The sequence below is a fragment of the Salvelinus namaycush genome, chromosome 21 (genome assembly GCF_016432855.1).
Source record: "Salvelinus namaycush isolate Seneca chromosome 21, SaNama_1.0, whole genome shotgun sequence".
NCBI classification, from domain to species: Eukaryota; Metazoa; Chordata; class Actinopteri; order Salmoniformes; family Salmonidae; genus Salvelinus; species Salvelinus namaycush.
In genome coordinates, this window is record NC_052327.1 from 34,971,223 (window position 1) to 35,042,109 (window position 70,887).

General features: G+C 42.0%; 4 protein-coding genes across 5 annotated transcripts; 3 read left to right on the plus strand and 1 right to left on the minus strand.

Annotated features, from left to right (window-relative positions):
• The first annotated feature begins 2,054 nt into the window (after window positions 1-2,054).
• LOC120066318 (RING finger protein 141-like) lies at window positions 2,055-8,431 on the plus strand. Of its 2 annotated transcripts, XM_039017615.1 has the most exons (6): window positions 2,055-2,168; window positions 5,720-5,905; window positions 6,772-6,880; window positions 7,077-7,255; window positions 7,429-7,536; window positions 7,646-8,431. In XM_039017615.1, the coding sequence occupies exons 2-6, from the start codon at window positions 5,769-5,771 to the stop codon at window positions 7,794-7,796; spliced, it is 684 nt and encodes a 227-aa protein (XP_038873543.1). In that variant the 5' UTR covers window positions 2,055-2,168; window positions 5,720-5,768; the 3' UTR covers window positions 7,797-8,431. The 2 variants fall into 2 exon arrangements, with proteins under 2 accessions (XP_038873543.1, XP_038873544.1); XM_039017616.1 differs by lacking the exon at window positions 5,720-5,905 and having other exon boundaries at window positions 2,056-2,168.
• Window positions 8,432-10,436: 2,005 nt separating this feature from the next.
• On the minus strand, window positions 10,437-33,397 carry LOC120066319 (AMP deaminase 3-like). Its single transcript, XM_039017617.1, has 16 exons — window positions 33,101-33,397; window positions 25,911-26,018; window positions 17,942-18,167; window positions 17,537-17,720; window positions 17,222-17,387; window positions 16,762-16,981; window positions 16,523-16,652; window positions 16,189-16,383; window positions 15,790-15,921; window positions 15,553-15,716; window positions 14,946-15,072; window positions 14,464-14,627; window positions 14,146-14,266; window positions 13,144-13,317; window positions 12,791-12,901; window positions 10,437-12,509 (listed from the first exon to the last, which is right to left on the minus strand). The coding sequence occupies exons 2-16, from the start codon at window positions 25,966-25,968 to the stop codon at window positions 12,333-12,335; spliced, it is 2,349 nt and encodes a 782-aa protein (XP_038873545.1). The 5' UTR covers window positions 25,969-26,018; window positions 33,101-33,397; the 3' UTR covers window positions 10,437-12,332.
• A 7,102-nt stretch (window positions 33,398-40,499) lies between these two features.
• On the plus strand, window positions 40,500-43,238 carry LOC120066708 (gastrula zinc finger protein XlCGF26.1-like). The gene is made up of 2 exons (XM_039018165.1): window positions 40,500-40,553; window positions 40,891-43,238. The coding sequence occupies exon 2, from the start codon at window positions 40,931-40,933 to the stop codon at window positions 42,563-42,565; it is 1,635 nt and encodes a 544-aa protein (XP_038874093.1). The 5' UTR covers window positions 40,500-40,553; window positions 40,891-40,930; the 3' UTR covers window positions 42,566-43,238.
• A 12,960-nt stretch (window positions 43,239-56,198) lies between these two features.
• Window positions 56,199-56,745, plus strand: LOC120065998 (laminin subunit beta-4-like). The gene is made up of 2 exons (XM_039017037.1): window positions 56,199-56,443; window positions 56,595-56,745. Exons 1-2 carry the CDS (start codon window positions 56,280-56,282, stop codon window positions 56,701-56,703), a joined length of 273 nt encoding a protein of 90 aa, XP_038872965.1. The 5' UTR covers window positions 56,199-56,279; the 3' UTR covers window positions 56,704-56,745.
• The last annotated feature ends 14,142 nt before the right edge of the window (window positions 56,746-70,887 follow it).

Below are 70,887 nucleotides of genomic sequence, written 5' to 3' on the forward strand. Positions count from 1 at the left end.
GAGGCTGAAGAACTTATTCTCTCCAGCAGAGGTAACTCTGGGTCTTCCTTTCCTGAGGTGGTCCTCATGAGGGCCAGTTTCGTCATAGAGCTTGATGGTTTTTGCGACTGCACTTGAAAGTTCTTGAAATGTTCCGGATTGACTGACTTTCATGTCTTAAAGTAATGATGGACTGTTAGTTTCTATTTGCTTATTTGAGCTGTGGCTACTTTGAAGAATCTCAAATATAAAATATATTCTTGATTTGTTTAACACTTTTTTTTGGTTACTACATGATTCCATCTGTGTTTATTTCATAGTTTGTCTTCACTATTGTTCTACAATGTAGAAAATAGTAAAAAGAAAGAAAAACCCTGGAATGAGTAAGTGTGTCAACTTTTGACTGGTACTGTCTATATTGTGATAGGTAAGATATACAAAATCTTGCAGAGAGCATATCCAACCGACAATCTCTTGGAACAAAGACTTAAAAATAACTCATGTTGGCACAAGATGGAGGGAAAGTTGGCGCGTAACTACTGAAATTACGGTTAATGAAAATCAGTATAAACTAATGTATACAATTTATTACACGAGACAAAATGTACAAATTCTATAGCAAATGGCAGCCATGTCTTGAGTATAAAACCATCAATGATTAAATAATCCATGCTTTCTGGGAATGCTATAAATTTACTTTGAATCTGTCTGCATATTTAAAGACATGGTATATGAGGGTGTAGTGAAATACCCAATGGGCTGGACAATTCTCTTCTCATCACTCATCTTGAAAAAAACGTATATTAAAAACTTGTAAATCAGTTAATTTGCCATCATTCACACAATGGAAAAATCGAATGATTTATTATTGAAAAAGCATGGGCGACCGAGAAAAACGAATTGGTACAATTTAAGGCCATGTGGCAAATAATGCAGGCACTAGGGATGGAGGTGTGAGCATTCGGGTCTGTGCAGAGGAGATGTGTGCGTCTGTAAGTTGTTGTTCGTATGTGTATGTTTGCATTTGGTTAAAAAAAATGTTAAATGTTTTTTTATATAATTTAGCAAAAAACACTTAAAACACTACTCCTCTGGCACTAAATGACCGATCTACACAAAACATGATACATGGCATCTATGGACCAAGCTTTCACAAATTATGTTTTTCCAGAATAGCATCTCGAACAACAACACTGACCAATAAACAATGTGGGCTTGGTCTGGCACATAAATGCATATAACTCCAACATGGATATTCGTATTGCAACAAAACTTGGTACACATGTTCCAAACACTGTCAAGACTCAACATTTCTAAGCACATTGAGATCAATTACACAATGGCTCTATAAACGGGCACATGTTTCTCTTGATCGGTTTGACTCAGTCATGACATTTGGCACACATGCTCAGGGACATGAATCTATCTAGCCTGTAAAGTATTGTTCAGTGTGACCGCATGGAGGCACTGTTGGACAGTAAAAATCATTCAAGCAAGCTCATTGGCTCATAGCGGTCATATTGTCTATACAAGAGTTGGAAAATAAATGCTATATACCAAAGTTGGTGCCGGTCGGTCCAGCGGTTCTGTAGAAGAATCCGTTTTAAAGTTATAAACATAATTGAAAATGGTCCAAAACACATCAAAATTGTATTATATTGCATGAACAGTTTGATTTTGAGTTCTGATATTTGGCAAGCATGGTAAACAGTAGAGAAGTAACTTGTCCTAAGGCAATGTGTAAATTTTTTCCAATTGGTGGCACAGTGGGCCCATAGTTGAACCCTGGCATTGCTGCTTACCCTCTCGCTTCGGCTCTTCTTCTCTGGTGTAGCCTACATTCATGAATTTGCTTAGTTGCAAAATACTAATATTCACAACAAAAAAAAAACATTGTGCAAAATGTTTACCCGTCCATGTTTTTATTACTATTCCAGTTCTTTCTTTCATTCTTTCTTTAAGAACACATTCATGAATTAATTAATTGAGTTTGCAGTAATTTTGTTTGAGCGCCACCAGTGATCTGCATCAAAAATCCAGTGCGACGTTTGCGTACTATTTTATTTCGTCATCATTCTGCGACAGGCTTGCCAGCACACAAAAACCACAACACAGACTCTCAAACAAATGAAACGTTGCTGATTGCATGTGGTTTGCGAAATATCGATGTTGACAAGTAGCAATACCAGGTAAGCTGAACTGTTGTCACCAAATGTAGACCTATTTTCTTATATGGGCTTGTGTGTGTTTTTCTCTTAGCTAGCGTTAGCTATCTAAGTTAGCATCTGAGCCTACCAATAAATAAATTGTGATAACGCCAGTTAGCTAACGTAGATAATTAGCGCGATGCATGTGCCAGATGCAGTACTGTAGATAAAATGCCAAAGGCTGGGCAAGCCTTTCGTGTGACAGCAAGTTTTCGTTTCAAGGCAAACTACGCTAGCTAGCTTGCTAACTGACGTTTTTTTAATTCTCTTTTTTTGGTCACATTTTATTTTATTGCAGAAAAATCAGTATACATACAAGAAGTATACAAACAGACAATGATAACATATGCTAGGGGGTACAACAAATTTCAGATTATACAAATACCTTAAAAGATGCACACATTGATTGTTTTAGCAGCTTTCTTATTAGAAGAATGTAGAACGGTCTTAATGTACTGCTCGAATTCTTATAGAAAACACGGAGGAGTGATTTATTACAAGTGAATTTACATTTATCAATATGAAAGTTTTCCATTAGCACAATTAGATGAATGCGAATTGTTTTTCTTTATCCTTTTTATAGTTAAGGAAGCAGAACGTTCTCCCATTTAAAAAAAACAAGTAATCAAGAATATTAACAATTATTAAACTATGAATATCTTTCCATAATATCTTTACATATAGAAACTGTTTCTGGATGCTCAACACAAAAAATACTGTTCATGTCTGAGTTTCTTCATGTACTGACTCGCAGGGTAATACTTCCGGATGATTCTGAAAGAGACCTCTTTGACCTTGTTAACAAGCAGGTATTTGTGCGGTAATAACCAGACTTTTTTTCCCAATAGATATTATTGACAAATGTATTTCAGTAAGTTGTGACATAAGGAATGGAAACAACATCCCTTTGAAATTAAGCACGTATAGATATGTTATTCTGAGGGAGCAATGAGAAACACATGTTTACTATTGGAGAGACAACTGGATCAAGCAAGGGCAGGTCAAGAAGGTAAGGTCTGGTTACACCTCTAAATAACATGAGAGTTCCAGATAGAATAGCATCAAAGACTATGGCGAACTCTCTAGGTGTAACAGGGATATTGTAACGAGATAAAAATTCCTCATAATTGAGTAACAATCCTTCTGCATTAAAAAGTTGACTCACCAGCAGGATATGATTATTAAACTAGTTCTTAAAAAAATAAAGACTTTATTTCTCTACAAAATATCCTTATTGTTCCAAATGAAATACCTATGCGGGGAATTTTTATTTATTTATTAACGACCACGCTAAGGGTACTTGTCTATGGAAAGCAGATCATTTTGTAGGAATCTTATCAATGTTAGTTACAAAGTAACAAATTGAAGCCACCATGTTAACTGATGTTGATTACATAACAGTCCTGACATCATTAGTTACAGTTACTATTGTAACATTGATATTGGTGATGAGGTTTTTCTGGACACATTAACGTAAACTCATCTTTGATATATAAACCTATCAATTCTGTGCTAGTAACTAGCTAGCCCAGAATGGCTGTTTTGTGCAGCTCTAACTGCCTCAATATTCAAGTGGATATGACAGTAATTGTAACTTTATATTGCCATGTCAATACATTGAAAGTAAAGTTACCTAGCAGTCCATCCCTTTAGATATTTTTACAAAATGACTAAGGTTATTTAATATCTCAAATTCTACACATTTTGCCATGAGGCGGAGAGAAGATATAGCTAATGTCACGGAATTCTACTCATTTTGCCATGGGGAGGAGAGGGAAATGAGCTGTTTTACAGGGATATGCGCAATGCCGTCGGGGGTACGCCTTACAAAAATGTGATTCACATAAAAAAATTATATATATTTCTTCACATTTTCAAACAGTCCATTTATATTTTCCAATGGGGCTATACATTTGGGTGAGTTTTTTTTCTCGCCTGAGTAGCCTTGTTTCACTGCCACAAATTAAATTAAACCATCTAGTGTTCAGCGAAATTAACAACACAATGTCAAATACAGGTAGCCTAGTTAAATAATTAACATCCAATCACATTAACCATTACTCTCTCGCGGGAATTCCACTAACAGTCCGTATGTAGCCAAATGTAGCTGCTGCTCATGTTGGTATCTGCACTGATGGCGTGACGGAGACATAGTTGACTGGTAATGCGTGTGCAAGCAGTTGCTCCCAACGCCACTTGGGTACACTGCAGCATCCACAGAGAGGCTCTTGCTGCCAAGGGAATGCTTGAAAGATGTTTTGGACACTACAGTGAAAATGGTTAACTTTGTTAAAGCAAGGCCCCTGAACTCTCGTGTATTTTCTGCACTATGCAGTGATATGGGCAGCGACCATGTAACGCTTTTACAACTTACAGAAAGAAGCTGGTTATCAAGGGGCAAAGTATTGACACGTTTTTTAAAATTGAGAGACGAGCTTAGTTTTCTTTACTGACCATAATTTTCACTTGTCTGACCTATCTATCTGGGTGATGTTTTTTCTCGCCTGAATGATCTGAGTCTAGGATTACAGGGACTCTCCGCAACTATATTCAATGTGCGGGGAAAGATTGAGGCTATGATTAAGAAGTTGAAGTTCTTCTCTGTCTGCATTAACAAGGACAACACACAGGTCTTTCCATCATTGTATGATTTTTTTTTTGTGTGTGCAAATGAACTCAAGCGGACAATGTCAAATGTGATATAGCGAAGCACCTGAGTGAATTGGGTGTGCAATTACGCAGGTACTTTCCCGAAACGGATGACACAAACAACTGGATTCGTTATCCCTTTCATGCCCTGCCTCCAGTCCACTTACCGATATCTGAACAAGAGAAACTGCAACAAGCGGTTCTGTGAAATTTTATTTAATCATAAGCCACTGCCAGGTTTCTGGATTGGGCTGCGCTCCAGAGTAATCGCGCTGTTAAGACACTGATGCCTTTTGCAACCACGTACCTATGTGAGAGTGGATTCTCTGCCCTCACAGCATGAAAACTAAATACAGGCACAGACTGTGTATGGAAAATGATTTAAGACTGAGACTCTCAACCCAACATTGTAGAGATATGTGCATCCTTTCAAGCACACCCTTCTCATTAACCTGTGGTGAGTTATTCACAATTTTCAATGAACAAATAAGGTTTTATATGTAAGATGGTTAAATAAAGAGCAAAATTATTGATTGTTATTATATTATTATTTGTGCCCTGGACCTATAAGAGCTCTTTGTCACTTACCATGAGCCGGGTTGTGATGACAACTCACACTCATTCTTATGTTTAATAAATGTATTGTGTGTGTGTGGCAGGCTTACAATGATGGCAAAAAAAACATTTGAGAGTGCGCTGACCCTGGTGCTAGAGGGGGTACAGCTGGAAGTTGAATGTTTGAAGGGGTACGGGACTATAACAAGTTTGTGAACCACTGCTCTTTTGTGTGAGCGCGGTCGGGATGGGCCAGCAGATCTCATGCCAGGCGGTAGGTAAATGACTTGGTGACTTTGCTTGTGTTTGTTTGGGTATCCCCCGGTCAGGCCCCCCTGCACCGTCTTCTCATAGTGCTTTTTTGTGAGCGAGGTCGGGATGGGCCAGCAGATCTCAGGCCAGGCAGTGATGACCAGTCTACCTGAGAAGCTGGTGAAACATGCCGGGCTTGTACGAGACAGCGGTTACCTCAACTACGAGGAGTTCCTGGGCAGGGTGGCAGAGCTCAATGACATGTAAGGCTGACCATGTTGTGTCATACTGTCAATATACTCCATGTTTCCACTGTTCTTTGTAATAAGTCAGTAGGCAAAGAGAAAAGCTCTCTTTCATTTCCAGATGGTAGGCTAAGGCCCCAAAGTGACATACTGGTCCTCCTCTGGCACTTCCTGATCATTATCCCATTACACCACTGGTTATTAACTGACACGATCCAGGTTATGAACATAGTCAAGAGCTAGAGAGCGGCGATAAATTGCCTGAATTGATATAATGATAAATGGAACGTTTTACTTTTTTTTGTTATCATTTAAACCACTACTAGTTTTGACGGTTGTATCTATCAATTGTTCCATTAACAATCGCACATAATAGTAAATGTACTTAATTTCAAACTTCGCATTTCTATAGTATAGGCTACTTATTATTGCAGGCATTTTGCTGATATCATTACGTGATCGGTATGGTCGGTGTCGATTATTGTCCCAGCTCTAGCTAGAGCGTTCTCGGCCAACTGGAATTTAACCTAGTCTCTTCCCCAATCAGTAGGCCTTGCTGCCGCTAGTGTAAATTTAGCTCTCATAGGCAGTAAGTGACAGAAAATAAGGATAGTTTGGTGTCGGTGTTGAATTGAACAGAAAATGCATTGCTTTGGTTGGATGACAGCACTTAACCAGTGGCATAAAACAAACTCTTAGATAACTTTAAGAGTGACTTACCTTACCTTGCAAAAATGTCATGACTCATGATAATCAAATATCCCTTTAATTGGTGGGGATGAGCCTAATCTTCTCCACGACTATTACATTGTTCCCATTAGTGAGCCCTTCCCTTACAATGAAATAATTTAAACCATTTTTCTCCATGAATGTGAACTGGACAGGACGTCTAAGCTGGCAGCTAGACAGCAAAAACACCTGATCTTTGAAGTCCAGACTGGCTCGGACGCCTCTGCTCTGTGGAAAGTGGCTGTGAGGATAGTTTGTACGAAGGTGAGAGAGGGTCAAACTGAAGTTGGTCTCTAATGAATGAGACTTGTCATTGTGAATCAGTCTCCATTCTCGCTCGCTTTTTATGGGGCATGTGTGTGTTTTTGAAACTTAAATTGTTTGTAGTGTGCAGTGTGTGTTCATGGCATGTGCATGTTTTTGAGACTGAAAAGTGTCTTATTGCCCTGTGGTTTGTCAGATCAACAAAGAAAATGGTATGGTGGAGGCGTCTCGCATCATGAACCTGTACCAGTTCATTCAGCTGTACCATGACATTACCAGCCAGGCAGCAGAGGTGCTGTCAGCAGAGGGCGCCAGCCTCCTGTCTGGAAACCTCCCATCAGGGGACTCCTGTCAGGCCAGCATATGGATGGGCAGGTTAGTACATCACTGTGTGTGTGTGTTTTCTTTCATATTTCTGTGTGTAGTCTTGCGTTGCCATCCTTCCAAGTCTCATTTATTACTTTGCTCTTCTCAATTGTGAGAAAGAGGAAGTCTGGAAGCTGAGTGATCTGTCTGTGATGCAAGCCATTGTGTTTATTCCCATACAGGGTGAAGCAGTTGACTGATGAGGAAGAGTGCTGTATCTGCATGGATGGGAAATCTGACCTCATCCTGCCCTGTGCTCACAGCTTCTGTCAGAAGTGCATTGACAAGTGGTAAGAGAGACGGACACTAGCCACAACAGTCCACAGATAAATCTGTTGTCACAAGGTCTATTTTCATGGGTAATTTGAGTAAATTAAATTAATTGGTTTGTTTTCATAGGAGTGGGCAGAGCAGGAATTGTCCGATATGCCGCTTGCAAGTGACAGCTGCTAATGAGTCGTGGGTGATGCCTGATGCCCCTACAGAGGAGGACATAGCTGGCTGTATCCTCAACCTGGCTGACGAGGCAGGCCATCCACACAGACCTTAAACTACTCAACACTGAGACACTTTGATAAACTAGTGACAGACAAACTGACATCGGGAATAGTTTTGGGTTTTTCCTGCATTAGTGTAGGGCCTGTAGTTTTTTCCAGACTTGGTGTAGGGCCTGTAGTTTTTTCCTGACTTAGTGTAGGGCCTGTAGTTTTTTCCTGACTTAGTGTAGGGCCTTGGCCTAGTTTTGGGGTATGTAGGTAGGATTTTTGTTTGCTTTATAGAAATGTGCCTATGTGATCTTCACTTTTAGCAACAACCACTGGTTATATTTCTTTTATGTTCTCTTTTTTACTTTTCCATATTTTTCCATGAGGTCGAAGGAGAATGGCAAGAATCTTGCAAGCTAAAAGGCGGGCCACAAACGGGTAAATAACGACGCAGTACAACAATGGTGTGCAGAACAGCATCTCACAACTCGTTGGTCCTTGTCACAGATGGGCTTTTACAGCAGACGACCACACCGGGTTCCACTCTTATCAGCTAAAAACAAGAAGAATTGGTTCCAGTGGGAACGCCATCACCAATACTGGACAATTGAGGAGTGGAAAAACACTGCCTGGTCCGACGAATCCCGGTTCGTGTTGCGTCATGCTGAGGAGTGGAAAAACACTGCCTGGTCCGACGAATCCCGGTTCGTGTTGCGTCATGCTGAGGAGTGGAAAAACACTGCCTGGTCCGACGAATCCCGGTTCGTGTGGCGTCATGCTGAGGAGTGGAAAAACACTGCCTGGTCCGACGAATCCCGGTTCGTGTTGCGTCATGCTGAGGAGTGGAAAAACACTGCCTGGTCCGACGAATCCCGGTTCATGTTGCGTCATGCTGAGGAGTGGAAAAACACTGCCTGGTCCGACGAATCCCGGTTTGTGTTGCGTCATGCTGAGGAGTGGAAAAACACTGCCTGGTCCGACGAATCCCGGTTCGTGTTGCGTCATGCTGAGGAGTGGAAAAACACTGCCTGGTCCGACGAATCCCGGTTCGTGTTGCGTCATGCTGAGGAGTGGAAAAACACTGCCTGGTCCGACGAATCCCGGTTCGTGTGGCGTCATGCTGAGGAGTGGAAAAACACTGCCTGGTCCGACGAATCCCGGTTCGTGTTGCGTCATGCTGAGGAGTGGAAAAACACTGCCTGGTCCGACGAATCCCGGTTCGTGTTGCGTCATGCTGAGGAGTGGAAAAACACTGCCTGGTCCGACGAATCCCGGTTCGTGTGGCGTCATGCTGAGGAGTGGAAAAACACTGCCTGGTCCGACGAATCCCGGTTCGTGTGGCGTCATGCTGATGGTAGAGTCAGGCTTTGGCGTAAGCAGCATGAGTCTATGGCCCCATACTGCCTTTTTTCAACAGTACAGGCTGGTGGTGTAATGGTGTGGGGAATGCTTTCCTGGCACACTTTAGGTCCCTTAATATCAATTGAGCAATGTTTCCACGCCCTTTAAAATTCAGGCTGTTCTCGAGGCAAATGAGGGTCCGACCTGGTACTAGATGAGTGTACCTAATAAATTGGCCACTGAATATGTCCACAAGAATATAACATGGAACCACATTGTTTCCGTTCGGCTTGGTTATACCTACTCTTAAAGTTACGCTTTGAATCCTGGATAATACTAGATGTTTTAGTATAACTGTTATAGGCAGCTCTGTAACTGCTGTTGAACTTTGCATAAATCACTGTAGTCACATGAATACTTTAATTTTGAAATCCACACACTCTGTGGGAATGGTTTGTAATTTCATGAAATGTGAAAATAAGTGCAATAATCTCATGGAAGCTTTAGCCAGGATAAAGCTTTCTATTTTCTCTTAAATCAACATGTTAGGGTGAGGTGATTTTTATCAACTATTTTTAGCTTTTAGTCTAAATTACTGTTTAACATAATTAAAACAAAACTTCTGCATTATTATTTACAATAATTATTTATTATATCACAGATACCCAGGCCAGTGCATTGGATGTTTTTTAAATAATGTACTTTGTGAGACTGAGTGAATGTTAAAATAATACATATATATTTTTATTCCCATTAGGTAACTAAAGATTAAGCTGTTTTGTATATGCACTTTACTCACGACTGACTGTTAGTTAAACATGATTTAACATATTTTTTTTAAATATTAGTCCACAGAACATTTTTAACCAAATCTGACAAAGTATTTAGGGTTTGTAATGTTGACCAATTGCACTTTTGAATACTTTTGTATTTCGCTGTGACAATCATATTATTGTTGTGCATCTTTGAGTAAAGCAAAATCCACTACAACATAATTGATGTCCTTTAGAAGTGTAGTAGGGCTCTACACTTACAAGATGAGTAACTTTGCCTGAGGACTTGTGTTAGCAACCAGAGCTAACAACTAGGCTTTAGCTCAGTGGGCTAACGCGGTCTTCAGTTACATCAATATCCTGTGTTCAACCTGGTTGGTTAATTGATCAACTGAACTGTCTCTTTGAACATTCATAACAAAAACCAACAACAGGCTAATAAAGAGGGCAGTTATGTCTTTTGGCTATGGGTCACATGTCTTTTGTCTTAATTTATTGCATGTTGGCAACCTCAGGTGGTTGTCAGTCTCATATTTGACCAACTTTGTGTTTCAGGTGCATTTGTTACAGTATTTGACACAAACAGACGCCTATTCTAAGTAACTCTTTATTGTCATATAAAAACAAATGTCCCGATCATACACGTACAGTTGAGTGACATTTATGCTGCATTCAGACAATGAACCAATTCTAGGGTGAAAGTTTGTCATAGTCGGCACATGATTACAGTTCACCTTTTGTCAAGTGCTTTTTGTCAATGATATGATGACCACATAAGAGAAGCATTCAAAATGATAGAAAGTGCTCCGTAGTTAACCTCTTACCAAAGTTGTATAATAAAAAACACCACTCGCTCTCATACCCAGCTACAAACTTAGTAACAGTGCATCAAAATGTATGGGTATTCTTTAAATGTGAGTCCCTTCACCTGATAGAACACAATAATATCCCTTCTACCATTATGTACTGTAATTCAAATAGAAAGGCCAGAACAACAAAAAATGGCTATGCTCTCGGATTGGCTTTCATTCTGGCGTGAGAACTCTTGTATTGACACAGTTGGTAGTATTTGTTGAACATGACCTGGGAGTGGCAGTGTACAGGCAGTGTCCCTCTGGCTCTCATGTTCAACTACAAAACTGGTTTTCTAGTTGAACATGAGAACCAGGTAAGGATTAAGTTCTGCTTTCTCAAAGATCATAAAAAAACCTGCATGCAAATGAGTCGAGGACATGGGTACTGTGTGATTTGCCTAGTATGGTGCTGTTAGCTTGGCTTGATGTGGTGTAGCTTACACAGTACGGTCTTATTCATTTAGCATGGTGCCTTATTCTCTCAGTATTACCATAGCCCGTAACAGTTGGATTTTTCCACCAATTCGGTGCCTTTTGAGAAGTGTAACTTGCTATAAAAAAAATGTCTGTTCTCCTAATTGTATATTCTGTCATAAAGAGTACACATTCAACTTAATAAAAACACATTCCCCATCTCGAGGTTAAATAAACAAATTACTAGAGCCTATTAAAGTGACAGGGTTGACCGTGACAGGGTTGACTGTAGCAGGGTTGACTGTAGCAGGGTTGACGATTTCATTTTAAATCAGCCATAAATCCCCTTGTGAGAGGGGGAATGGAAACTTGTTGTGTACAACAGGGAGGGGCAATTGAATGCAAACTTCTATCTGTACATCTATGGGTAACAGGGTTGACATGTTATGCTCGACCTTCTCAGTTTTCTGCCACTAAACGCCAGCAAATGGCCAAGAAGAGTAGAACCAGCTCACTTGCTTTTACACTATGATTTGACAATTAATGTTCAATGTTTCTTTTGAAAAAACTGTTTATAAAGGAATGGTTTCAATATATTAAAACAGAATTTCAGTTCACGTAACATGGTTGACGTTAAAATGAGGATTCAATTAATAATAATTTTTAGAAATGACTTTGTCAAAGCAACAAAATAACTAGGGCTTTACCATGATGGTGAAAACATGAGACATTTTGGGGTTGAATGGGTTGAATCTTCCTAGAAGTCACAGAAGGTGCATGTAGGGACATGTCAAAATGCTGAGTTTTGGCACTTTAGCAAGCCTTCGTTCAAGTAAAAAATCTGATTGAATTCTCCATGTGGTCTATATTAAAAGTCACTTTATTTAATATTAAAGGCTTTTAAAATGCAATATTGGTGCACAATGTCTACATAAAATAACAAAGGGATGCAAAAGGCACTAATTTCATGGAATGACCCAGTACAGTACTTGGCTGTGGTCTAGAGCTGAAATAGAGAGAGACTAGAGGTCACATTATCTCCTGACCCAAACCATACAGTGCTGTCTCAGATACTATCTTTTCACATTGACCTTTCCAGCACGGTTCTAGCAACTACTGTGCAGTGAATGTGTAACCACTGACCAGGCAAGCACTGTACGGCTCAGCTTGGCTAAGCCTGGCTCAGCTCAGTAGTGTGAAAAGGATCTCTGTGCTGTGGTCACTCTACCTGGGTGCCGCTGGCCTCGGTCTTTACGGCCTCCACCAGGAAGCTGAGCTCATTGCACAGAGTCTCGTGGCGGTAGGCCATGCGGATCTGAGCCACGTTGGTCCGTCTGATGTCATTTCCCTCCGGCCCGTCCTGCAGGTAGTTGGGCCCCAGGAAGTGCTGCTTTTCCTGGCAGGAGTAAAGGGAGGAGTAAAGGGGGATATGTGTGACCTCTGTGACACAGCACACTGAGGCATACTCAGGAATTACATGAGGAGGGGGATGGCTACAGAAATCACTTATGAGGTGACGTCATGGTGTGTTCTCCTGAACTGTCGGCATGAGCGTCATTTTCAGGAGGTTGAAGACATCTGTCATAGTCAGCAGGCCAGGCATTACTAGTGTTTACCACAACACTACAATTTATCAAGCAGTTCTATTTACCAAGTATTTTCTGTTGTTTACTGTACCTGATGAGACAGACCACTCTGCAGCACACTGTTCCTGGCGATCTCACACGTGTCACAGGTGCTTAGCTTCCACAGCTGGGCTGCAATGGCATACTCCTCCATCAAGGCCTCCTGCAGCATGGACAAACAGACGGGGGAGTTTTCCCAAAGCTTCTTCGCTAACATGTTCTTTTATTTCACACACATTGATTTTACAATTGTTACTCTCTTGCAGCTGTGCGGCTGGGTTGGATAGATCTAAAACATTATGGTGATAGCTTCATCTTGCCTTCTGGTGGGCTAGTTGTAACTTCTGCCACATTGCTTACACCTATCCAATCCTTTTAGATCTATCTACTGAAGTGCCCAGTGACCTTGGTGTAGTGGAACTGCATGGGGTCGTCGGTGGACAGGGACACACACAGGCCTTTCTGGAGGAACTCCTTCAGAGGGTTTTTGGAGTACTCCAGGAACAGGCTGTTGTTGCTCAGAGGAGACATGGCGATGGGGACCTGGGCCAGGTAGTACAGGTACTGCAGCACAGGACTCTGGGGAAGGAGAGAGATGGAGAGATGTCAACACTCCCTTTGTCTTGGCCATGACCCATGTCCAGGGCCATGACCGATCAGTTCCCTTTCTAACTGCCTACCTAATTTAGGCAAGTGCTGGCTCGGCTGTCTGCTGCATCTTCTTGATGAAATGGCATCACTACTAAAAGGTCAGCTTCACTGTCAAGTTCCAGAGAAAGCTTTCCCAAACCTCATTCTTTGATTGTGCAATTATAGGTCTTGATTTACTGACCAACCCTTAACATAACAGTTAGGTATGATAAAGCATTCAATAGACACATGTAACAGATCCCAGATAAATCTGATTACTTCATGATTTGGATGATCAATCGTTCAAATATTCTGACTGTAGACTGCAAGTTTACAAAAACACGTAGATCTGTCTGCAAAGACACAGGTTGTTTTTGGTGTACTCGTTTCCACTGAAACTAGAAATATAGCTGAGTAAGCAGCTGATTTGTCATGTATCATCCCAGATATTGGGAACTGAACAGGATGGAGCTGCGTTGATCAATAATGTCCTTTTGACACAAAGATCCTGATGAAATGTGGAATAACTCAGTTCTCAGTCAGTGGGCTGTCTGACCTTTTGGGTTAAAAAAAGTTTCTGTAGAAAGCAAGCAAGCAATTTTGGCCGTTTTGGAGATTTGAAATGGATTAGAACAGAAGTGAAAGGCTTCCATTCCCACTGAAAGCTGTGGCTCAGCACCGCATTCAAAGATTATAATCCCTGTTACATGTTACGTTACTACCCAATCTTGGCCATTTCATAGGTAATGATTATGGGTCAGAGTTGAGGTGTCGGACCTTCTTTAGGTTGAGGCCGTGGGAGATGTTGTCGGCCGTGAGGAAGGCAGAGACCAGGTGGGTGATGGACCCGGCCTCGCCACAGTGGGGCCGGAACTGGAAGGTATTGAGGCCTCGTTCCCTGGGGGAAAACAAACAATGACGCGTCACATTACATAAAGACAAAGAAGACATATTTATGTAACAGTAGGACAAATAAATATATATTTTACCGTATATTGCTGAGTCTACCTTTAATCATAGCAGAAGGCTACACATGGGAATACTATCAGTACAATACATGTTTACTTGACACCCTGGTCCGGAGCATGGACTTACTTCCTCAGGTTGTTGAGCACCATGATGTTGGCGTACATGTAGAAGAGGTAGTAACTGTAGGGTGGGTTTTCGCCTGAGGTCCACTCCTCAGGTTTGGGGCTCTTGTAGGAGAACATGTGGTCGCTGTGCTTGGACTCATCATCCACACTGTCGAACCCAGTTACCTACAGGACAGGAGGTGTGGATCTGAACATGTGCCATAGCTGGTGCACGGTAGACATTCTGGCACAAAATGTCTGCCATGCATGATGCTAGACCCAGGAGGGTGCTACCTATTGGTGGTGGTGGAAGTAGTGAGTTACTCTCATACACTGTAAGATGCTTTGAGACCCAGGGGAAAGTAGTACTGTATAAATGCAATCTAATATCAACATTTTGATTATTAGGATGAATGTGAATTATAGCTCTTTCACCAACATTTCTGACTTGTAGAACCAGTTTGATAAAGTTTAGCCACCCTGCCGTGTGTTGTAAATACGCACATATTTCAAGAAAATGTGCATCTCCTTGTTCTTTTGTGGATTGACTGTAGCCTTGAACAGTGGGAGGAAAATATTTTCCAGCAGCTTGGCGTAGTTCGGTATTATGTTCTTCGACTTGAAAATGTCACTGCAAGACAAAACGATACATTTGTGAAACGGATATCTTTAGACATGTAATTTGCTTGATCACTGTAAGACTGATGATGGATTCAGTTCAACTGTTGATTGATTTGATAATAATGTTGACCACTGCCTTTATTTGTACAAGTAGCAGCACCATTCCTTCTAGCCTTTGTGTGTCTTATACACCTGCCATTGATTGGTAGGTGCAAACAAGAGCTGGTAATCAACGGGGTAAAAGTTATATAACAGCTATTAAAAATGGACCGTCACCCTGGTTTACAATGTAACATGTCACATTTTATACGTGTCCACTGCCATGGAACAATTACAAGTAGTGTAATCTTACAAAGACCATTACGGTTGAAGCATTATAGTGTCACTAGTCTTAAAATCAGCATTGAGAGCAGCATTGCCTTTATCTTAATTTTGTCAAGCTTCTGTGCCAGGTTTGGATGTGTATAATTCTTCTATCCGTGGCACTTACTAGATCCTGGGCACCTGGATGACCCAGCGCATGTTGGGGGAGTGCACCTTGTGCTGGATGAACCATGAGGCCAGGCTCTCCCACTCGACAGGGGAGCGACCGTAGATGGACATACGGGGCTCTGCATGCTGGTACTTACTCTCCTCCAGCTCATGGGCAACTTCCTGTTATAGAGGAAGTGAATAGGATGTTAGAGATGCCCATGATGGTGAAGTTGTGCATAAGTTGACGCTATACCTTGATGATGCGAGCAAAGTATTCCCCTTTGATGTAGTTGTCTGTTTTCAGGTAAATCTCTCGGAGTTCGCTGGCTCCCACTGGGTTGTACTTGGAGTTGAACTTGTCAAAGCGGTGGAATGTTTGCCTTCCCTAAGAGAATAAACACCATTCTCAGAGAAACTGCTGCCAACTTACATGGAACCTACTGCCAAACTGCAATTGTTTACAGACTTAATTCTGAATATTCACATGTGCATTATAAAGGTGCTATAAACTGCTTATGAACAGTTTAATTGTGAAGCAGAATAGGTGTTTTAAATGTGTTAAATTGATGTAACCTATAAACTGTAATAACCTAAATACTGTCCAATATTATTTCAAGCATTAGAACATTAGGTGTTTTGGGAACATTCTTACAGCGTGAACATCCAGGGAGTCCACAGTGAGGTCATAGGGGTCCATGGTCAGGGTGTCAAACACCTGTTTCAAGGTGAGCTTTTGGCCCCCCTTCTCCAGCACCACTCGGTCCGCCTCGGTCTTGTAGGTGGTCTGGATGAACTTCAGCAGGTGCTTTTGGTTCATGCAAGCAGCTGCGTGGATGTGAGTGTCTACCTGGAGGTATGAGGAAACATAAGCCGGAAAAAATGTGTCAGCTTGTTCTAAAGCACAGCTTGAGTCAGTGAAATGTAATCATGGGAGTTTTTCAACCCTATTTATTTGTATTACACCTTAGATTTTATATATCACCAACCTTCCTGACGTTATAGAAGTCTCTGTGAGGAACACGTTTCAGCTCCTTCAGCTCAGCCATCTCATTCAGCATCTCATGCAGATAGAACTTGGAGGCCATGAAGTTCAGTCGTCTGTGGCAGTAGGTTTTCCTGTGAGAAGAATGATATTAGATGATATTACAAACACCGTAATAGATGGGTCATTGAGAATTAGGCAACAGTCAGTGTGAGGTGGTGATGTGGGCGGTGGGGTGTTCACGTGGGCCCGTCGGCGATCATGGCGAGGACATGGCTGAGGTCAATGGCGAAGGTCTCCAGGTCAGGGTAGGGCAGGCTGCGGGGCTGCTGCTGCTTCAGGGCCTCTGCGTCATTGTACACATACACAATACCGTCCTTCATCTGCAATGTGTAGTTCAGATCATCAGGGATGCCCTCCGTAGTGTATGGGTCCTCCCCCTCTTGAGGGCAGGGGCACATGTCTGCAGAGGACAGGATTAGATGGGTGAACAGAGGGGAGAGAGAGGAAACGGCTTAAGAAGTGTCTCGAGTGGAGTTACTTTTCCTTTGGGTTCTTTTCGAAGCTTGAGCTCATAAGTAATCAAGGCAAAGCTGTTTCTAGAGCACTTTGATCCAAAGTCCTACACTGTAGGACTTGTTAGATTGATGAGCAGGTATTGGTATGTGGTTGATGCCCGGCTGTGTACAGTTTGATTTTCTACCTGGCAAGATCTCCTCCTCCACGTTCCACTTCTGGTTCTCAGCGCTACGGAGGAACTGGGCGGTGGTCCTGGGGAAGCGGTGGTAGGCCAGCCTGGAGTACTTCTCCCTGATAAACAGGGCTTTAATCAGGGTCTTGGCTGCCTGCTCATAGTCCTCCACTGTGATCTGGGAAAAACATGTGTTGACAAGACCATAGGCATTAGAAATGGCCAGCCCATGCCTTGATATAACTTTTCATTCATTGCATGTAGTAGGAAATGATTTGTGATGTGATTAAATGATGAATGAATATATGATTGTATAATGCCCCTTACCCCTGCACAATAGTCTCCGCTAATGGTGACCCTCTGGAACTCTAGGGAGTTCTCTGTGATACAGTGGGCGCCAGGGGCGAACAGAGGGGCGACCACAGACAAAGCCCACTCTGGACTGATGTTGAGGGAACTGGGGAACTGCTGAGATAACGACTGGGAACGCTTCATTTTGAAACTCTTCTTCCTGGAGAGACCAACATCATACAAGTCGATAGGTGGAAAATGAGACGCTATGCCGACTCCTATTAAAAATCAAGTGAGGTCAGCTCCTTTTTAACTCCATGACATTCAAGTCACTTGAGGAAAATTAACCTCACTGACAAAAAGTCATCAATTTAAGTTAATTTGACTTGAACGGAATCAAACTGACAATTAGACCCCATTAATTGATTTGTGCCCTCTGACCTTTTAGTGCTCTCCTCAGAGTACTGCTCGGCGATCTCCTTGAGCATCTCTCGCTCCCGGACCTGGTTCATGCCAATGGGACAGTCCTCGGACACCGTGTACATGGACAGGGAATCCTTGGTGTCCTCCTCCTTCAGCGCCGAAGCATACACCTTCTCTGCCAGCAGACGCACTGACTCATCCACCTCGCTCAGCAAGACCTTGGGGAACTGACGCGGCATCTCTTCTGAAACAGAGGAACACACAGGAGCTTTTATTATGCAGGATTGATCGAGCATACTGTATACATTAAATATAATGTCCTTTTTTTAGGTTTAACACACATGGTTGTGACATATGCTCAATATCCTTAAAATGGATTTATAAATGAAGACTGTTGGTATGATTATTATATATCTTGTTGATTACAGTCATATTTTCACTCTTTTGGTTTAAGTATATGAACTAATACTGCTGTTATGGAAATCAAAACATCTTAGGAGAGGCAGTAAATACAAGTACAGCATGCTGAATCTGAGAGCATGGTGTACTGGGGACACGTGTCCTTGTGTACGAGTCCTTGTCTTCTGCTTTTATGTGCCTTCATTTGCTGCCAGTGTCATAATCATGTTACAGTGAACACAACTATTCACCAACTAGGTCAACTAGAGACATTGTCACCATTGCACTCCTGGGTTGTAGGTCACTCATTGAGTATGAAGAGGAAAATCGTTCACCCACCCACTCTGTGTCCAATTATGTAAGCGACTATATATATTTTGTTTATAAGTCATTTTAGAAAATGGCATTAATAATGTATTGAAAGGTCCAGTGCAGCTGTTTGTATATCAACATCAAAACACTTATGTGTAACAATTATGTACCTTACTGTAATAGTTTTCCATTAAAATTGATAAAAACTTATTTTTAGCAACAAAAACATTTTTCAAGCAATAATTTTGCTAGGACTGTCTGAGTGGGGAGGGGGAAACGTAAACTAGCTGTTATTGGCAGAGAGGTTTGGAACTCTCCTTGTTATCGGTCTATTAACCAATTTACCAACTGGTAATGTCACCAGGCAAGCCGAAACTCCCGCCCATGCAAACAGGCTGATTTAAACCAAGCTCACAGAACGTGGACCACCAAGTGCTGAAGCGCATAGCGTGTAAAAATATTTGTCCTCAGTAGCAACACTCACTACCGAGTTCCAAACTGCCTCTGGAAGCAACGTCAGCACAAGAACTGTTCGTCGAGAGCATCATACAATGGGTTTCCATGGCCGAGCAGCCGCACACAAGCCTAAGATCACCATGCGCAATGCCTAGCGCCGGCTGGAGTGGTGTAAAGCGCTCCGTCATTCGACTCTGGAGCAGTAGAAACGCGTTCTTTTGAGTGATGAATCACACTTCACCATCTGGTAGTCCAACGGATGAATCTGGGTTTGGCAGATGCCAGGAGAACGCTACCTGCCTGAATGCAGTGCCAACTGTAACGTTTGGTGGAGGAGGAATAATGTGCTGTTTTTCATGGTTCGGGCTAGGCCCCTTAGTTCTAGTGAAGGGAAGTCAATGCTACAGCATACAATGACATTCTAGAACAAAACTTCTAACTTTGTGGCAACAGTTTGGTGAAGGCCCTTTCCTGTTTCAGCATGACAATACCTCCGTGCACAAAGCGAGGTCCATACAGAAATGGTTTGTTGAGATCGGTGAAGAAGAACTTGACTTGCCTGCACAGAGCCCTGACCTCAACCCATCTAACACCTTAAGGATAAATCCGCACGCCGACTGCGAGCCAAGCCTAATCGCCCAACATCAGTGCCCCCACCTCACTAATGCTGTTGTGGCTGAATGGAAGCAAGTCCCTGCAGCAATGTTCCAACATCTAGGGGAAGGCCTTCCCAGAAGAGTGGAGGCTGTTATAGCAGCAAAGGGGGGACCAACTCCATATTAATGCCCATGATTTTGGAGTGAGATGTTCGACGAGCAGGTGACCACATACTTTTGGTGCACTTTTGGTGCAGTAAAGGTTGAGTATGCATAAAAACCGTTAAGGTTGAGTATGCATAAGTATGCATACTGAGTATGCATAAAAACATACAAGTGTGTGTGAGGAGGTGTGTGACAAATAGTAGGATATGTAAATATATAAAGTGTTAATGAACTTATGGCTGATCATGGAAATATGAATACCGCACAGGATGCAAAAAATATATATATTTTCTAATATGGACCATATTGGGGAACTGCCTCCCCATTCCCCCCAACAAAAAACAAATATACCACTATTAGGGCAACAATTAAGAAGTTTAAAACCATTGGAATAATGGTAAACTTGCCTGGTATTGGACACCATTCCCTGGTATTGGATAATAAAAGCCTTTATTGAGAGCAACCAACCAATGTAAATCCTGGAGTTTGCTAAACGGCATTGGCACATGGATAAGAACTGGGTGTTATGGTCAGATGAGATGAAAATATAGCTATTTGGCCATGCACACCAGCGGTGGGTTTGGCCTCGAAAGAAGAATGCAAATGCAGAAAATAACCTCATACATACTGTAAAATATGGTGGTGGATCTTTGATGTTATGGGGCTGTTTTGCTTCCATTGTTTCTGAGGCCCTTGTTAAGGTCAACGGCATCGTGTGAACTCTACCATGTACTAGGATATTTTTGCCAAAAACCTGGTTGCCTCTAGAAGGAGGCTGAAATTTGGCCGCAAGTGGATCGTCCAGCAAGAAAATAACCCCAAGCACAAATCAAAATCCACAAAGAAATTATTAATTGACCACAAAATCAACATTTTGAAATGGCCATCTATGTCTCCGGACTTGAACCCCATTGAAAACCTGTGGTGTGAATTGAAGAGGACAGTCCATAAGCACAGACAAATGGATATCAAGGATCTGGAAGGATGCTGTATTGAGGAATTGTCTAAGATCCCTCCCAATGTGTTCTCTAATCTCATAAAACATTTGAGAAAAAGTCTCAGTGCCGTTATCCTCACAAGGGGAGGGTGCCGGAGTATTGAAAACAGGGGTGCCAATAATTTTAACACCTATCTATTTTAGATTGTATTATTATTCTCTTTCTCTGAGCAATTGTATTAGAATACAATATTATAATTGTCCCTTTTTTTTGCATTGACAATATACTGTAGCTCGGTATTTGTATTATTTTATATATATTTCTTTTTAGCGCATCTTTATCAAGGGTGCCAATCATTTTGGATGTGACTACATACAACACAGTCAACAACCGTGTATATTAGGTGAGTTTTAATGATAGCAAAAAACGGTGTTATTTATTAAGTGTTTTACTTGCTGTCATGATTTAGTTGTTGACTTTGTGTCTGTGTATCACGTATACTCCCTCACCCAGGGCTCGAAGTCATCAAGCTGCTCATTGTTACGCACACCTGTCACCATCGCTACGCACATCAGCGCCTCATCAGACTCACCTGGACTCAATCACCTGCCTGATTACCTTCCCTATAAATGTCACTCCCTTTGGTTCTTTCCCTAGGCATTATTGTTTCTGTTCCAGTGTTCATGTCTGTACACTACCTGTGTTTTTTGTTTTGGTCTATGTTGATTTATTTATAAAATACACTCCCTGAACTTGCTTCCCAACTCCCAACGTACATGTTACATGGTGAGGAAGGTCAATGCCTCTACACACCATAACATAGAATCCAAACACACATCATCATCAAACTGTCAACTTATCCTAACTGATTTTAATTTCCTCTGAAAATGCCCCTTTCTCTGCGTTTGGCTATTGTCACAGTCTTTTCCTGCACATAGGAAGTGCTCTATCCCGTAGATCCTGACACTCAGAGTTCCCCAAGCCATAGGCATTCAATGACCTCTGCCTTTCATATAACGTCCATCATCACACAACACAACAAGATGGTCAGTAGGTAGCTTTATCGCTCACTCTTACCTTCTGCAGTCATCCGGGCCATGCCTGGCTCTGAGTGACGAGCCTGTATTTCCCAGTGGTGACTCTGTCTCTCTTGTGAATCTCTTTCTATGACTGTGTTGATCACTACTATGATGCAGGTGTGGCTCCCTGTTGTGACTGTCTTGGTCTCTGTTTTGACTGTAGTCTCTAACTGCTTGTTGTGACTGTCTTGGTCTCTGTTTTGACTGTAGTCTCTAACTGCTTGTTGTGACTGTCTTGGTCTCTGTTTTGACTGTAGTCTCTAACTGCTTGTTGTGACTGTCTTGGTCTCTGTTTTGACTGGTAATCTCTAACTGCTTGTTGTGACTGTCTTGGTCTCTGTTTTGACTGGTAATCTCTAACTGCTTGTTGTGACTGTCTTGGTCTCTGTTTTGACTGTAGTCTCTAACTGCTTGTTGTGACTGTCTTGGTCTCTGTTTTGACTGTAGTCTCTAACTGCTTGTTGTGACTGTCTTGGTCTCTGTTTTGACTGTCGTCTCTAACTGCTTGTTGTGACTGTCTTGGTCTCTGTTTTGACTGTAGTCTCTAACTGCCTATTGTGACTGTCTTGGTCTCTGTTTTGACTAGTCTCTAGCTGCCTGTTGTGACTGTCTTGGTCTCTGTTTTGACTGTAGTCTCTAACTGCTTGTTGTGACTGTCTTGGTCTCTGTTTTGACTGGTAATCTCTAACTGCTTGTTGTGACTGTCTTGGTCTCTGTTTTGACTGTAGTCTCTAACTGCCTTTTGTGACTGTCTTGGTCTCTGTTTTGACTGTAGTCTCTAACTGCTTGTTGTGACTGTCTTGGTCTCTGTTTTGACTGTAGTCTCTAACTGCTTGTTGTGACTGTCTTGGTCTCTGTTTTGACTGTAGTCTCTAACTGCTTGTTGTGACTGTCTTGGTCTCTGTTTTGACTGGTAATCTCTAACTGCTTGTTGTGACTGTCTTGGTCTCTGTTTTGACTGTAGTCTCTAACTGCTTGTTGTGACTGTCTTGGTCTCTGTTTTGACTGTCGTCTCTAACTGCTTGTTGTGACTGTCTTGGTCTCTGTTTTGACTGGTAATCTCTAACTGCTTGTTGTGACTGTCTTGGTCTCTGTTTTGACTGTAGTCTCTAACTGCTTGTTGTGACTGTCTTGGTCTCTGTTTTGACTGTCGTCTCTAACTGCTTGTTGTGACTGTCTTGGTCTCTGTCTTGACTGTAGTCTCTAACTGCCTCTGTCTCTTCAGTGTGATACAGTGTCTTTATCTCTTTCAGTGTGTCTTTCTCTGGCTTTGCTCAGTTGTTTATCAACTCCTGTCTCTGTATGAGGCAGCTGGTTGTTGCTGTGTCTTGAGTATCCTTCTCCCTCTCTATTTCAGGAGACTGGGAGCATCACGGAGACCGCGCCAGCTAATCCAAGATGTGTATGTCACAACTGTCTCTCAGCACCGAGGGTGAGGCAGTGACTTACTGAAGTATGGGGTGATGGCTTCTTGACCACCCACAACGCACTGTAACAGTTCTAAGGGGAACAGGAGAGCAGAGGACATAATGCTTTCTTGAATAGATCATTACTGGCAGGAGGCAACCTCTTTGCCTTTGATCTTCTAGCCATGTCCTTGAGGGAGGCAAGCAAGATGCTCTGCTAAACGACAAAGAGAAAACACATGCTTGTCTGTCTGTACCAGCTGCCTCTACTAAAAGCCATACCCAGAACTGGGCCCTGCCTGCCTGCCAGGAGAATAGCAACCACGCCCTTTACTGTGTTGGCCAGACAACTGAGATTAAACAGGTTTCCATAATCCAGAACAGGACCAAAAATACAAGTACCTGACAGAATAAAATGTGCTGTGCCCATTAGAGCTAATGGCAATGTATGTGTCACGTCCTGACCATAGAGAGCCCTTATTTTCTATGGTAGAGTAGGTCAGGGCGTGACTGGGGGTTAGTCTAGTTTATATTTTCTATGTGGGGTTCTAGTTTTGTTTTTCTATGTTGGTGATTTTGTATGATTCCCAATTAGAGGCAGCTGGTAATCGTTGTCTCTAATTGAGGATCATATTTAGGTAGCTTGTTTTTACCTGTGTTTTGTGGGATATTGTTTATGGGTAGTTGTATGTCAGCACTCCCTTGTCGTTTCGTTCTTGCTTTATTGTTTTGTGCGTTTCAATAAATATAGATGTGGAACCCAGATCACGCTGCACGTTGGTCCGAGTATGCTTCTAACGATCGTGACAGTATGGAACACTCTGACCCTGAAACATTGTGCCATACTGAATGAAACACACCGAAACAGCCAGGACACAATGTTGCAGTAAACTGCATACATTCCCAACCCCATATACTTTGATAGACCTTGACGTAGGATATCAGGCATAGAGTACCGAATCTTGTTTGCAGTGAGTGGCCTAGTGTTCGCCTTTACCCTTACTATACGCTGGGTGTCAACAGACAAGCTTTCCCCCCAAGCCCTTACATAAGCAAACATAATGTAATCCAACAGCAGTATGCTGAATCACCAGAGTGACAAATGCCAGGAACTATTTGTGCTGTGTAATAATAACACCAGTCCACTGACAGGGAATGGAAAGGGTCTGGAAAAAGACAGCTAGAGGGCAGTTCAAAATATGTAAATTATATCCAGTCAAAACATGCAAAACCCCAAAAGAACGTCGACACACAGGACTACTACTTACTCCAAAGTGTAATAAAGCTGAGAAGGTGGTAGATACAGTAAGTTGTGCATTGTTTACCTGTTCAGAGTTGTGTCCTGTTGCTACAGAATCAGATGAGTGGAGTGTGTGGTGCTCTCAGGGGACTAGTTCTATTTATTTGAATTTCTTTACAGCTGAGCGGCATCTCCTGGCCTCTCCTTTCTTTGCAGGAAAACAATTGGGAGAAACTTGACTCAGCCTGTGAAGTGTTGCTGTAGTACATGCCCATCCCACAGAGCTCTGTCTATGTGTGTCAGTCCTGTCTTGTCTTGCCCTCCCCAGACACAAAACTACTTCCCCATCTTTCACTCCCACTCAGAGCCACACATAACCACAACCTCTCTCAAGTTACTGTTATGTTTGAGTAACTTTGGCATTGCAATTGTATTATGTAACACCTCTTATGAATTATTGTGAAGACAGACCAGACAGACACCATACAAATGGTAGTCAGAGTCAATCATTACACTGTTGTGTGTGAAAGCACACAAAACACACCTTAAACTTAGCGTAGGCATGGGCTCTGTAGGCTTAAGCTCACTTGATAAACCAGCTCCTGCGTAACAGTATGGTGACAGCGAGGCCTCTAAATTTAGGAAAGAGAAGGTCTCTTACACCATTCAGCAGAGATAAGAGAACCAGCTCCCTTAATACCAACAGCAACTCAGTTATAGAGGAAGTGTTTACAGACATACTATATGGAATGTTGGTACAGAGGCTATGCTCTCTTTAAAGGCCTGGCATGTGACAATCTCTCCAAATTGTTTCTCTCTCTGTGATGAAAAAAGCTGAAGTTACATGCAGTAGTACCACACCCAACCTGGCATGTGTCACATTTTGTGGGTCACTCATACCACATACCATATTTCCTCTATCAAGACATACTAATGTAGTAATATCGCCAAATAAAATACAATGTTACACCCATGCTTGCGGTGCTGCACATGATTATGAGTGTATGTGTATCAACTCAATCAACACAGTATTGTTCAGCGTAAATGTGTGTGTCTTGTTATTGCACCCTGCTGTACAGTATGTCCAGGACACTCATGCCCTGTTCTTAGCTCATAAATGCTGGTAGAGAACAATGGAATGCCCTGGGCTGCATTCTCACCTCAGAATTCAGATTATTTTTGGGCAGAGAGTCAAGAAATGTCAGGGCTGGCATGGTATCTGAGGGCAGAGTAGAAGCTGCTACACTAGATTTTCCTTATGCGATCACGTAATTTTGGCCTAGTTGCTGTCTTTCTTGCATTGATATGTGTGTAAAAGTACATGCGAATATGCATGTGCAAAGTGCGTGCAGGTGCGTCTCTGCGTGTGTGAGTGGGTTTCCACTGCATTGCTTACTTTTCCCCAAGTTGTGAGTGGACTTCTGCTTGAATTGGGGCGTGTCTCTTCTCTTCATCTTCTTTAATATCTGGGCCAATTATGCAAAATGTACAGGAAACACCTAAACTGCAGAATACAAGGCAAGATTATAAAACCATGGTTCACAGAGCATAAAAATAGAACTCACTAGCTAGATTACACTACACTATCATTATCATAAGGCTCAAAGCTGGGTCTTTACAGTGTTGTAACTGCTATACATTTAGTAATTTAATCATTTGAGGAAAAAATATCAGAATTGGGCTGCCTGTGCAAATGCATCCTACGAGAGACAGAATAAGTGGTTACAGTGCATTCAGAAAGTATTCATACCCCTTGATTTTTTCAAAATGTTGTTGTTACAGCCTGAATTGTAAATGGACAAAATTGAGATTTTGTGTCAATGGCCTACACACAATACCCCATAATGTGAAAGTATTTTTTTAATACATTTTTACAAATTGATAAATAATAAAAGCTGAAATGTCTTGAGTCAATAAGTACTCAACCCCTTTGTTATGGCAAGCCTAAATAAGTTCAGGAGTAAAAATATAAAGTTAAAAAGTTTAAAAAAGCACCAGACCATTTTTTTTCAATTTTTGCATAAAACGACATACCCAGATCTAACTGCCTGTAGCTCAGGACCTGAAGCAAGGATATGCATATTCTTGAAACCATTTGAAAGGAAACACTTTGTAGTTTGTGGAAATGTGAAATGAATGTAGGATTATATAACACATTAGATCTGGTAAAAGAATAAGATGGTGCCGACAGAGATTGTCGCCTCGCTTCGAGTCCTTAGGAAACTATGCAGTGTTTTGTTTTTTTATGTATTATTTATTACATTGTTACACCAGGAAATCTTAAGTCTTATTACATACAGCCGGGAATAACTATTGGATATAAGAGCGACGTCAATTTACCAGGAATACGACTTTCCCGAAGCGGTTACTCTGTTTGGACCACCACCCAGGACAATGAATCTAATCACAAAACAAAAGAAGGGGCAGACGGAGCGGCCTCCTGGTCAGGCTTCGTAGACGTGCACATCGCCCACCTCTCCCGAGTATACTATTCGCCTACTACCTGATAACAAGGTAGACGAAATTCGAGCAAGGGTTGCCTTCCAGAGAGACATCAGAGATTGTAACAACCTATGTTTCACAGAAACATGGCTCCCTCGGGATATGTTGTCGGAATCGGTTCAGCCACTGTGCTTCTACCATGCATCGCGCCGACAGAGATAAACACCTCTCTGTGAAGAGGAAGGGCGGGGGTTTATGATTCATGATTAATGACTCATGGTGTAATCATAACAACATTCAGGAACTCAAATCCTTCTGCTCACCCGACCTAGAATTCCTTAAAATCAAATGCCGGCCATATTACCTCCCAAGAGAATTCTCATCAGTTATCGTCACAGCTGTGTACATTCCCCCTCAAGCAGACACCACGACGGCCCTCAAGGAACTTCACTAGACTCTATGTAAACTGGAAACCATATATCTTGAGGCTGCATTTATTGTAGCTGGGGATTTTAACAAAGCAAATTTGAGAACAAGGCTACCTAAATTCTATCAGCATATTGATTGTAGTACTCGCGGGGGTAATACACACGATCACTGCTACTCTAACTTCCGCGATGCATATAAAGCCCTCCCTTTGGCAAATCCAACCACGATGCCATCTTGCTCCTACCGTCTTGCCAGTACAGGGACAAAGTGGGGTCGCAATACAACGGATCAGACACGAGACGTATGTGGCAGGGTCTACAGGAAATCCCGGACTACAAAAAGAAAACCAGCCACGTCACGGACACCGACGTCATGCATCCAGACAAACTAAACACCTTCTTTGACCGCTTTAAGGATAATACAGTGCCACTGTCGCGGCCCGCTAACAAGGACTGAGCCCCCCTCTCCTTCTCCGTGGCCGAAGTGAGTAAAACATTTAAACGTGTTAACCCTTGCAAAGCTGCTGGCCCAGACGGCATCCCTAGCTGCGTCCTCAGAGCATGCACAGACCAGCTGGAAGATGTGTTTACGGACATATTCAATCGCTCCCTATTCCAGTCTGCTGTCCCCACATGCTTCAAGATGGCTACCATTGTTCCTGTACCCAAGAAGACAAAAATAACTGAACTAAATGACTACCGCCCCGTAGCACTCACTTCTGTCATCATGAAGTGCTTTGAGAGACTAGTCAAGGATCATATCACCTCTACCTTACCTGCCACCCTAAACCCACTTCAGTTTGCATACTGCCCAGACGATGCAATCGCCATCACACTGCACACTGCCCTAGCCCATCTGGACAAGAGGAATACCTATGTAAGAATGTTGTTCATTGACTACAGCTCAGCATTCAACACCATAGTACCCTCCAAGCTCATCATCAAGCTGGAGACCCTGGGTCTCAACCCCGCCCTGTGCAATTGGGTCCTGGACTTTCTGACGGGCCACCCCCAGGTGGTGAAGGTAGAAGACAACATCTCCACTTCGCTGACCCTCAACACTGGGGCCCCACAAGGGTGCGTGCTCAGCCCCCTGCTGTACTCCCTGTTTACCCACGACTGCGTGGCCATGCATGCCTCCAACTCAATCATCAAATTTACAGATGACACAACAGTAGTGGGCTTGATTACCAACAACGACGAGACAGCCTACAGGGAGGAGGTGAGGGCTCTGGGAGTGTGGTGCCAGGAAAACAACCTCTCACTCAACGTCAACAAAACAAAGGAGATGATCGTGGACTTCAGGAAACAGCAGAGGGAGCACCCCTCTATCTACATCGAAATGACAGCAGTGGAGAAGGTGGAGAGGTTTTAGTTCCTCAGTGTACACATCACAGACAAACTGAAATGGTCCACCCACACAGGCAGTGTTGTGAAGAAGGCACAACAGCGCCTCTTCAACCTCAGGAGGCTGAAGACATTTGGCTTGTCACCCAAAATCCTGACACACTTTCACAGATGCACAATCGAGAGCATCCTGTCTCGCTCTATCACAGCTTGGTACAGCAACTGCACTGCCCTCAACCACAAGGCTCTCCAGAGGGTAGTGAGGTCTGCACAACGCATTACCGGGGGCAAACTACCTGCCCTCCATGACACCTACAGCACCCGATGTCACAGGAAGGCCAAAAAAATAATCAAGGACAACAATCACCCGAGCCACTGCCATTTCACACCGCTACCATCCAGAAGGCGAGGTCAGTACAGGTGCATCAAAGCTGGGACCGAGAGACTGAAAAACAGCTTCTATCTCAAGGCCATCAGACTGCTAAACAGCAGTCACTAACTCAGAGAGGCTGCTTTCTATACTGAGACCCAATCACTGGCCACTTTAATAAATGGATCACTAGTCACTTTAAACAATGCCACTTGAAATAATGCCACTTTAATAATGTTTACATATCTTACATTACTCCTATTACATGTATATACTGTATTTTATACCATCTATTGCACCTTGCCTGTGCCGCTCGGCCATCGCTCATCCATATATTTATATGTACATATTCTCATTCACCCCAGTAGATTTGTGTGTATTAGGTAGTCGTTGGGGAATTGTTAGATTACTTGTTAGATTTTACTGCACTGTCGGAACTATAGGCACAAGCATTTCGCTACATTCGCATTAACATCTGCTAACCATGAGTATGTGACCAATAAACCCCGGAAACAGCAGGGGTTCAAACTGTTAAACCCAGTTCCTACATTTTAATATAAAAATGGATTTTATTTATTTTAAAACTATGCTACATTTTATCTCAGGGACCCTCAGGATGACACATGAGAGCCATATTACTGAATGTAAGTACATTATTTACCTTCAGAGGTGAATGTATCAAACCAGTTACCGAGATAAAAGTTGTTGTTGTTGTTGTGCACTCTCCTCAAACAATGGTATTTTTTCACTGTATAGCTACTGTGAAATGGACAGTGCAGTTGAATTAACAAGATTTCAAGCTTTCTGCACATATAAGACACGCATATGTCCTGGAAAGTTGGCTGTTACTTACAACTTCATTCTAGTCACATTAGCGCACGTTAGCAAAAACCGTCCCAGTATAGGGACACCGATCCCGTAGTTAACCACTTTAACCCAATGCTGGCGCTAAGACCACACTCATGAGCTGTCTAGGGCCATAGGCAAACAAGAAAATGCTCGGCCAGAGGTGGCGCTCCTAGTAGGCCGGTGACTTTAATGTAGGAAAACGGAAATCCATTTTACCTCATTTCTACCAGCATGTCACCTGTGCCTCTAGTGGTGAAAAAACTCTAGATCGCTTTTACTCCACACACAGAGATGCGTACAAAGCTCTCTGTCGCCCTCCATTTGGCAAATCTCACCATAACTCTATCCTCTTGAGCAAAAACTCAAACTTATAAGAAATCTAAGGTAACCTGTCTAAATGACTACCGACCCGTAGCACTCACGTCTGTAGCCATGAAGTGCTTTGAAATGCTGGTCATGGCTCACATCAACACCATTATCCCAGAAACCCTAGATCCACTCCAATTTGCATACCGCCCTAACAGATCCACAGATGATGCAATCTCTATTGCACTCCAGACTTCCCTTTCTCAGCTGGACAAAAGGAACACTTATGTGAGAATGCTATTCATTGACTTCAGCTTAGTGTTCAACACCATAGTGCCCTCAAAGCTCATCACTAAGCTAAGGACCCTGGGACTAAACACCTCCCTCTGCAACTGGATCCTGGACTTCCTGACAGGCCGCTCCCAGGTGGTAAGGTCGGTAACAACACATCTGCCACACTGATCCTCAACACAGGGGCCCCTCAGGGGTACGTGCTCAGTCCCCTCCTGTACTCCATGTTCACTCATGACTGCACGGCCAGGCACGACTACAACACCATTAATAAGTTTGCCGATGACACAACAGTGGTAGGCCTGGTCACCAACAACGACGAGACAGACTATAGGGAGGAGGTCAAAGACCTGGCCATCTAGGACAATAACCTCTCCCTCAACGTGATCAAGACAAAAAAGATGATTGTGGACTACAGGAAACTACAGGAAAGGAGGACCGAGCACGCCCCCATTCTCATCGACGGGTCTGTAGTGGAGCAGGTTGAGAGTTTCAAGTTCCTTGAGGTCCACATCACCAACAAACTAACATGGTCCATGCACATCAAGACAGTCGTGAAGAGGGCACAACAAAACCTACTCCCTCTCAGGAGACTGAAAAGATTTGGCATGAGTCCTTAGATCCTCAAAAGCTTCTACAGTTTGCATCACTGCCTGATATGGCAACTGCTCGGCCTCCAACCGCAAGGCACTACAAAGGGTAGTGCGTATGGCCAAGTACATCACTGGGGCCAAGCTTCCTGCCATCCAGGACCTCTATACCAGGCGGTGTCAGAGGAAGGCCCTAAAAATTGTCAAAGACTCCAGCCACCCTAGTCATAGACTGTTCTCTCTGCTACCGCACGGCAAGCGGTACCGGTGCGCCAAGTCTAGGTCCAAAAGGCTTCTAAACAGCTTCTACCCCCAAGACCTAAGACTCCTGAACATCTAATCAAATGGCTACCCAGACTATTTGCATAGCCCCCCCCCTCACCCCCTCTTTTACGCCGCTGCTAATCTCTGTTATTATCTATGCATAGTCACTTCAATAACTCTAACTCTAAATTACTATTGCCCTGTAGCACTCACGTCTGTAGCCATGAAATGCTTTGGAAGGCTGGTCATGGCTCACATCAACACCGTCATTCAAAACACCCTGGACCCACTCCAATTCACATACCGCCCCAACAGATTCACAGATGACGCAATCTCTATTGCACTCCACACTTCCCTTCCCCACCTGGAAAAAAGGAACACATATGTGAGAATGCACCGTGCCCTCCAAGTTCATCACTAAACTAAGGACCCTGGGATTAAACACCTCACTCTGCAACTTGATCCTGGGCAACACATCTGCCATGCTGACCCTCAACACGGGGGCCCCACAGGCGATCCTGTATTCCCTGTTCACCCACGACTGCATGGCCGCATACAACTGCAGCACCATCATTAAGTTTGCAGACGACACAGTGGTGGTAGGCCTGATCCCTGGCGATGATGAGACAGCCTACAGGGAGGAGGTCAGAGACATTGCAGTGTTGAGCAAGGACAACAACCTCTCCCTCATCGTCAGCAAGACAAAGGAGCTGATCACAGACTACAGGAAATGGAGGGCCGAGCACGCCCCATCCTCATCGACTGGGCTGTTGTGGAACAGGTCGAGATCTTTGGGACAAGTCTCTGAATGTCCTTGAGTGGCCCAGCCAGAGCACGGACTTGAACCCGATCGAACATCTCTGGAGAGACCTGAAAATAATTGTGCAGCGACGCTCCCCATCCAACCTGACAGAGCTTGAGATGATCTGCAGAGAAGAATGGGCAAAACTCCCCAAATACAGGTGTGTTCCAAGCTTGTAGCGTCATACCCAGAAAGACTCATAGCTGTAATCGCTACCAAAGGTGATTTTAACATGTATTGACTCAGGGGTGTGAATACGTATGTAAATGAGATATATCTGTATTTCATTCTCAATAAATTAGCAAATAATTCTGAAAACAAAATTATTGTCACACCCTGATCTGTTTCACCTGTCCTTGTGCTTGTCTCCAACCCCCTCCAGGTGTCGCCCATCTTCCCCATTATCCCCTGTGTATTTATACCTTTGTTTTCTGTTTGTCTGTGCCAGTTCATCTTGTTTGCCAAGTCAACCAGCATTTTTCTCCTGGCTCCTGTTTTTCCCAGTCTCTGTTTTTCTCTTCCTCCTGGTTCTGACCCTTGCCCATCCTGACTCTGTGCCTGGCTGCCTGACCATTCTGCCTGCCCCTGACCTCGAGCCTGTCTACTGCTCTGTACCGTTTTGGACTCTGACCTGGTTATGAACTCTTGCCTGTCCCCGACCTGCCTTTTGCATACCCCTTGGACTATAATAAATATCAGAGCTCAAACCATCTGCATCTGGGTCTCACCTTCTGTCGTTATAATTGTATTTAATCAATTTTAAATTCTGGCTGTATCACAACACAAAGTCAAGGGGTACGAATACTTTCTGAATGTACTGTAGGTACAGTAGGTATGCACATAAACAAAGGTGTATGTATTTATATGCAAGTGTGTTAGGTTTGAAGCTGCTCTTACCTGGTCTGTGTTGTTAAACAGTGGAGAACACCTCTCTCTCAGCTGCTTTAGACGGATGTGTGCGTGCAAGCAAAATGAGCAGGCGCACAGCTAGTTAATCCCTTCACTGCCGGCTGGGAAACGAAAATAACCAGTTTATGCAAATAATTGCACCATGAAGTGAAACTGTAAAATAACAAAAGTTATGTTTCAATAAGAGTGATACACTTTTGACTACATGTAGCCCAACTAAACCTAACTTTCCTGAGAGTATGATGGAAAGTGTTTCAATGTCCGTAAGCCAACTTCCTTATATGCTTTTTTTCTCTCTCTTTTTTTTGTCTTTCTTGAGCCAGTTCTGAAGCTATTTATACACCACAAATTGATTGGTCATAACTTCCTCATGCACATCTTTAGAGAGGAACTGGGTGCAATGCATGACTGAATTTACATATACATGTCTACAGACATTTGGTATCCAGTCAAATCACATTCTATTTGTCACGTCCCGAATACAACAACAATACAACAACCTTACTGTGAAATGCTTACTTACTAGCTCTTAACCCACAATGCAGTTCAAGAAATAGAATTAAGAAAATATTTACTGAATAAACTAAAGTAAACATTTTTATAAAAAGTAACACAGAAAATAACAGTAATGAGGCTCTATAGAGGTACAGGTTAGTCAAGGTAATTTGTACATGTAGGTACGTGCAAAGTGACTATGCATAGATAATAAACAGCGAGTAGCAGCAGTGTAAAAACAAAAGGGGGGGGTCAAAGTAAATAGTCCGGATGGCCATTTGATTAATTGTTCAGCAGTTTTATGGCTTGGGGGTAGAAGCTGTTAAGGAGCCTTTTGGTCCTAGACCTGGTGCTCCGGTACTGCTTGCCATGCGGTAGCAGAGAGAACAGTCTTGGCCGTACGCACTACCCTTTGTAGTGCCTTACGGTGAGATGCAGAGTAGTTGCCATACCAGGCGGTGATGCAACCAGTCAGGATGCTCTCGATGGTCCAGCTGTAGAACTTTTTGAGGATCTGGGGACCCATGCCAAATCTTTTTAGTCTCCTGAGGGGGAAAAGGTGTTGTTGTGCCCTCTTCACCACTGTCTTGCTGTGTTTGGACCGTGATAGTTTTTTTGGTGATGTGGACACCAAGGAACTTAAAACTCTCGACCTGCTCCACTACAGCCCCATCGATGTTAATGGGGACCTGTTCGGCCCTCCCTTTCCTGTAGTCCACGATCAGCTCCTTCGTCTTGCTCACGTTGAAGGAGAGGTTATAAACTTGAGCGATACCTCGACAATGTTCATAAGCTCAGAGCTTTGGTGGAGCAAATATGTTTCATAGTGGACCTCATGTAACGGAAGTGAAATGGCTAGCTAGTTAGCGGGTACGCGCTACTAGCGTTTCAATCAGTTACGTCACTTGCTCTGAAACCTAGAAGTAGTGTTGCACCTTGCTCTGCAAGGGCCGCGGCTTTTGTGGAGCGATGGGTAACGATGCTTCGTGGGTGACTGTTGTTGATGTGTGCAGAGGGTCCCTGGTTCGCGCCCGTGTCGGGGCGAGGGGACGGTTTAAAGTTATACTGTTACATTGATGCTGTTGACCCGGATCACTGGTTGCTGCGGAAAAGGAGGAGGTTGAAAGGGGGGTGAGTGTAACGGATGTGAAATGGCTAGCTAGTTAGCGGGTACGCGCTACTAGCGTTTCAATCAGTTACGTCACTTGCTCTGAAACCTAGAAGTAGTGTTGCACCTTGCTCTGCAAGGGCCACGGCTTTTGTGGAGCGATGGGTAACGACGCTTCGTGGGTGTCAGTTGTTGATGTGTGCAGAGGGTCCCTGGTTCGCACCCGTGTCGGGGCGAGGGGACGGTTTAAAGTTATACTGTTACACTCAGACAACAATACGTAAGTTGCCAAAAAAAAGTATTTATCATGATGGACTGTGAAAACCCAAGGGATCATCATCTATTAACGTACTGTCCTTACGACCAATTGAAGTCCTTCATTCATCAGAGCATCATTTCCTCCTGTTACCTTTACTGTAATTGTCATTTGAAACCATATCAGCCTGAAGATGACCATGGCAGAGCGGGTATTAGATTTTCTTCAATTTAAATAATTGAGGATGTGAGGAAGTTCAGATGGTGTTCAAGGTACAGTGTTCTGATACTATGTGTGCACTGCAGTCTGCTCCTCCCTGCTTTCCAACCTCAACCTCCTGTCCATACCTTTAGTGCCCCCTGTGGGATATAATGTGTTGTTACAGCAGGGATAGGTCCTGACGGAGCTAATTTCAAAAACTGTAGTACAAATTGTTGTGGGGAAATGTGAGACTATGGTGTGTCAGATGTGCCTCCTCCAGGGTAATAAGAATTTGAATTGGATCTTTTCTTAGTCCAGTCAGATCTCACTCCTTCTCAATATCTCTCTTTGGTCAGTACAAAGATCTGGCACATGCTACTTACTGTACCTCATAGTCCAGTCATAACTGAAGTAGAGGAGCTTCTGATTGTGATTTAAATGTTACTTTCTGTTGTAATATATTCAGCATCAACCTGTCACATGCAAAAACATTTGATTCAACAAATCCAATGAAGACAAATGTGTTCTATTATTGTTAAATGGGTTCTATATTGTTCTATTCTAACACAAACTGACACCACATGTTTAACTGTAAGAAAGCTTTATTAGAAAAGCATTCATTGGCACGGGCAGAGTGGAAGTTAACATTGGCCTAACTAGAATATCAAATGGATTAATGGATATTCTGGATACTCCAGGGTGGCGTTCTCCCTCAAGGGTTAAAGTTGACCATCTTCAGGAAGAGAAGACCCTCAGAGAAGCTACCCACCCCAGGGAGAAGAGTACTTGTGGCTCCTGTTGGGTCTCATGGGAAGAATCTGATCCAACAGTATTTCCAACAGTAGCTGCTGCTCCTGCACAACGACCTGGATCAGTAGGAGCTGGATCAAATCTGTCACCTGCCTCTGTGGTTTGGGGTTGACTGGTGAAGAATTCAACCAGGTGAATGGACTATCCCTCCTTCCTGCACTCTCGTCGGCTATTCTCCCATTCCTACTCAGCCTTGGCACGGGAGGCGGGCATGTGCCACTGTCTGATAAGAGTCCACTCTGCCAATGGGACCAAGAGGTTGTGAGAGGGGCACCTCTCGCCCACCTGCACTGCTCTCCTACTGGTCAGTATAGCAGAGTGGCCTGTGCTACCTGTATGGCTGGATGTAGATCTGGGCAGGCGGTGACATCCGTCATCTCCGGCTACATTAGCTGGGTGGGCTACACAGGAACAACGTCTCGGTGCTTCTGAAGATCAAGGGCTCAGACGGTAATATGACCTGTCTGACGTCCATTAGCTCTGGTAGCTGCTGGTCCTGCATAGCAGACCGTATTTGTAAGAACTAGATCTTTCCGACACACACCTTCCTGATATGGCATTGGCAGGCCTGGCTAGCAGCGGGGAGGCAGATGGGTCAGGGATGGGAGAAACAGGTGGACAAGGCACTCGGATGGAAGGAACCGGAGAGGCAGGCGGGGCAGGTATCAGAAGGTCCGACACTAGGTTGACAGTTGGGGTAGGTACCAGAAGGTCAGATACTGGTCTGGCAGTTGGGGTAGGTACCAGAAGGTCAGATACTGGGCTGACAGTTGGGGTAGGTACCAGAAGGTCAGATACTGGTCTGGCAGTTGGGGTAGGTACCAGAAGGTCAGATACTGGTCTGGCAGTTGGGGTAGGTACCAGAAGGTCAGATACTGGTCTGGCAGTTGGGGTAGGTACCAGAAGGTCAGATACTGGTCTGGCAGTTGGGGTAGGTACCAGAAGGTCAGATACTGGGCTGACAGTTGGGGTAGGTACCAGAAGGTCAGATACTGGTCTGGCAGTTGGGGTAGGTACCAGAAGGTCAGATACTGGTCTGGCAGTTGGGGTAGGTACCAGAAGGTCCGACACTAGGTTGACAGTTGGGGTAGGTACCAGAAGGTCAGATGCTGGGCTGACAGTTGGGGTAGTTACCAGAAGGTCAGAAGGTCTGCAAGCCATCATCGGACAGAGAATGTCTAACCTGAGCAGGAGGGTGATCCTGGGTGTCAGAGCTGATAGTGAATTGTGGACTCTCAGGTACGGAAAGGCAAGGGGGAAAAAAGAGCACTGTCTTATATTTTCAATGTTTGTTGCTTGAAAATATGCGCTATGAGCAAGCGTTTAGGTGAATGTTTATTCTCAGCCAACTATAGACCACTCAACTGCATGTAGTGCGTGGGGGGAAACAACAACACTTTATTCTAATTGGAGATTTCACAATGTCAGTCAAACTGTAGCTGCACTATCAAAACTAGCTATAATCAGAATTTGGATTGCCTTTCTATTAGTAATGATCTTGGGCCTAACAACACCTGCGCCAATATATCCTCTAAACACCGGCTTCCTGGACATTATCTCTTAATTACAGACAGTAGCATACAAGTTGCAAAATAGAACTCAATTGAGTGAACATGAAATGTATTTCAATTTGAATGAAACAGGCCTATCGCATAATGTAGGCAATTTACATTTCAATGCAGTCATCTCGGTTTTAATTTGAAGCATTGTTTGTATCAAGTGCAAAGACATTGGCAACTTTTATTTGTAGTCAACTTTGTTCTTTGTTCTTGGTGGTCTCGGAGAGGCAGATAAACCATGTCATTTTATGCTTAGAGGATATCTCCAGTGAGGCGGGAGGACAAAACAGCATCCAACGACGCATTTAGCTGTTCTACGAGTGGTCTGAGGCACGAGTTAGATTACGAGCGTTTTCAAGTGTTTAGGAAGAAAAAGATTGGAGATTTAACGATGGATCCTCCTACGAAGGTTCTGAAGATGAATTTAGTCTTAAAATGCTTTTTTAGAAACCGGGCCCAGGTTGATAACTCCTGCTTGCGCCTCCTGTACATCAGATGGCGCCAAAGTGTCCACTGTTTCTTTTCGTCGTTAAAGGAAGCCGACTTTATGAAGCATGCTGTGTTTTGCTCCACGTAAGTGAACGTTTGAGACGCCAGCAAGAATAAGCAAGACCTAGCGAGAAGCATTGAGATGAATGGTTATGATGATAACAACAGCAATACAAATAACAAAACATTGTTTAAATGCTACTATTATCAATAATAGTAATAGCACTACTACTACTACTAATTTTATAATTATAATAATCAACTTTAGAACACACATTTAAATCCTGTTGTTATTTAGCCCATTCATATTACACTGTACACAATGTTCTGTCATTCATATTACACTGTACACAATGTTCTGTCATTCATATTGCACTGTACACAATGTTCTGTCATTCATATTACACTGTACACAATGTTCTGTCATTCATATTACACTGTACACAATGTTCTGTCATTCATATTACACTGTACACAATGTTCTGTCATTCATATTGCACTGTACACAATGTTCTGTCATTCATATTACACTGTACACAATGTTCTGTCATTCATATTACACTGTACACAATGTTCTGTCATTCATATTGCACTGCACACAATGTTCTGTCATTCATATTACACTGTACACAATGTTCTGTCATTCATATTACACTGTACACAATGTTCTGCCATTCATATTACACTGTACACAATGTTCTGTCATTCATATTACACTGTACACAATGTTCTGTCATTCATATTGCACTGTACACAATGTTCTGTCATTCATATTACACTGTACACAATGTTCTGTCATTCATATTACACTGTACACAATGTTCTGTCATTCATATTACACTGTACACAATGTTCTGTCATTCATATTACACTGTACACAATGTTCTGTCGTTCATATTACACTGTACACAATGTTCTGTCATTCATATTGCACTGTACACAATGTTCTGTCATTCATATTACACTGTATACAATGTTCTGTCATTCATATTACACTGTACACAATGTTCTGTCATTCATATTACACTGTACACAATGTTCTGTCATTCATATTACACTGTATACAATGTTCTGTCGTTCATATTACACTGTATACAATGTTCTGTCATTCATATTACACTGTACACAATGTCCTGTCATTCATATTACACTGTACACAATGTTCTGTCATTCATATTGCACTGTATACAATTTCCTGTACATTGCATCGCAGTAAATGGGAGTCCATTATACTCAGGAGCACCTCTAGTTTCCAAATCCACAGAATTACACCACAATCATCGTCACTGCTAATTTTGTGGCCCTTAAAGTTTTGGCAATCAGCTGAAATCCAATAGTTTTTTCATGTTGTACATAGATATTACACCGTAAACAATTTTCTGTATATTATATCACAGTAAAAGGGGGGTCCATTCTACTTAGGAGCACCTGTAAACTCTGTGGATTTGGAAACTAGAGGTGCTCATGAGTTGAATGGACACCTCTTTTATTGTGACACAATGTACAGGAAATTGTGTACGGTCCAATATGTATGTTTTGCATGCAACGAATGGGCAGAGTTTGCACATTTTAGACCATTCCATTGGCCCTTAAGTAAAATCACCACCCACCCGGGGCACCAGGCCATGCAAAACAAACTGATTGACTCCTTTTTAAGGGCCTCAAAATGAGCAGCGACAATGCTGGGGTGTAATATCTGTGAATTTGGAAACTAAAGCTGCTCCTTAGCTGAATGGACCCCCTTTTACTGCGAAATAAAGGTTACATTTAAATATATATATATATTTAAATTTACTCCTATTTACTCAGCAATGTTTTTTTGTCCGTGTACTCCTATAATTTATTGGACTGTACGCACACACACACACACACACACACACACACACACACACACACACACACACACACACACACACACACACACACACACACACACACACACACACACACACACACACACACACGTATATATGGTTACATTTAAATATATATATATTAATGTAACCATATATATATATGTGTGTGTGTGTGTGTGTGTGTGTGTGTGTGTGTGTGTGTGTGTGTGTGTGTGTGTGTGTGTGTGTACAGTCCAATAAATCATAGGAGTACACGGACCAAGAAACATTGCTGACCAAATATATTTTTTAATCGTGTAATATATTTTAGAAAATCTTTTTAAAATTCTTTGTATAATACCTATTATACAATATATTAATAATTGTGCACATTTTCCATCAATTTTGCCCTAATTATTAATGTACAAAGTGCACAAGATAGGACTCTTATTCTGAAAGATTTCACAAAGCCGTGACCCGGAAGTACTTTGTTGTTAATGTTTAGACAATAATTTTTTTAGACATCATAAATAAAGACAGGTTGATGACACTTTTCTACTATTACGTGGGGGACTTTTATTTCGAAAATTTACGAAAATGCCGTGACCAGGAAGTACTTTTTTAGTGTTGCTGACGAGACGCTGATTTTTGCGCCGTTGTTTTTGTCCAAAAACGAACATAGCTACAGGTATTTTGACTTTTCTAGGTGTTAGCAGTAGTTTTGTGTGTTTTCGTGTTGTGCATTCTGGTTGAGTCATATAGCTAAACCAACAATCTTGTGTTTCCATCCGGTATGAGCACTGCAGGCAAGCAAACTAGCTAACTAGCTGGCTGGTTGGCTAGCTAGTCAGCAAACGTTCACGTTTGGTTTAGTTCGTACACTTTTTGCTTTGAAATCTGTGGTCGTCCACATCCACAACACCATGAAACATTGAACGTCTGTGTCAAGTGAGGTCTTGTTTGCATTAGCCATGCCTTTTTATATTATATTCTCTTCACACATTATTTTCTGTCACTTTCCCCAGACAGAAAATTAGACTGCACCCCTTCCCTCCGTCTATCAAGATGGAGAACTTGATTAATGAACACCAAAGCCGCAATGATCCAGAGAACAAGGCAAATAACATTGATTCACCTGAAATAAAGATTGAAATAGATGAGGTGCGCATTGAGTACACTCAACAGATGAACACACTGGAAGAAGAGAATCTAAGTGATCAGCCAGCAAACCAAGCAGACAGTTCGGATTCATCCCAGGAGGATTCTGAGTCTGATTCAGAGTCTTTCTCTTGTACCCAGTGTGACAAGAGCTTCCGTACCGCCTTACATTTGAAAAAGCACCAGATTATTCACACTGATAAAACCCTACACTATTGCATAACTTGTGAGAAGAGCTTCCCTTATGCATCACTCTTAAAGCAGCACCTAACAATGCATGATGCTGACAGAACATACTGTTGCACGAAATGCGAAAAGAGCTTCCGATCTGCACCGTGCCTAAGGAAGCACCTGACAACGCACGGTGAGAAGAATCACGGTTGCACCGAGTGCAATAGGAAATTCTGTTCAGCATCTCGCTTAAAAAGGCACATGACAACACATAGCGGGGAAAGACCACATGTTTGCACCGCCTGCGGGAAGAGTTTTACACGACCAGAGAGCTTAAAGAATCATCAGTTAAATCACCAAGGGGAGAAGCTGCACACCTGCCACGACTGTGGAAAGAGCTACAGTGTGCTGAAGTTCCTTAAAGAACATATGAAAGTCCACGAGGGTCCCCACATCTGCTCTCAGTGTGGGAAGAGCTACACACTCCTCTACAACTTGAAAATGCATATGTCAGCAGCGCATGGAGAGGAAAAAGCATTGCCTTGCTCTGAATGTGGGAAAAGTTTTGTCTCAGAGTACCGTCTGCGAAAACATCAGAAGCAAGTACACAGAACAGCCTTCCCCTGCCCTGAATGTGGGCGAAGCTTCTCCACACTGTCCATATTGCAAGAGCATCAGTCAAACCATACTGGTATCAAACCGCATTCTTGTGAGGAGTGTGGGAAGAGCTTTGGCCTTCTGGATGGTCTTCAGAGGCACCAGTACACACACAGGCCCAAACCAGAAAAATCCTGCCTCTGTGAGGAGTGTGGAAAAAGCTTTCTTAACCTCACCCAACTGGCCAGACATAAACAAGTTCATTCCAATGTTAAGTCCCACACTTGTGAGGAGTGTGGTAAAAAATTCAAACAGATCGGAGGTTTGAGAATTCACCGCCGTACTCACACAGGGGAGACGCCGTTCTCTTGCAAAGAGTGCAGTAAAACATTTACGCAGGCCAGCTCCTTGAAGGTTCATATGTTAACCCACACAGGAGAGAGGTCATTCTCTTGTAAGGAGTGTGGCAAGACATTCAACATCGCAAAGACATTACGGCTTCACATGCGCATTCACACAGGAGAGAAACCACATAAATGCCCTGATTGTGGGAAGGGATACCATCACGCTCAGGGACTCAGAATGCACCTGCTATTTCACAAGGGGGAACGACGGCACACATGTACTTACTGTGACAAGAGTTTCTTTCTGCCAGGACATTTAAGAGCACACATCCGACTACACACTGGAGAGAAACCTTACCTCTGCTCTAATTGTGGGAAGAGTTTCAATCGTGCTTGGAATTTAAAGCAACACAAGAAAATATGTCAGTGATTCATTTCACCACAAACTGAACTTTCCACAGCATGTTATTGTGGGGCTCCTTTTTTGTAATATTATGCCTATGATACATTGTGCTCTATGCCAAACTAGTCTAATAATACATAAAATAAAGGTGGTGACTTATTTTGCATTGAACTTGCATTACATTTGCTTTATCCATTTATAATCTGTATGTTGTTGTGGCAACAAAGTAGATGACGTGCTCTATGTAGCCTACTTTGACTGGGTCATATTGTGTGATGGGGATACTTGTAGTACTGTATGAGTAACTTTCAGTGAAGAATGATTGATTTGAAATGTAAACATGTGGTGTCCAAAATGAACCCTAGAGGGTAGAACTAACCTAAGCATCTGGATATTATCATAACACTGTAGCAGAGAAACCTCCAGCTTTATTCAATGCCTTGATATGTACATTCTCAAAAACTACTTAGAAAGAATATACAGCTACATTATTTCTGTCAATATGCTATACTGTATATACACTCAGTGGCCAGCTTATTAGGAACACCCATCTAGTACCGCGTCAGACCCCCCTTTGCTTCCAGAATAGAATTCTTCAGGCATGAAATGTTGCTCAATTGGTATCAAGGGACTTAACGTGTGCCAGGAAAACATTCCCCACACCATTACACCACTGCCACCAGCCTGTACCGTTGACACCAGGCGGGATGGGGCCATGGACTCATGCTGCTTACGCCAAATTCTGACTGATGCAACCACATGACGCAACAGGAACCGGGATTTGTCGGACCAGGCAACTTTTTTCCACTCCTCAATTGTCCAATGTTGGTGATCGCGTGCCCACTGGAGCCGCTTCTTCTTGTTTTTAGCTGATAATAGCTGTAATAGCCCATCCGTGACAAGGATCAAAGAGTTGTGCGTTCACGAGATGCCGTTCTGCATACCACTGTTGTACCTCGCTGTTATTTGCCTGTTTGTGACCCACCTGTTAGCTTACACGATTCTTGCCATTCTCCTTCGAACTCTCATCAATGAACTGTTTTTGCCCACAGAACTGGCGCTGACTGGATGTTTTTTGTTTGTCGCACCATTCTCGGTAAACCCTGGACACTGTCGTGCGTGAAAAGCCCAGGAAACCTTGTGTTTCTGAGATACTGGAACCGGCACGCCTGGCACCGACAATCATACCACGCTCAAAGCTGCTTAGGTCACTCGTTTTGCCCATTATAACATTCAATTGCACAGTAACTGAATACCTCGATGCCTGTCTGCCTGCTTTATATAGAAGGCCACGTGACTCACTGTCTGTAGGAGCAAACCTTTTTCGTGAACAGATTGGTGTACCTAATATACTGGCCACTTCGTGTATATTGCTTTGTAAAATAAGAACAAAATAATCCTGAATATGCCTTGTATAATCTCAAACATCCCTCTGTAGCATGGCTTAAACTAGTTTAGCCCTGTTCACTGTTTATTTTTACCATTTGAATACATGTATTCCCCCCCAAAAATCTGCTCTGTGTTATTTTTCTTTGCTGCAACTGTATTAGTATTTAGAGACGATGCACTAGTAGAGACCACACTATGAGTTAAATTTCTATGTTTGGGTACATTTTATCAAGACAAGGTATGTTCTAATTATGTTATTGCTGAATCATATCCACTTCACACAGGACATGGCTAACATAACGGAGAGAACATCAGTGTATTCAATGTTTCTAAGGTAAACCCCTGTCTTGTACTGTACTACTGTACACCCAGGCAAGGTGAGCATACCTCAGTAACTAGTCTGTGTTCCATGTCTTTGTCCAGGTAAATTCCTCCCTCTTACTGTACTGTACTTCGGGTATCAATCAGAGGGAGACGGGAATGTGTCCGCTTTGAATGAAATGTAATCCTCCTTCACTTACATCCTCGGGGTCTACGTTTTGGCCTGCTCTCTCGCTCTCTCTGTGTGGTGCTCAGCTGTGCACTTACAGGCTGAGACTCAGTGTCATTACCGCTCTAATCACATTCGGGCTCCGGAGCAGGTAGGCACTGATTCTGGAAGCGTACAGGGAAGACTGCTTGTACTGTAAGTGCTACTTTTGTGTTATGAGAAAGTGTTGCTGCTCTGATCTTGTGATATGGTCTGTAAACAGCTTTGAATGGAACATGTTTTTTTTTCTTTTCTTGCTCTTCAATTGATTCTGCTGCACATTTGTTGGATGATGCGCCAACAGCAAGGAGAAGATCATTGCTGGTGTTTCTCCCATCTAAAGTACAGAGGTCATCTTCTGCTTTAATGCAATTAGTGATAACTTGATGCCAAGAAAATATGGGTTAAATACTTGGTTCACATCTCTCTGTCATTACAATGTCGCGTATACTGTCCATTAACTTACATTGTTGGCAACTCTGTCTAAGTTATAGATTATACTAAAGGACTGATGTTCATTCAGGCAATGTGCAGCTACTTGGTTAGCTTACTGTATATTCAATTCTAGCTATTGTTTTTCACCTGGTATTTGAGTTACTGTTTGTATTGGTTTCATGGTGCAAGTCGAAGCTAAGCCTAGAGTAAATCCCCAAACAAATATCTCTTGGGCCCAATACATTCCCAATAAAGTTAATTCCTCCCTTGAGGGTTCACTTTAGTAGGGAAAAGTGCGATAAGGCACTGTACATTCCAATGTTGTTTCTTGGGCGTATTATTTTGCTGTCATGCATTTACTTCTCCCATTGTGAATAGGCTATACGACCCACAATGTGAGAAAGGTAGCCCATACAATTAGGAAGACGATCAAATTAGAGTCCCATCACCAGAATGATGGGAATATTTACTGATGAAGTGAATGGCTTCTGTGGTGTGTGTAAGCTTTGAATTCACAAGGCATTGCCTAAACATGCCTTCTGTATGTAACATTGTACGGTGGCTTGGGAACAGTCAAATCAAAGTGTATTGGTTGCATACACAGTTGCAGACATAGCAGATGTTATAGAGGGTCAATGGAACGGAGTCAAACGTGGGGTTTCCAAATGTTTCATCTGTTTGATACTTTCCATTTATTCCATTCCAGCCATTACAATGAGCCCATCCCCCTATAGCTCCTCCCACCAGCCTCCAATGGTATGTACAATAAAAATAAATACTATGAATGAAATATACAGATATTACAGTGTGCTTTCAAGAATCCAGTATATAAACAGTGTAACAAAATGCAATATACAGTTGTAAATATATTAAAATTAGTTATGGGAAGAATACAGTACATGAATACATAGTGTGAAAAACAGTAAAAAATAAACAGTCCCGTGTTTGATGTCCCTATGTTCATGCGACAGCAGCTTTTACTGTGTGTGTGTTTGTGAGTATGGGCGAATGCTTGTGTGGGAGTATATCTGAGTACAGACAGGGTTGGGTGGGTTACTTCTAAATGTAATTAGTTACTTATCCAAACTCTATAACGTAATGATTACTTTCAGTTACTTTTGGATTCCTTTCCCCTCAGTAGGCAACCAAAAAGGATCCATCAAACGCTTTTGGTGTGTCATAGTGGTCTCTGACCTATGGTCAGACTTGCTTAGGTGGAACAAACTTAAACTTGCAACTGTTTTCAATGCTGAATTGAATGTCATTGAGAAAACAGAAAGGTGTCATAATGTATTTTTTTGCAAACGTCCTGAATATTTCTGAATTTAAAAGTAATCCAAGAAGTAATCTAGTTTTTCAAAAGTATCTGTTATCTGATGACAATATTTTCGCTGGTAATATAGTTGATTACACCTACTGTTTTTTTGTCATCAGATTACATGTAACTGATTACTCCCCAACTCTGAGTAAAATAGTCTGCATGTGTATGAGGTGTGTGTGTGTGTGTGTGCGTGCGTGCGTGCAAGTGTGCGTGCGTGTGTATGTTCTGTGAGTGAGTCTACCATTGTCTCTTACTACAGGAGATGGGACGATGGCTGTTCAACAGTTTGAGATAGAAGCTCCTGGAGAGATGGAAGCTCTTTTCCGTCTTCAGTAGTTCTTAAGTAGTTCTGTCTTTGTGACCTGTTTTCTCTTGAAGAGTGTGGTTACCACATAGTACTGTATCTAAACATGTGGTTTTGTGTAGTTGCCAGAGGAGGTTCCATTGAAAGCCATAGCGTTCACTGCAGGTATTTAGTGAATGACTTATACATGTCTATACCTATACATCAGTATGTGGATGTTGGTGAAACCTTGACTTACCTGTGATAATGTGAAAGCCCTCTCAACTCATTGTACTGGTCAAAGTTAGCTGGTTAACTCATTGGTCCTGTTTTGTAGTATACCTCTCAGTTAATTTGGCTGTGTTGTGTTGTTCACTGTCTGGGCTATGACCAACACCTGACTAATTACATTTTGACAGACCCTCTCCCTCCCTTCTCCTTTACAGTGAAAAACATTTTGGGCTGGTTTACTGGACCCTTATTAATTCTTTAGATATTTTTGTCAGATGTTACTATGGAATACTGAAGTATAATTACAAGCATTTCATACGTGTCAACGGCTTTTATTGACAATTACATGAAGTTGATGCAAAGAGTCAATATTTGCAGTGTTGACCCTTCTTTTTCAAGACCTCTGCAATCCGCCCTGGCATGCTGTCAATTAACTTCTGGGCCACATCCTGACTGATGGCAGTCCATTCTTGCATAATCAAAAATTAATATCAAATCCATAAATAAATTGTTCATTGACCACAAAATAATAATTTTGCAATGTCCATCTCAGTCTCCGGACTTGGACCTGTGGTTGAAATTGAAGAGGGCAGTCCATAAGCACATACAAAAAAATATGGAGGAATGGTCTAAGATCTCTCCCAATGTGTTCTCCAATCTCTCCAATCAAAATTATCAAAAAAGGCTCAGTGCCATTATCCTCACAAGGGGACGGTGCACAAAGTATTGAAAACAGGTGTGCCAATAATTTTGACACCTATCTTTTTGAGAGAAAAAAATATTACTTGTTGAGGTGACTGTAAATACCCACAATGTTGTTGAAAATATGAAGTTGTTATTGTGTTCTGATTGTGACCAAACCCGTCCACCCCTCCTCCAGCCTGTGAGTGTGACCCTTGCGGAGCTGTGTGACCAGGTCAGGGGTCAGTGTCCGTGTTGTATGGAGGTAGGCGGACGGCGCTGTGACTGCTGCCTGCCAGGGTTCTACGGCTTTCCCCTGTCAGCCCTGTGATTGCAATGGCCTCGCTGAACTGTGTGACCAGGACACTGGAGCCTGTCTGGACTGCAGGGAGCATTCCACCAGAGGCAAATGTGAGAGGTGAGGTTTCATTCATTTATTCATTAATTTATTCATTAATTTGTTCATTTAAAAGCTGTTATTCACATTTCCCTATTAGAATCAACCCATATCTATAGCTTGGTTCCATAAGTGTGTGCCAACTTTTCTGACTATCATTCTTTCTACAGTCACAGATCTGCCAGTGTTCACAGTGACAGTCAGAATGTTTCAATGTTGTGTATTTGGTTGCTCCAGGTGTGTGGTGGGTTACTTTTGTGACCCAGTCTCCAGGGAGCTCTGTGAGCCTTGTCTGTGTCCTGACACTCAATCCAGTGGACGGTTCTTTGCTAGCACCTGCAACAATGACGCAGAGTCTGGAAGCCTGACCTATGACTGCCTGGCTGGACACAAATGTGTTTTTGTGTGTTTATGTCGGTGCATGTGCACTCTTTTCAACATTAGTTGAAGTTAGTTGCTAGTTTGACTGCTCACTACTGACCGTTGATCCTAATTTCTCTCCCTGCCCAATTTCCATTCAGGCCTCCTCTGTGATGCCTGCTCCGCTGGTTTCTATGGCGACCTGACCACGCCGGGCGGCGGCTGCGAAGAGTGTCTCTGTAACAACAACATCGACCCTACTGACAGTGACCGTGTGACAGGAGAGTGCCTGCGTTGCCTCCACAACACCCAGGGACCCCACTGTCAGAGCTGTAAGCCTGACTACTATGGAGACGGACTGGCCCAGGACTGCAAAGGTATAGCAGGGGCACACAGTATACAAATCATCATCTGGCCCAGGACTACAAAGAAGTTCAAATCTATGAGGGTCAATAAAGTGGGGGGGGCTGTCAATGTTTTGATGCACCACACCTCCCCAGTGCCCTCTGGACAGCCCGTGTCTCTGTGAACCGCTCACGGGGCAGTGTCGTGGGCCCGTGTCGGGCGGGCGCGGTGGTCACACTGTGTGACGAGTGTGCCGACAGCTTCTGGAACATTAAGGGAGAGTCTGGGTGCCAATTGTGCAAATGTGACCCTACCAACTCCCTCAATTACCATTGTGACAAGGCAAGGCCTCTATACTCCCTAGCACAGTATTCTATACTATTCTATGTCAAAGCATGGTAAACTGAGATTTATTTCCCCATACTATATTGGTAAGCCTTCTTATTTGACTCTTCAGGTGTCTGGTCAGTGCCAGTGTCGTACTGAGTTTGGAAGCAGACAGTGTGATGAGTGTGGGGAGAATCACTTTGGGAACCCTGGCCTGCGCTGTGTCAGTAAGTTGTGGCCAAAAGTGATTCGTTGATGGGTCTTTTAATTCTTAGCACCACAAAGAGAGACATTGCTGTTGTGTATAGATTTCCCTTCCCTCCTTATCCTGTCTCCCTAGCCTGTGACTGCAAATGGAGGGTACCGACCGGCCTGCCTGCGACCCATTGACGGGTGAGTGCCTGTGCGCATTGGTGTGAAGGGCATCTTCTGTGACGAGTGTGCCCCTGGGTATGACCAAGTCTTCCCTGCCTTCCCAGCCGACATTAGAGTGACGTATGACGTAAAGGTAACGTAAGGGTAATGGCGGACTGAAGGGATTTATGTAGAGCACCTCAAGATAAAACATAATATTCGAAATATCTGCTAAATTAGACTAAAATATTAGCACTACTTAATCTGGTGAGTGATAACCTTCAATCTGGACAATAACACAAAACAAATCCTAAAACTAGAGACATTTATCGACAAATATTACGAAAACAGGCAACAACCAAACATGACGGAGAGTAAGACAGGGGAACCGATTACAAAACGAAAACGTGACTCTTCTACAGACACTGATGATTTAATATTCTCACCACCCGGAATGGTAAAGGTCGAAACCGATCTGTTAAAATCAATAAATGACAAACTGGGTATACTTGAATTAGTTAGTAAGGATATAAAAGAGTTGAAGGCAAGCCTAGAGATGAGTGATGAAAAAGCTGCGACATTGGAGAAGCAAACACACGCGCTAAAAGGGACAGTCAATAAGATTGAAACCGAAATGAATGGAATTAAAAAGGAGAACACCGTTCTGAAGGAAACCTTACTAGACATACAAACTAGATCCATGAGAGAGAATTTGGTACTTACAGGTATCCAAGAAAAAGAAGGAGAAGTTCCTGAATCTATAGTTAGAGAGTTCCTCCTTACAGCGCTTCAGATTCCACGCGAAGTTATCGACAAAATCCAACTTGAACGCGTTCACCGCTTCGGACAGAGAGGGCAGAGGTACGAACGCCCAATCGTTGCCAAATTTGCTTCATTTAAAGATAAAATAATGGTTAAAAGCCTGGGTAAAAGACTTGCTGGGACCAAAATTGGCATGAATGATCAGTTTCCGAAGGAAATTGCAGAACGGCGCAAAGTTCTGTATCCAATTTTCAAAGAAAATAGATTAAAAGCGAAACGAGTAGCTCTCGTCGTTGATAAACTATATATTGATAACCAGTTGTTCAGAGACACAAAGACTACTCCATGGTTATTTTAAAAATTACAAAGTTCTCATAGACGAGGGAAATAAACACAATTCAAGCCCGGTTACTGATTGTAACAATACAATAAAAAATATAGCTTTTCTATAAATCTTCACATATAACTAATTGAACACACAAGCACTAATTCAACATAGTGAAGATAAAAACTAAGTAAACAGAAGGCACAGTATGTGTGGATGGTATGGTTTGTGTTTATTTTTTATTTTATTTGTTATGTTTGGAAAGTTGAGTGAGTGAGTAATGAAATGGTTGCATATCCCAGAGCCAATGTATTGCTGTGAGCCGGGTATGAGAGGGCTTTCAATGTTGTTCAGATGATGGATATACTTTTATAATGAATTATACGTCTTATTTATTTATTGTCCTATCATGGAGAACTACATTTTTTATTTATTTTTTTATAAATTATATCTAATTATTTATTATCCTATTTTAATGGTACGGTCCATGGCACTATACCCTAGACACCCACCTGAATGACCCAGATACTAAGGAGAAGTCCCTAACTGTTTTATGTGCCAGCTGTAAGCGGTCTGTATGCAGCTAAAATGAGGTCAGAGACCAAGAGCAGCACTGCCCCCTCAAGATTCTGAGCCTGCTTGGCAGGGTTGGTCCTGCAAAGCCAAAGCCCCAATAAGGGAGAGCATAATATACAAGGAAATTCTCAAAGCTGCTAATGAGAACCTTGACGACCTTGTACCTAGCCGGTGGGGATTCCGGTGGGGTGCCCCCACCCAGGCAGTGGCAGTGCTGGCAACACTAGCTGCAGTAACCCATGGGGAGGGGGTCACACTCGGACATTCAGAGAGGGGGTATATTATTGTGGCCCTGGCGGCACAAAATCAAAGTCGGACTGCATGGAGATGCGTGGGGACATGGTCATGACGGGTGGCCGTATTGTGGGTGTTTCAGGAATAAGGTGTACATTTGACCTCCATTATCTAGGATATGACAATGGTAAATAAATCTCTCAATTTTTGCTAATTTTTTGTGCGGTCTTGCAGGCCTTCTCATGCAGCTGCAACTACAAGTGCATTTGTAAATCATGACCCATCTTGAGTTGGGCTCTGGGATGGTGCAATTGTTGAGAAAGTGAGCTTATGGTTGTGTGGGGGTAAGGGCTGAGTGTGTGTGGGTGTATGTGTGTATCCCACAACTGTTGCGAAGGAAGAAGTAAAAGATGTTAGGGACAATAGAGGATGATCCACAGATATATATAATACAAATCGAGGTGAGGGCAATGGAAATGCATATGGTAATTGATCTTCTTCAATTCGGTAAATGGCACTGTATGCTCTTTTCAAAGAATGGATCCCAGTCGGTTCAGGGCTATGGGATACAGGGGGTCGAGGGTGGTCTACCGGGCATTGGGATGACAAGCCATCTCGAGATGAGGCCTTTTAGCGGGTGGAATAGTAGGGACCAATTGGAGGTTTACTTAGTAGAAATGCAAATATCATGGTACAACTATATAGACACTCAATCATTATGTTACTTTTTAATAGTACGTTTACAAAAATATATTCTGATTAAAAGAATGAAAGGTGTGTCTCATTATGGTAAGTGGTGAAATAAGTATAGCCAGTTACAATTGTAATGGCTTAGCAGATAATAAGAAAAGACGATCAGTATTTACCTGGCTAAAAGAGAAGGATTATAATATCTATTGTTTACAGGAAACCCATTCAACAGTTTTAGATGAAGTTTTGTGGAAAAAGAACTGGGGGGGCAAAATATATTTCTCCCATGGGCAAAGAAATTCAAAAGGGGTGATGGTTTTAATTAACAATAATTTTGATCCAAATGTGCAAATTGTCCAAACAGATCCTCAAGGTAGATGGATTATTTTAAATATGTTATTGGACAATAAACAAATATGGCTTGTTAACCTATACGGTCCGAATAATGATGATCCAAGCTTCTTTGAAAATATATATAAGAATTTATCAACTCTACAAGCAACACTAGACTCTATTATTATAGTGGGAGATTTTAATACGGTCTTAAATACCTCTATAGACCGGAAAGGAAATCACACTACAAACTATCACCCTCAGGCACTTAAGGAAATCATGAATGTCATGGATATATTGGAATTAGTGGATATATGGAGACTTAAATACCCTGATTTAGTGAGATATACATGGCGGAGGCTGAATCAAGCTAGTCGTCTTGACTACTTTCTTATACCATTCTCTCTGGCACCAAAAGTTAAAAAAGTGTTGATAGGGGACAGAATGCGGTCGGATCATCACATAATTGGCATATATATTTCTCTTACAGAATTTCCACGTGGGCGAGGATATTGGAAATTTAATCAAAGTCTACTAGATGATAAATTGTTTAGAACTAGGACAGAAGATTTTATAACTGACTTTTTCAGACATAACATAGGTACAGCAGATCCCCTTATTGTATGGGACACTTTTAAGTGTGCCTTTAGAGGCCATGCAATTCAGTACTCATCTATAAAACAAAAGCAATTTAGATCAAAAGAGTCCATATTAACAAAGGAAATTGAAGGACTAACAGTACAGTTAGATAGCAATAAAAACAGTACCATAGAGGCACAGAATAAGTTAGAGGAAAAACAAAAAGAAATGGAGGAACTTATTCAAGAAAGATCCAGTGTAATACATTATAAAAATAAAGCGAACTGGATGGAATATGGGGAAAAATGCACCAAATTCTTTTTCAATCTTCAATATAGAAATGCTACCAAAAAAAATGTATTAAAACTTGTTACAAATGATGGAGTCACGCATGATTCACCAAATGATATTTTGAAAGAGGAAGTAAAGTACTTTAAGAATATGTTTTCGTTTCAGGCTCCTCCATCTCCACTAACTGAAACTAATTGTATGGATTTTTTTCCTATTAATAATGTAAAATTAACATCTGTACAGAAAGACTCATGTGAAGGCCAAATTACAGAGGAGGAACTGCTTGATGCAATTGGGGCCTTTAAGGATGGGAAAACTCCAGGGCTGGATGGCATACCAGTGGAAGTATACAAAACTTTTTTTGATATACTCAAAGGACCATTATTAGCTTGTTTTAACCACTCCTATATAAATGGTAGATTATCAGACACGCAACAAGAAGGTCTGATATCGTTATTACTGAAACAGGACCCAAGTGGTATATATAAAGATCCAGTCCAATTAAAAAATTGGAGACCTCTTACACTTCAGTGTTGTGATGCAAAAATCCTAGCAAAATGCTTGGCGCATAGAATAAAAAAAGTTTTGTCAGATATTATTCATCCTAATCAGACAGGTTTTTTACATGGACGATACATTGGAGATAATATAAGGCAAGTACTGGAAACAATAGAACACTATGAAATATCGGGGACACCAGGTCTGGTTTTCATAGCTGATTTTGAAAAGGCTTTTGATAAAGTACGACTGGAGTTTATATATAAATGCCTAGAATATTTCAATTTTGGGGAATCTCTTATAAAATGGGTTAAAATTATGTATAGTAACCCTAGGTGTAAAATAGTAAATAATGGCTACATCTCAGAAAGTTTTAAACTATCTAGAGGAGTAAAACAAGGTTGTCCACTATCGGCATATCTATTTATTATTGCCATCGAAATGTTAGCTGTTAAAATTAGATCAAACATTAATATTAATGGATTAGAAATCCATGGCTTAAAAACTAAGGTGTCATTGTACGCTGATGATTCATGTTTTCTTTTAAAACCACAACTAGAGTCTCTCCACGGCCTCATAGAGGATCTAGATACCTTTGCTATCCTCTCTGGATTAAAACCAAATTATGATAAATGTACCATATTACGTATTGGATCACTAAAAAATACACATTTTATATTGCCATGTAGTTTACCAATTAAATGGTCTGACGGAGATGTGGACATACTCGGTATAAAAATCCCAAAAGAAAGAAATGATCTCACTCCAATAAATTTTTATAGAAAGTTAGCAAAAATAGATAAGATCTTGCTACCATGGAAAGGAAAATACTTGTCTATTTGTGGAAAAATCACCCTGATTAACTCTTTAGTCATATCACAGTTTACCTATTTGCTTATGGTTTTGCCTACACCTAGTGACCTGCTTTTTAAATTATATGAACAAAAAATATTCCATTTTATTTGGAACGGCAAGCCAGATAAAATTAAAAGGGCCTATTTATATAACGAATATGAATTCGGAGGGCAGAAATTATTAAATATTAAAGCATTAGACCTCTCACTAAAGGCATCAGTCATACAAAAGTTATACTTAAATCCAAACTGGTTCTCTAGTAAATTGGTACGAATGTCTCATCCTATGTTCAAGAAGGGCCTTTTTCCCTTTATTCAGATTACACCTGCTCACTTTCGGTTGTTTGAAAAGGAAATAATCTCCAAAATATCCTTATTTTTTAAACAAGCCTTAGAAAGTTGGTTGCAATTTCAGTTTAATCCACCTGAAAGGACGGAACAAATAGTACAACAAATATTGTGGTTAAATTCAAATATAGTAATTGATAAAAAAACTGTATTTATCGAAGAAATGTTTAAAAAAGGTATAATTTTTGTGAATGATATCATAAATAGGACTGGTGGAGTTATGTCACACATGCAGCTCACACAGACATATGGAAATGTCTGCTCTACCCAAAATTACAACCAATTAATTGCAGCATTACCACAAAAATGGAAGAGGCAAGTAGAAGGGGAAAAAAGTAAGGAACTTGTATGTCGGCCCTGTATTAAAGAACATAAATGGTTAAAGAAAAGTGTGATAAATAAAAACATATACCAATTTCATTTAAGGACCAAAAAACTGACAGCTGTGCCATATAAATTGCAAAATAGTTGGGAAGAGATGTTCGATATACCCATTCCATGGCACATGGTTTATGAATTGATACGCAAAACAACGCCGGATTCAAAACTTCGAATTTTTCAATTTAAATTATTGTACAAAATTCTTGCAACTAATAGAATGTTATATATATGGGGTATACAATCTTCCCAGCTCTGTAGATTCTGCTGTGAGGAGGCAGAGTCATTAGACCATTTATTTTGGTATTGTCCATATGTAGCTCGTTTTTGGTCACAGGTCCAGGAATGGCTGAAGAATTGCAACATTTGCCTAGAACTAACGCTACAGATAGCAATACTGGGGGATTTGAAAAGCCATAGTCAATCAATCAATAATATAATAATTATTTTAGCAAAAATGTTTATTTTTAATTTACAATCTGTAGAAGCTATGAGAATAGGAAGGTTCAAATCTTTTGTGAAGCATCACAGCACAGTTGAAAAATATATGGCAAATAAAAATCCGAAATGGATGATGTTGGAAGATAGATGGGAAGGGTTGAGTGGAACTGAAGGGTGGGACTAATAACAAGATAAACAATGTAGGGCATACGGGATCTGTGAAATGTGTATAGGTGCGGAGCTTTTGTGAAATAGCACAGTTACAAGTGGAAATAAAATTGGATGGACAACAGAAATAGAGGAAGGACTAAGAACAAACAAGAGAGAACTATTATAAAGTAGTCTGTGTCTGTAAAATAGGTATAAGATGTATAAATTGAAGGTAAAAGCAGAAGTGTTTATTAGTTTACTCCAATTGGGGGAGCGGTGGTAGGGTTGCGGGGAATAATAATAAAGGTATATTCTTTAAAAAAGTATGTATGTCTATATAGGTATGTGTATGTATATATGTATATATGTATGCATGCGTGTATGGATATATATATTTACCCAAAAAATATGGGGGATTGGAAATGATGCAGACAATTACATTGGAAGCAACATTCTTTCCGCAATATTAAGCTGATCCACCCCAAAAAAAAAGAAAAAAAAAAAAAAGAAAAAAAAAAAAATATATAAAAAAAAAAAAAAAAAAAAGTCTTCCCTGCCTGCACCCCGTGCCAACCCTGTGCCGTCCTGTGGGCGGACAACGTCACCGACGTCCACCGTGCCGCCCAGAGGATGCGTACCTTTATGCCTTGCAACGGTGAGCAACTAGAGCCAGGATACAGTCGTCGGTGGGAACGCATGCTGGAGATGCACTCCAAGTTGGACTATCTGGTGAACCTGACTGGGAGATTTCTACCTCGGGTGAAGGATGTGGAGAAGTTCTGTGTCAGAATCTCGTATGTAAATAACAGTCTCTCATCTTTTTTAATTTCTGAATATTATTATTCAACATACTCTTAAACCGTGAGTTGAAGTGATTTATACTATACTTTGACAGTTATCTTGGAGCTGTAAACATTTTCCTTTTCTCTTTGTCCTTCCTCACAGGAAGCTCAAAGACACCATAGATCCCAACGGCATCATCATGGACCTAACGTCTATTCTGAACACTGAGATCGACAACATCCGAAGTTCAAGATACCATTGGATAACTTAAAGGACAAAATCAGCGAGGAGCCAACAGTAGATACAGTGAAACTGCAAGGTACATATGGCCATATAGTTTGTTTTTTTGTCATTTGGAATTCACTGTAATTTCACTGTGTATGTAGAGCAACTTGATAAAATGTAAAGTGTGAGTATCTGATTGGTGGTGTTAGGTTCTAATTATCAGAGTAAGAACTCGACGGACACTATGAAAGCTTAAACCAAGTTTATTCTACCCTAAGGATCGAACAGCTGAACTGACAAAATACATATTCACACAAGCACTGATATTTAACCCTTTCTCCTATGCTGGGTCTCCTCCTACACATCTGAACAGCCAATGCATCTCTGTTGCTAGACAGAACCTTAGTGATACCTGTTCTTCCTCACGTCATCTGACCTGACCTCTGCCCCAAAATGCTCACTCCTCCCCAACTCACGGCTGTCATGTTGACTCGTACCAGACGGTGTCTTTCCTCCTCCCATAGGATCCTGTTGGGGTAGGTTCCTTGTTCCTTGTCAATCATTTGCTTATTGGTGAAATCAGCATTCAGACAATATCTTTAAGTAAATCAATCAAAAACCATTATTAATGCAATTGCAGACAGAAGTTGACAACAGGAACATAGCACGCATGTTTCCGAGTAAGTTCTGCCAAATTGGAAAGGGTCCAAATTGCTTTAATATGCTTGCAGTCAACCCCTAGTGATGTAACTGCCTACGTCAACACCTTCTACTCATGAGACCAAGCCCATGCATATACAGTTATACAAACCTGCAGGAGAGACAATAGTTCCAGTGTTTTCTAAGGGTTCAGCAGTAATTTTTCACTCCCCAAGTTGCTTTATAGTGGTATGTCTGACTAGTCTCTTATATCTTTCACTCCCCTGCAGGGTTCTGTGTCTATGAATCTCTTTTAGCCTTGAGGTGCTTTCTCACAGACACCCTGTTTTGACTGCTATAACTCACATATCTCTCAGACCGTTTCTTATAAGAAGCAGAGACTAGAAAAGAACTGTGGAACAATATTAAACCTTATAATGTATATATATATTGCTAATATGTAGTCAGGATCCTATAAATGTAGTGGGGGGTTCTTATAACCCTTTTAATACAACATAAGCATAACCAATTATTATAATACATCAATAATTTGGTGCAGCCCCTATCATGACCCCAAAGTGACCCCCCATCAATCCCTGACGGCTAACAACATATCTTGACATAATGTAAACGTTATAAATTACCCTCTCTCCCTCAGTGAAAGGAATAAGTATATTTCATAAGTCAAGAAATCAGAACCCAAAAGTGGGGACTTTAATTTTGATGCTGATCCAGAGGCCCTGGAGGAAATCAGGAAGCAGCATGCAGACTTCATGGCTGATGTAAAGGAGGCCAATAGGGCCCTGGAAAACTCCATGGACACACAGCAGGGGGTCAACGACCATCTGTCCAGCTATAGCCGCTTGGGAGACATGGAGGCGCTGGAGAAGAATGTCAAGGCTCTGAGTGTGGCCAAACTCAACAAAAATGTGAGTGTTCCTTATAGTAGTGCTTGCACTGCATGCATCAAAAGAGTGATGTGTTAGCGTGAATGTCAGTCTGTTTCAATTGTCGGCAACCCTATGTTCATAGTCAGCCATGGAAATATTCTGATTTAAAGGCCCAGTGCAGTCAAAAATGTGATTTACAAATATATTTCCACACTATGAGGTTGGAATAATACTGTGAAATTGTGAAAATAATGATCATTCCCTTTTAGTGTAAGAACTGTTTGAAAAGACCGCCTGAAATTTCTGCCTGTTTTGGTGGGGTAGTTTTGGCCTGCCTGGTGACATCATCGGTAAATGAGTTAATATACCAATAAGAAACAGAGTTCCAAACCTCTCTGCCAATAACATCATTTTCAGTTTTTCCCTCCCCACTCAGACCACTCCCAGACAGTCCTGGTCAAATTCTTGCTTGATAAATTGCTCTTTGCTAAGCTATTTTCGTTTATTTTTGACAATTTTAATTGAAAACAATCACAGAAATGTACTTAAATGTTACCCAGAAATGATTTGATTTTGTGATAATAATTAAACACGTCTATATTGGACCTTTAAACCATCTTACACTGTGAGGCTCTTAGATCTGTGGATGAGGAATTCTCCAAGTCAGAGTGTGGGGGTCCGCTGTGCCGTGACATCCTGGGACAGAGAGAATGTGGGGGTCCTACATGCAAGGGCAGTGTCCCTGTGAGCCACAACACCACAAAAACAGCAGATCAACTAGACAATGGCATTGTAGACTTGCTCCACAAACTACAGGACTCCAAGATCAAGGCATATTCCCCCAAAAAACTCTACAGATATATTTATTTTTTACTTTTGATTTAAAATGAAAATATCTATTTAATACATGTATGACACAAGTCTCAATCTATCCTGTTCAGTTCGATGAGGCCAAACAGAAGACCAAGGACACCCATCACCAATTGGAGGAGATACAGAAGAAGATCACTGACAGCAAGGACAAGTTTGACAGGGAGAAGACACCAAGGACCTCATTAAGAGGGTCAAAGACTACCTCACAGGTCAGTGTGGAGGCTAGCTGGAAATAACACTACCTCACAGGTCAGTGTGGAGGCTAGCTGGAAATAACCCTACCTCACAGGTCAGTGTGGAGGCTAGCTGGAAATAACCCTACCTCACAGGTCAGTGTGGAGGCTAGCTGGAAATAACCCTACCTCACAGGTCAGTGTGGAGGCTAGCTGGAAATAACACTACCTCACAGGTCAGTGTGGAGGCTAGCTGGAAATAACCCTACCTCACAGGTCAGTGTGGAGGCTAGCAGGAAATAAGACTACCTCACAGGTCAGTGTGGAGGCTAGCTGGAAATAAGACTACCTCACAGGTCAGTGTGGAGGCTAGCTGGAAATAAGACTACCTCACAGGTCAGTGTGGAGGCTAGCTGGAAATAAGACTCTCACAGGTCAGTGTGGAGGCTAGCTGGAAATAACCCTACCTCACAGGTCAGTGTGGAGGCTAGCTGGAAATAACTCTGCCTCACAGGTCAGTGTGGAGGCTAGCTGGAAATAACCCTACCTCACAGGTCAGTGTGGAGGCTAGCTGGAAATAACACTACCTCACAGGTCAGTGTGGAGGCTAGCTGGAAATAACTCTACCTCACAGGTCAGTGTGGAGGCTAGCTGGAAATAACCCTACCTCACAGGTCAGTGTGGAGGCTAGCTGGAAATAACCCTACCTCACAGGTCAGCGTGGAGGCTAGTAGGAAATAACACTACCTCACAGGTCAGTGTGGAGGCTAGCTGGAAATAACCCTACCTCACAGGTCAGTGTGGAGGCTAGCTGGAAATAACACTACCTCACAGGTAAGTGTGGAGGCTAGCTGGAAATAACACTACCTCACAGGTCAGTGTGGAGGCTAGCAGGAAATAAGACTACCTCACAGGTCAGTGTGGAGGCTAGCTGGAAATAAGACTACCTCACAGGTCAGTGTGGAGGCTAGCCGGAAATAAGACTACCTCACAGGCCAATGTGGAGGCTAGCTAGAAATAAGACTCTCACAGGTCAATGTGGAGGCTAGCTGGAAATAAGACTCTCACAGGTCAGTGTGGAGGCTAGCTGGAAATAAGACTACCTCACAGGTCAGTGTGGAGGCTAGCTGGAAATAAGACTACCTCACAGGTCAGTGTGGAGGCTAGCTGGAAATAAGCTTGACATTTCCATGCAAGGATCCCTTAAAAAACTTGATTTGTTGAATTTACTTGTTGATCCGACGTATCTGCTTACAGATGAGATGGTGGCACCAGAGGACATAGAAAGGTGTTCTGGCTATCCAGCTGCCGGGTTCTCTAGATGACATCCACTCCATGATCCAGAACATCCGGGGCATGCTGGCCAACTTCACTGAGTTCAAGGAGGATCTGAAAAAACTGGAGGACCAAGCCAAGACAGCCCAGGACCTACTGGAGAATGCTCTGGATATCAGGTTAGCCAGTACCACATATACTGAATATGAGTGACTGTCACTTTCTATAAACCTTTCTGCTAAATTACCATATTTGTACCATGGTTGTCAATGTATTAGGGACAGAACCAGGGGTGTTGACGTTACGGATATCAAGAATGCCATAGTGGCCACTGAGAAATCACAGGACGAGGTTGAGCAAGACCTGGAGAAGGCTAAGGAAAGCAATGACATGGCGCACGAGATGATTAAAGAGGTAATTCTCTCTTTCTCTCTCTCTCGCTTTCTCTCTCTCTCTCTCTCTTTCTCTCTTTCTTTCTCTCACTGTCACACTCTCTTTCTCCAACTTTCCCTCTCTCTCTACCCATTCCTGCTTGTACGTATTTGTATGTAACATCCATCAGATATTCAGACTCTTCAGCTCTCAGAAGAAAGTATGTTCTTTCTCATAACTGTATATATCTGTCATGACACCAGATTGAGAAGAAACTGAATAACACATAGACTAACTTTAACTCCACTAGACCTCCAGAGATGCTGGAGGAGATTGAGGCTCTGAAGAAGAAGACAGAGATGAGCAGAGAGCAGGCGGAGCAGGCCAAAGTGGATGTTATCACAGCTCTGGGTAGCGCTACTGGGTAGCGCTACTAACACAAAGGAGGTACGTTGTGTGTGTCCACTTACTAACCACTACTAACTACTCACTAACCAGCAACCACTGACCACTACTAACTACTCACCAACCAGCAACCACTAACCACTACTAACTACTCACCAACCAGCAACCACTGACCACTACTAACTACTAACCAACCACTGACCACTACTAACTACTCACTGACCACTACTAACTACTCACCAAACAGCAACCACTGACCCCTACTAACTACTCACCAACCAGCAACCACTGACCCCTACTAACTACTAACTACTCACCAACCAGCAACCACTGACCCCTACTAACTCCTCACCAGTCACTGACCACTACTAACTACTCACCAACCACTGACCCCTACTAACTACTCACCAACCACTGACCCCTACTAACTACTCACCAACCACTGACCACTACTAACTACTTACCAACCACTGACCCCTACTAACTACTCACCAACCACTGGCCACTACTAACTACTCACTGGCCACTACTAACTACTCACCGACCACTGACCACTACTAACTCCTCACCAGTCACTGACCACTACTAACTACTCACCAACCACTGACCCCTACTAACTACTAACTACTCACCAACCACTGGCCACTACTAACTACTCACCAACTAGCAACCACAACCACTACTAACTACTCACCAACCACTGACCCCTACTAACTACTCACCAACCACTGACCACTACTAACTACTCACTGGCCACTACTAACTACTCACCGACCACTGACCACTACTAACTCCTCACCGACCACTGACCCCTACTAACTACTCACTGACCACTACTAACTACTCACCGACCACTGACCACTACTAACTCCTCACCAACCACTGACCCCTACTAACTACTCACTGACCACTACTAACTACTCACCAACCACTGACCCCTACTAACTACTCACCGACCACTGACCCCTACTAACTACTCACTGACCCCTACTAACTACTCACCAACCACTGACCCCTACTAACTACTCACCAACCACTGACCCCTACTAACTACTCACCAATCACTGACCACTACTAACTACTCACCAACCACTGACCCCTACTAACTACTCACCAACCACTGACCACTACTAACTACTCACCAACCACTGACCCCTACTATCTACTCACCAACCACTGACCCCTACTAACTACTCACCAACCACTGACCCCTACTAACTACTCACCAACCACTGACCACTACTATCTACTCACCAACCACTGACCCCTACTATCTACTCACCAACCACTGACCACTACTAACTACTCACCAACCACTGACCCCTACTAACTACTCACCAACCACTGACCACTACTAACTACTCACCAACCACTGACCACTACTAACTACTCACCAACCACTGACCCCTACTAACTACTCACCAACAACTGACCACTACTAACTACTCACCAACCACTGACCCCTACTAACTACTCACCAACCACTGACCACTACTAACTACTCACCAACAACTGACCACTACTAACTACTCACCAACCACTGACCCCTACTAACTACTCACCAACCTCTGACCACTACTAACTACTCACCAACCTCTGACCACTACTAACTACTCACCAACCACTGACCACTACTAACTACTCACCAACCACTGACCCCTACTAACTACTCACCAACCACTGACCCCTACTAACTACTCACCAACCACTGACCTCTTCTTCCCACGTACTTATTTTCAATCTCACCTTGGTACTAAGTGGTGAGTATAAAACTAAGTAGATTTATGCGTTTTAGTTTTTTTTTACTTGTTATTTGCCAGGAGCTCAAAAAGGTGACAGCTCTGTTTGATAAGCTAAAGGAGGGGAACACAAACCAGGACAGCAATTAAGTGGTCATCGAACACCTAAAGAACATTACTATGGAGGCAGAGAAAATCACAAAATTCCTTCAAGATAAAATTCAAGAAATTTGGCAGTAAGTCTCAAGACCTTGAAGGGGCAATCTAAAATTGGTACATACTTTTTTTTACTTTTAAATGACTGATTAATTCTTGAAGAGTATACCATATAAATGCCTCATGAGCTTAATTCAACTGTCGTCCCGCATCATATCTGAAAAGGTAAGCTTGTTTGTAAACAATGTAATGTTAACAAATGTATAGCCTTAAAACATGGTTAAAACTGTCATTTTGATCTCATGGATGGTCAGTCGTTGCATCCATAGCTCTGCCTATGAATTTTGAGTGTAGTTACATTTCTCCAGCCACATCCCTCAGCTGTTTACCAAAACAATAGTGGGGTGACTGCTTTTGCTTTATTGTTGTTTGAACTGCAGATTTCCCCCTTTTAAACAGAGGTGTCCAACTCCTTTTTCTGGAGAGCCACTTGGTGTGCAGCATTTTATTCCACCCCAGCAGTAACAAACGTTTTAAAGGATCCACTAATCATTGTCTTCATTTTCTCTTTGTCTTTGTTGTTTCGGACTTGGTGAAACAGATCCAAGACTTCATCAACAACAAAGAGGACAAAGCCATGGAGGTTGCCATGTTGTTGGAGATGGTGGAATCCCTCCGAAGGGAGATTGCCTCCCGCGTGGATAGGTACATTGACAGTACCTCCTAACACCCTAGGTGGATCAAGAGAGGAGGATTCAGGGTTCTATCTTCAAGACGGTATACAGGGTCACAGACTTCTAGCACTTATTATAATGCTGTCTTTACACATTCATAAGAATGTCATTGCAGATGCCATAGGCAGCACTAACAACTTTTTATAATGCCTGTGTAATAATGATCATCAACTCTGTCAGTTCAAGAGATTTAAATTACATTCATGTATAGATCAAAGATATGTGTAATGGAATTGACCCTAAACTGTGACCAGTAGTAGTCAAATAAGTTAAATGCTATAATAATTATCTGATCTTGCATGTGCCAAGTGGCATGGATATGTATTATTTTTACACATTCAACTTTTATTTCGTTTATTCTGTTTATTTACTGTTTATATTTACATGCTCAAAATGGTCTGTGCCTGGAACCTGTTCCTACTCTGATGTCATGTCAAAGATAGGTTCTCTCAGGTTCTAGGTTGTATTGTGTAAAAGGAATTTCCTCACATACTGTTCATTGCACCCTACCCTTTCCTCTCTACCTCTCGAGTTTTGCAACTGAATTTAAGAGTGTAGTTCTCCTAATCATCCACGTAGGGGCGTGTGGTGATCATAAAACTGACAGAGTTGAGAGAGAAGCACCCGCTTACCTAATTATCTGCTTACATGATCTTTGATGTTATAAAAGGGGGGAAAGCTTTTATTCCTACCGTTTTCAGGTTTCAAGTTATTCTACCTCTAACTTTTTTTCCAAGTTCTACCCTGGTCTCTGGTGGAAGTAGATCTCTTTGTAAGATTTGACTGTTATTTTGTGAAACTGTGTATACTGAATTGGCCTGGTCTATACAGAGCTTGTTGCCGGCCTGAAACAATGTTTCCCCCCATCCTAGCTGGGGATGTGATGGTATTAAACACACTATCAGGTTTGGAATGGGTCCCTGCTGGGTTTGGAATGCAGCCATTTTTCACAACGGAATGTTCTCTCTCTCATTTAATGCACATTGCCCATTTTTTTTTTACTTGTAAAATCCTAGATTTCTGTTGCTTTAAGCTCCAGCATACACTTTCTCTCTCTCTCTCTCTCTCTCTCTCTCTTGCTCACTCTCGCTCTCTCAATTTCAATTTAAAGGGCTTTATTGACATGGGAAACATATATTTACATTGCCAAAGCAAGTGAAATAGATAATAAACAAAAGTGAAATAAACAATAAAAAATGTACAGTAAACATGACACGCACAAAAGTTCCAAAATAATAAAGACACATTGTCATATTATGTCTGTATACAGTATTGTAATGAAGTGCAAGTAGTTAAAGTACAAAAGGGAAAATAAATATACATAAATATAGTTTGTATTTACAATGGTGTTTGTTCTTCACTGGTTGCCCTTTTCTTGTGGCAACAGGTCACAAATCTTGCTGCTGTGATTGCACACTGTGGTATTTCACCCAATAGATATGGGCGTTTATCAAAATTGGATTTGTTTTCGAATTCTTTGTGGGTCTGTAATCTGAGGGAAATATGTGTCTCTAATATGGTCATACATTTGGCAGGAGGTTAGGAAGTGCAGCTCAGTTTCCATTTTGTTGGCAGTGTGCACATAGCCTGTCTTCTCTTGAGAGCCAGGTCTGCCTTTGGCGGCCTTTCTCAATAGCAAGGCTATTCTCACTGTGTCTGTACAAAGTCAAAGCTTTCCTTACGTTTGGGTCAGTCACAGTGGTCAGGTATTCTGCCACTGTGTAGTCTCTATTTAGGGCCAAATAGCATTCTAGTTCACTCACTTTGTTTTGTAAATTCTTTCCAATGTGTCAAGGAATTATCTTTCATTTTCAAATGATTTGGTTGGGTTTAATTGTGTTGCTGTACTGTTGGGTCTGTTTGTGTTTGTGAACAGAGCCCCAGGACCAGCTTACTAAGTGTCACGATCGTCGTATGGTGGAAGAGAGAAAGAAAACAAAGATAACTAAGGCCAGGGCGTGACACTAAGGGGGCTCTTCTCCAGGTTAATTTCTCCGTAGATGATGGCTTTGTTGTGGAAGGTTTGGGAATCGATTCCTTTTAGGTGGAGGTAGAATTTAACAGCTCTTTTCTGGATTTTGATAAATAGCAGGTATCGGCCTAATTCTGCTCTGCATGCATTATTTTGTTATTTACGTTGTACACAGAGGATATTAATGCAGAATTCTGCATGCAGACTCAATTTGGTGTTTGTCCCATTTTGTGAATTCTTGGTTAATAAGCAGACCCCAGACCTCACAACCATAAAGGGCATTGGGTTCTATAACTGATTCAAGTATTTTTAGCCAGATCCTAATTGGTATGAATTTTATGTTCCTTTTGATGGAATACAAGGTCCTTCTTGCCTTGTCTCTCAGATCGTTCACAGCTTTGTGGAAGTTACCTGTGGCTCTGATGGCTCTGATGTTTAGGGCCAGGTAGAGTTTTTTTGTGTGCTCTAGGGCAACGGTGTCTAGATGTAATTTGTATTCATGGTCCTGGCAACTGGACCTTTTTTGGAACACTATTATTTTTTGTCTTACTGAGATTTACTGTCAGGGCCCAGGTCTGACAGAATCTGTGCAGAAGATCTAGGTGCTGCTGTAGGCCCCCCTTGGTTGGGGAATGAAGCACCAGATCATCAGTAGACATTTGACTTCAAATTTTAGTAGGGTGAGGCTTGGTGCTGCAGACTGTTCTAGTGCCCTTGCCAATTCGTTGATATATACAGTGCCAGTCCCAAATATTGGACACACCTACTCATTCCAGGATTTTTCTTTATTTTAAAATTTTCTACATTGTAGAATAATAGTGAAGACATCAAAACGATGAAATAAAACATATGGAATCATGTAGTAACCAAAAAAGTGTTAAAGAAATCTAAATAGATTTTATATTTGAGATTCTTCAAAGTAGCCACCCTTTGCCTTGACGACAGCTTTGCACACTCTTGGCATTCTCTCAACCAGCTTCATGAGGTGGAATACATTTCAATTAACAGGTGTGCCTTGTTAAAAGTTAATTTGTGGAATTGCTTAATGCGTTTGAGACAATTAGTTGTGTTGTGACAAGGTAGGGTCACAACACAACTAACACAACCCTATTTGGTAAAAGACCAAAATCCATATTATGGCAAGAACAGCTCAAATAAGCAAAAAGAAATGACAGTCCATCATTATTTTAAGACATGAAGGTCAGTCAATACAGAGCATTTCAAGAACTTTGACAATTTCTTCAAGTGCAGTCGCAAAAACCATCAAGCGCTATGATGAAACTGGCTCTCATGAGGACCACCACAGGAAAGGAAGACCCAGAGTTACCTCTGCTGCAGAGGATATGTTCATTAGAGTTAACTGCACCTCAGATTGCAGCCCAAATAAATGCTTCACAGAGTTCAAGTTACAGACACATCTCAACATCAACTGTTCAGAGGAGACTGTGTGAATCAGGCGAATGGCCGAATTGCTGCAAAGAAACCACTACTAAAGAACACGAATAACAAAAAGAGACTTGCTTGGGTCAAGAAACACAAGCAATGGACATGAGACCGGTGGAAATCTGTCCTTTGGTCTGATGAGTCCAAATTTTAGATTTTTGGTTCCAAACGCCTTCTCTTTGAGATACAGAGTAGGTAAATGGATGATCCTGCATGTGTGGTTCCCACCGTGAAGCATGTAGGAGGAGGTGTGATGGTGTGGGGGTGCTTTGCTGGTGACACTGTCAATGATTTATTTAGAGTTCAAGGCACACTTAACCAGCATGGCTACCACAGCATTCAGCAGCAATATGCTGCAGAAGAAAAACCCTTGAATGAGTTGGTGTGTCCAAACTTTTGACTGGTATTGTATGTTGAAGAGGGTGGGGCTTAAGCTGCATCCCTATCTCACCCCCCGGCTCTGTGGAAAGAAATCTGTGTGTTTTTTTGCCAATTTTAACTGCACACTTGTTGTTTGTGTACATGGATTTCATAATGTCTTATGTTTTTCTCCCAACACCACTTTCCATCAATTTGTATAGTAGACCCTCATGTCAAATTGAGTCGAGAGCTTTTTTTAAATCAACAAAGCATGAGAAGACTTTGCCTTTGTTTTGGTTTGTTTGTTTGTCAATTATGGTGCGTAGGTTGAATACATGGTCTGTTGTACTGTAATTTGGTAAAAAGCCAATTTGACATTTCTCATTACACTGAGGAAATGTCTGCTGTTAATGATAATGCATAGGATTTTCCCAAGGTTGCTGTTGACGCATATCCCACGTTAGTTATTGGGGTCAAAATTGTCTCCACTGTTGTGGATTGGGCTGATCAGTCCTTGGTTCCAAATATTGGGGAAGATGCCAGAGCTGAGGATGATGTTAAAGTGTTTATGTATAGTCAATTGGAATTCATGGTCTGTATATTTTATCATTTCATTTAGGATACCATCAACCCCACAGGCCTTTTTGGGTTGGAGGGTTTGTATTTTGTCCTGTAGTTCATCAAATCAAATTCAAATCACATTTTATTTGTCACATACACATGGTTAGCAGATGTTAATGCGAGTTTAGCGAAATGCTTGTGCTTATAGTTCCGACAGTGCAGTAATATCTAACAAGTAATCTAACAATCCCCAACATCTACCTAATATACACAAATCTAAAGGGGTGAATGAGAATATGTACATTTAAGTATATGGATGAGCGATGGTTGAGCGGCATAGTCAAGGTGCAATAGATGCTATAAAATACAGTATATACATGTAATATGAGTAATTTAAGATATGTAAACATTATTAAAGTGGCATTACATAGAGTGGCATTGTATAAAGTGACTAGAGAGATTAATTTATTAAAGTGGCCAGTGATTGGGTCTCAATGTAGGCAGCAGCCTTTCTGAGTTAGTGATTACTGTTTAGCAGTCTGATGGCCTTGAGGTAGAAACTGTTTTTCAGTCTCTCGGTCCCAGCTTTGATGCACCTGTACTGACCTCGCCTTCTGGATGGTAGTGGTGTGAACAGGCAGTGGCTCGGGTGGTTGATGTCCTTGATGATCATTCAATGTTATTGGAGAATCCAGTGAGTTCTGGTAGTCTTTAATAGTTGATTCTAAGATTTGTATTTGGTCATGTATATGTTTTTGCTGTTTGTTCTTTGTTATAGAGACAAAAAGATTGGAGAAGTGGTTTATCCATACATCTCTGTTTTGGATAGATAACTATTCGTATTGTTGTTTGTTTAGAGTTTTCCAATTTTCACAAAAGTGGATGGATTCTTCAATTACATTGAGCTGATTTCTCTCTGTCTTTCTTTCTCTCTACCTCACTACCTCTCTTTCCAGGTCACTGCTCATTCTAGTTGTGGGGAGAACACGCACCCCTTATTTCTCATGTACTTTCCACCCAGCCCTTAATGTTAACGTTCCACCCATCCGTTAATGTTAACGTTCCACCCAGCCCTTAATGTTAACGTTCCACCCAGCCGTTAATGTTAACGTTCCACCCAGCCGTTAATGTTAACGTTCCACCCAGCCGTTAATGTTAACGTTCCACCTAGCCGTTAATGTTAACGTTCCATCCAACCGTTCCATCTCAAAAGTTTGGGGTCACTTAGAAATGTCCTTGTTTTTTAAAGAAAAGCACATTTTATGTCCATTAAAATAACATCAAATTGATCAGAAATACAGTGTAGACCTTTGTTAATGTTGTAAATGACTATTGTAGCTGGAAACGGCAGATTTTTTATGGAATATCTACATAGGCGTACAGAGGCCCATTATCAGCAACCATCACTCCTGTGTTCCAATGGCACGTTGTGTTAGCTAATCCAAGTGTATCATTTTAAAAGGCTCATTAGAAAACCCTTTTTGCAATTATATTAGCACAGATGAAAACTGTTGTTCTTATTAAAAAATCTATAAAACTGGCCTTCTTTAGACTCGTTGAGTATCTGGAGCATCAGCATTTGTGGGTTCGATTACAGGCTCAAAATGGCCTGAAACAAAGAACTTTCTTCTGAAACTCATCAGTCTATTCTTGTTCTGAGAAATGAAGGCCCTGTCATGCATAAAATTGCCAAAAACTGAAGATCTTAATTCCAAAGCTTTGGAATGGTAGTGTATGTTCTAAATATATGGATATAAATTGAACAATTGGCAGGTCTATTGTTTGCTCTAATTCTATAGTGACTCTTGGGGGGGAGTTCCATCTCATACCCCCCAGGGGAGAGTTAGCCCACTCACCCCTGAGAATGTGTCTTAGACTGGGGTCTGCATTCCCTCCCTGCCCCCTGGTCATGTTTTTAAACGTGAGGAATTCACAGACCACTAATGGCTCTACCTAATTGCAGGTTGCCACTGATCCACTGCATTGAAGATTAGAGGAAATATCACCAGTGATGCAGCTAATTACAGAAGAGGGAGCTATTATTTGAGAACCTTTTTTAACCTTTGTGGTTTTTGGTTGCATTTTTCTGTTCTTGAATGGACAGATTGTAGTATTTTTTGCGTGTTGGTTGTATTTGTTCAGAATGAGATTGAGATGCCACTGTATTAGCCTAATTTAATGAAGACTTTATTTTTGCAAGTGAGACCACTTTTCTGTGTTTTAGGACTAGTCATTTGTCCCTTGACGGAGCCTAAATGTTGATGTTATTTTCAGCAGTAAACCAAGGAATGGTTCATGAATACCACAAGTAATGTCTTTCTTTCTTCAATATTCTCAGTGACTGTGAACATAGTCTAGTTTCTCAGACTCAAAAAGCTTATTGAATCTGTTCCTACAGTCCCCCTCTTTGCCATTTCAAAGATAATTGAATTTGAACTGCCACCCTGTTTCTCCTCCAGCTATGGTTGGAGCTGGTACTGACAGACACACACACACACACACACACACACACACACACACACACACACACACACACACACACACACACACACACACACACACACACACACACACACACACACACACACACACACACACACACACAAACCCCCCCCCCCCAAACTCCCTGTGACACATA

Bases quoted from the DNA above. Each gene is read 5' to 3' on its own strand.
- LOC120066318 (XM_039017615.1), top strand. From the start codon at position 5,769: ATGGGCCAGCAGATCTCAGGCCAGGCAGTGATGACCAGTCTACCTGAG. The intron at 6,881-7,076 runs GTGAGAGAGGGT...GTGGTTTGTCAG, and splicing joins TGAGGATAGTTTGTACGAAG to ATCAACAAAGAAAATGGTAT. The intron at 7,537-7,645 runs GTAAGAGAGACG...TTGTTTTCATAG, and splicing joins CAGAAGTGCATTGACAAGTG to GAGTGGGCAGAGCAGGAATT.
- LOC120066319 (XM_039017617.1), bottom strand. From the start codon at position 25,968: ATGAAGAGAAGAGACACGCCCCAATTCAAGCAGAAGTCCACTCACAAC. The intron at 17,388-17,536 runs GTAAGGGGCATT...TGTTTTTCCCAG, and splicing joins GCGGAGACTATTGTGCAGGG to ATCACAGTGGAGGACTATGA. The intron at 15,922-16,188 runs GTAAGAATGTTC...TTATTCTCTTAG, and splicing joins ACTCCCTGGATGTTCACGCT to GGAAGGCAAACATTCCACCG.
- LOC120066708 (XM_039018165.1), top strand. From the start codon at position 40,931: ATGGAGAACTTGATTAATGAACACCAAAGCCGCAATGATCCAGAGAAC.
- LOC120065998 (XM_039017037.1), top strand. From the start codon at position 56,280: ATGCGTACCTTTATGCCTTGCAACGGTGAGCAACTAGAGCCAGGATAC. The intron at 56,444-56,594 runs GTATGTAAATAA...CCTTCCTCACAG, and splicing joins AAGTTCTGTGTCAGAATCTC to GAAGCTCAAAGACACCATAG.